General features: G+C 40.1%; 1 protein-coding gene across 1 annotated transcript; it reads left to right on the forward strand.

The window, feature by feature from the left end:
• Positions 1-1,202: 1,202 nt before the first annotated feature.
• On the forward strand, positions 1,203-58,394 carry LOC131580639 (uncharacterized). The gene is made up of 5 exons (XM_058842054.1): positions 1,203-1,343; positions 2,304-2,669; positions 3,124-3,218; positions 34,607-34,701; positions 57,769-58,394. Exons 1-5 carry the CDS (start codon positions 1,203-1,205, stop codon positions 57,975-57,977), a joined length of 906 nt encoding a protein of 301 aa, XP_058698037.1. The 3' UTR covers positions 57,978-58,394.
• Positions 58,395-72,089: the final 13,695 nt, after the last annotated feature.

Below are 72,089 nucleotides of genomic sequence, written 5' to 3' on the forward strand. Positions count from 1 at the left end.
AGGGAGAGGAGGAGGTTGTGTCATTGTGGAGGGCAGGTTGTGGGGGCTCTGAGCTAGAATGTTCCACTTCCTGTCACTCTGGAAAGGAAATGTCATTGCACTTCTCCAAGCACATTCAAGGAAAAGTAGCTTCAATCACACTTTTTCCTGGAAGGGGTCCTGCTGGGTCTAGGGGTGGCAGGGACTGGGCACTGAGTAACCCACAGGCACAGAGCAGTGACTTGTTCCATGAAGATGACCTCCCTTTACCTCTCTGGCACTGAACAAATATCACCCCTCCCAAGGCTTTTTCCATCAGGTTTAAGGATGTTTGTATTTCTGTAGTCTAGAAATATTTGTGAGGATCTTGGGAAGGCTGGAACTTGGGCACAGGAGAAATGGATTTTTGGTGGCAGGTTTACCACAGGGTCCCCCTCTCCCTCCCTCTTTGTCTCTCCCCGTGTTCCATTGCAGTCCCATGTCTTCCCTTGTGGTTTCCACAGCAGGCTCTCAAGCTGTGAGGGGAGACCCTTCAATACTGCCTCTGCTCCTTAGAGCCCTGAGCTGGCCTCAACGTTTTTCTCATCGTTGTGCATTGATATCTATGTCTAGAAATGACCTGTTCCTCCTTGCCTCTCTTATCTGGGATCTCAGCCTGAGCTTTAGTTTCCACTTGCTCTCTAAGTCATCTGTGTTAAACTGCTCCTCATAAACAGCAGCTTCCAGCATGACTTCTTTTATCTGTGGCTTCTATTTGTGTGCAAGAGGGAGAAAACAGGTTCATTTCCATCAGAGCAGCTGGCTCCTCTGATCTGCCACCTGGAGACTTGGCTGACAGGAAATGTGTGTCTGCAAGCAGGGCAGACCTGTGCTTCTCTGCTGTCACCCTGCTGGTAGGGAGCAAACTTACCCCTTTCCTCACTCCTTTGGGACCTGCTGAATACTGTTAGCAGATGTTATGGGTTGGGAAGAAGATGCGCAACTCCTAGCACTGCAGCAGACTCCAGGGATCCTCTTGTAAAACCTGCAGTGAGGAGATTCAAGTGTGCTCATTGAAGCAGACCAGGAAAAAGGTTTGTATATGCGTGGGAGGGGATGGTGGGCAGGCAGGGCTCAGTCCAGCTCTGACTCCCTGCCCTCCCTTGACTCTGCCATTTGGTGCTACAGACACCCAGCTGGAGATGTCCATGTGGGCTGTACTGCCCCTTGTCCGGGGAAGAAGGATGACATTAATTAAATGCTTTGTTGTTGTCCTTGGCGAACCTGTTGCAGAAGAGGTGTTTATGTCTTCCTTTGGGCATGTTGTGCAGGTGGGACCAGATGGAGATGGAGTTTTGACAGCCACACACTCAGAGGAGCCCCAGGTAAGGATCAGTACCCTGCACTGGTGTGGTTACAGCCTGTCTATCTTTTGAACAAATGCTGGATAATGCTGTAAGACTCCTCAGTGCAGGCTCCTGCTGCTCTTGCCTGCATGGGTGGATGCCCCTGCATGGTCTGAGCTGAGGTGGCGTTACACGTGCTCGGGTCACCCTGTCTTTAACATGGGACAGCCCAGAGATGTTTAATAAACTGTGACAGTTACTGTAATAGCACTCTCCACACTCTGAAGAGATCGTGGACTTTGGGTTTCTACCTGGTTTAATTTTGGGTTTGTTTTTTTTTCCCCATCAATAGGCTGAGATTTTCTTTGGTGTCAGTTTCAAAAGAGTAAAAGAGAAAATTTGGAAAAAATGCCATCTATGACTTCTGATGGCTGGAAAAAGCAAGGGCAGTTACCAAGGCAAGAGCCGTGGCTCTGTGGTCCAGGGGAATTTTCTGAGGAAGGCATTCCCAGCTGTCTGTGGCACTTTTGCAGGAACAGGGAGGAACCCATCTATGCCACAGCTGTGATGGGGCCAGCAGCTCCCTGATGTTCCTGGGGCTGAGTAGGGCCCTCAGCAAATGCCAGAGCTTGTCAGTGAGAAGGGGAGATTTTCCTCACTGTAACAAAGCCCACAGATTTTTGAGAGAAGCAGAGAAATTTTCCAGAAAGTTCTCCTTAGAAAAACCAGCTGAGCTGTGGTGGCAAAATGGTAAAAATGAAAAACCAAATCATAGCTCAGACTGCAGCAAAAGTGGTGACTGCAGGTGCAGGGAGAAACCCCAGGATGGAGATGGGGATGAGATGGGAACAGCATCAGGCCCAAGAGGGATCTGTTCTGGTCACGCACTGCAGACACCATCCACGTGGCCAGCTCTGCCTGCAGCAGAAGCCTTAATGATCTCAGAAAAGAAAGAGCTGAAATGAAACCAAGAGCTTTGCCTGCTCTGAGCTTCTGTAGAAAAGCCTGAAGCGGGGGACCGGCACTTCCAGCAAGGGCTGCGTGCAGCACCCATCGCCTGACGGGCCGCTCCCGGCCCTGCTGCCGCTCCCTCACAGAGCTGTGCCCACACAGCCCGCTGCCGCGGCCCGGCCGGGCGAGGAGCTGCCCCTGAGGGCAGGGGATGGGAGATGTCCTGCTCACCCTGCACCTCTGGGAAAGGGCTGCCAGCAGCCAGAGGCTCAGGAGGACCAGCTGAGGAGCAGCCCATCGAGGAGAGTCAAGTGGTGGGGCCGGCTCTGTGCAGCCACAGAGCCCTCTTGTGTTGTCTGCTGGGTTGCAGACCAGCCAGAAGAGCAGCCGGTTCCTTTCACGAGACCAAGCAAGGTAAAAAATTGGCGTCTAAGGTTTATTTTTCCCTGTTTAGAAGTTTTCAGCTTGTGGGAGTTTCAGCTTGTGGAAGGCAAGAATGGGAGGAGAGAAATGATGCCCTGTCGGTAGGAAAAGGAGATGTATTCTGTACAGCTTCTAAATAGCCATACACCAGGAGGAAGAATTTACTCTGGAGCTGTTCCATGTGCTAATTATTATTAATTGATTGATTTTTCAGACAATATTATGGCTTATTGCAGAAACCCAAGCTCCAAGAAGTTATTGTTTCAGCTGAAAGAACTATGTAAAAATGTTTTCCTAACAAAAAAGAAACCAACCAAAAAACACACAAAAAAAAACCCCACAAACATGTTCATTTTTTTTTAATGTGGAAAATATTTTTTTTTTTTTCTTTAGAGTAAAACCTGAAAAAAAGTAAACCGTCAAATCTCTGAAACTTAAATTTCAGGCAACCTTTCTTTGGACCCATCTCCCTTCAGTGCTGTCTCCCTTTGAGGGAAGCCACCTCAGGCACCGGGACTTTGTGCAGTGGAGGCTAATGAGGTACGGGAAGCCCTGCTCCAGTGGGGTCCCCAGGGACACAATGCCGTCTTCCCCTGGCAGTCATACATCTTTGGACAGGTTCCCAGAAATCACAAGATTAAACATACCATTTGCCTTGTAATGGCACAGGTATGCTTCCCTCTCTAATGGTTTCAGAAAGTATAAAGCCAGAAAGGACTACTAGAACATTTTAATTTGCTTACTGATAGTTTTGTGTAATGTCTGCTATTAACTAGAAATTAATCACCAGCAGGCACCACCAGCAAGGAAAAATGATATCATCAAAGGTAAGAATGCTTTAAAACTACTGTGGAAGGAAAAAAAAAAAGGGGTGGAAAGTGATTTTATCATGCTGCAGAAAGTTGTCTGTTGGCACTAAACTACAGTGAATCTGAACAGGGAGAAAATTATTTCCTGCATTCAGATCCAATGGTCTCCAATCCCCTGATAATACAAACAAGGACTGTGCAACTCAATCAGCCAAATACAGTGCAAGGGAGGGCTTGTTTTCAATCACATTCACAAATGGCAAACAGAGCTGTGTGTCAGAATCTGTTCTTTTCTTATTTACAATCAGTCAAATAGACTCTTTTTGTATATATCTAAAATGTTCAAGAGTTTATAAACAGGTGGTGAGAGTTCAGGAAGCTGATGTGTATTTTGGAATTTCCTGCCAACTGAAATAGTTTTACTAATAATTCAAGATGCTGTCACATTAAATTATCACAATGATGATGCTCTCTATGTTTCAGCTTCTGTTTCAATAATGCATCCTGCATTTTGGCTGCCTAGGATTAATTTTTGGATAAAAAGTTATTTTTCTTTATATTGCTGCCAGCATGAATTAAAATTAAATTCAGTGCTGGCAACAGAAATGTAAGAATGAGGATCTGTTTTAGTGCTCCCTTTAGTTTACATTGATTACCTTACATTAATTTTCACCTGAGTTGTTGTATTATCACCTTATCAAAGTATTTGGATTGTTTTTTTAAAAAAAATATTTTCTCTTCCAAATTTAATTAAGTTAGTTTATGAAAGTATTTTTACTCATTGCAGATTTGGGAAATACTGCATTATTTCAAAACAAAGCTCCTGGGTCTCTTTTTTCATGTCCTCAGAAAAATATGTTCATAGAAGACTAAGAAGTACACAGCTGTGAAAAAAAATCAAAAGAGCTGAGTATTACAGCATGACTTTTTGGTGCTGTGTCAAGACAAATGAGGTGCTGCCCAGAGTGTTCTCTGCTATAGCTTTAGTAATTTTTTTAGTGGGATCCTTGGCCTGGCCCATGATAAAGAAAGTTATGTCATTTGTTTACTGATTGTTTACTGATTCCTTTTCTCATTGTCTTGCAAAGCCACCTCTTCTCTTATCAACTCTAATTGAATTGACTGCCTGTATTAGGTTCTTAAATTCACCATATGCTCTCTGTCTAATAATATTTATTTCAGAATAATGGCAGCAACACAAAGAGCAAGGGTATGCAAAACCCATAGGAGAGGTAACAAAGCATCTTGTGCCACGTGGTGTTGTAGCTGTCCTGAAAGCTACCAGGTGGGTGCTGCAGAAACTTAGATTCTTCTTTTGGATTTGAGGAAAATTTAAGGAATTGCTATGAGATGATCCTTAAAGGCTTGCAGTCCAGAGAGAGAAAGAAGTGTCATTTAAACAATCAGGGAAAGAAGCTGAAGTGCTGTGATTCTCAGCTCTAAGGAAGTCTGTAAAAAGGCCAGAATTTCAAGATTTATATCTGAAACATGAGGTTTTCTTCCCTATTCCCACTCATATCTTGGTATTTGGTATGTTTTCATGGATTACTTAAAAAAAAAAAAAAGGGTCTTATTTGCAAACGATCTGTGTCTGTCTCATGTTACCCTTGCCAGAAGGTGTCTCACTTGCATGATCATTGCAAGGACCATTGCAAGGTTCATTTGTACTCCATGAGCTATCTTTAAGTGTGCTACATATTGCTAGCTTGGTTTAAGATGATGTATTGCAGCCAGCCAGCAAGATAATTAAGAGAATATATTAAGCTAACCTGGGTGCTGTGAGTGCAAGGCTTGAATAAGCACAGCACATCTCACAAATTCTATTTAGCAGCAGAAATATTTTTTCCAGTGTAGATTGTGTTGAAAAGAGACAAATCCAATAAGGAGAAGGCAAAAAGAGAGAAGAAGGATGAAAGAAAAAACTGACGAGTGAAGGGAGAGGAGATATTCAGGTGCTGCAGGGATTGGAAGAGCTGAAGGAGATGGGAGAAGATGGGAGTTTGTGTATGAGGGAGGAATGGAGCAGTGGGGTGATGCAGTCTGGATGGGAAAGGAGATGGCAGTGGAAGGAGGGGATCTGGAGGGGATCTCTGATTAGGGGAGAAGGTGTAATGAAGAAAGGGGACCAAGTGTCCCAGGCCAGCAGCTCTGCCAGTTGTCACATCCCTGTGTTGCAGTGGTCCCTTATGCAGCTGGATCCCATCCATGAGAGATGTTCTCAGTGGGCTGAGTCCTGCCCTGGCAGGAGGCTCTGTAGCTCCAATTACAGAGTAATTAGCTCACTTGAGAACAGGAGAATAAGGGGGAATAAGAAGGGAGAGCGGGAAGCATAGCTAAGAAGTTGCTTTAATGAATTTGGCTTTCCTCTTTGAAAGTTTGAAGACATGAAAGATGTTTTCAAGGAAGCAGGAAAGCTTACTTAAGGATTGGATTATTCAGAGCTTAAAAAGTGTTGATTGCAAATTTCTCTGTGTATGCTTTAGGTGGTTAAGTGTAAAGAGCTCTTAATAACTAAGCTAATAAACTCCTCAGTGTTCCACCTTGATATTTTTATTTATGTCTTCAGAAATATGCTAACATGCTGCATAAATAGCAAGGCATATTTCCTCTTGGAGCGCATGACAAACACACTCAAAATTTCTTCAGCATAGCAAGAAATGAGGATTTGTTTTTTCATTTATTTGATTGTCCTTTGGTATTTTCTGTGTTTCCTGTTGTCCTCAAGTAAACAAAAACTTCACCTATGTGATCTTTTTGGCATAGCTAGCAGATTTCTGTTTCCATCCAAGTGACACATGAAACCTGTCAACGCTGATGTGGGGTGAAGGGAGGCCCTTTAAAATGTGGATTAATTTATAATGCTTTAAGATTTGGGATTTATTAAGGTAACCCTAGTAAGTTAAATTGATTCCTTAATTCCAAATGAAAGCTCTTGCCATCTTCTGTTTAAAAAGCAGTTGATAGACTGACTTGAAAATAAGATAGTTTCCTGAGAAGTGAGAGTTTACAGTGACTTCCCTTTGTTTGGTGGGCAGAAAGCTCTCTTGAAAAAGCTGTTACCCAGCTACTCTTAATACCTTTCCCCTGGGGTAGGAAGGGCATATTTGGGCTCTACTTATTGATCTGTGTTATGAAACAATAACAGTAGCATTCATGAGCCTTGAAAGCCATAAGCAAAGATAATATGCACACTTCACTTAATTCAATAAGTTTGGTGGGGGGTGTAATATGTCTCCTGGAGCGTAGCTTGAGGAAATCATCTTGGTTTACACTGCTTGAGGAGGCTCTGATAATGTATTTAATAACAATAACAATAAAAATAAGGCTACCTGGGTTATGTGGTGTTGCAAAACCTCTGCTCTTGGCTGTCATTCACACAAGCCTTGGCTGGCCCCAGACCTCCTCTGTGCCTATGCCTGTGGGAAGAGAGGGAACAAGTGCACCCCTGCCTTTCTCCTTTGTGTTGAGATGGCAAAATAATTCAGGCAGAAACTGCCTCTGTCTGGCTCTGCACAGCACCTGCTAAAGTAAGGTCTCATTTTAGCTGGGGCTCTCAAAGATTACAGTAGTACAAATAATTTCATGTAATGATTTCATTTTGTTTCCAGTCCCTGGCTTTACCCAGAGACTCACAGTGGAACTATTAGGCATGTCTGGAGTTGTTATAAACCTCTTTTCCCAAAAGTGATTTATCTGACTGAAGGTAATACAGTGTAATTATATGTTAGCCTCTGATTGTTCTTCTAGGAAAGCTCGGCTCCTGTCCTTTGGAAAACCGTCTCAAGAATGAAGTCAGGAGCTGCTCTAAACTCAGCCACTGTCCCTTCAGGATGGGCTGGGGATGTACAAAGCAAAAGCCTGCTGCCTTGATGTATACATTGTGTAGGCTGTAAGGAGCATCTCTAGCACAGAGCAAGGCAGAGGAATGGGATCCAGTGGCTGTACAGGGAATAACAACTCTGAACTACTCTGTGAATGAAGCAATAGAGGAGACCAGCTTTGCCTTGATGGAGGGTACACATGGGCCTGCAGGAATAATTTGAAAGGGTTGGACTTTGAAAAATACTCTGCAGCCAAGCTAAGAAAGCCTGCATTGGGCTGACCTGATGTGTTGAAATGTCTTTCATAGCTCAGTTCTGAAAGCCTTCCTGTCCAAACATGAAACCTCTTTGTCACTCTTATACCCTGAGCCATCACACACAGCCTATTTTTTCCCATTCAACTGCTCTTCCCACAGGAAAGGATGGAGCTTAGTCTCACCTGGAACTATCACCAATGTTGCACTGCTCTGTGGCCAAAACCCATGCCAGGAACAGCCACTGAATGTCACACAACTGATTGATATGGCAAAGTGGTGAATTTTGGGATGCACGGCTTTGGGTCCTCTCTCCCAGGCTTGCTGAACCTCAGAAGCCTGAGCAGAAACATGTGGTCTTCTTTGACTCTTTGTAGGTTCCATGTCCCAAATGCTGATAGCAAAACTGAGGTAATTTCAGGTGCTGAGAATGAGTAATTGCAAATTCTCATTCTCTGCATATGTATGGCTAACAGTAAACGGCTGGTCAGGAGTATCTGGCTCTTGGACTAGTTGACTTGAAGTCCTGTAGCTTCAGTGAATTTTATAACAGGGCTTTCCAGGGGATCTTCAAAATACTGGCCTCTGGCAAGAAAGACCCTAATTTGCTGAAATAATCAAAGCTTGGCATCTAACAGCCTCAGGATCCTTTCTCCCTTTGCCCCAGCCTTACATTGAATGAATATAATGCCCTGGTAGCTATAGGGTCTTGCTTCATACAAGCAACTAACAGTGAATTGGTCTAACAGTTGTGCTGGAAATACCATGCTATCTCTTTACCTCCTCCTTCTCTTCCTCCTGCCTGTCATTTTTGTTTGCTTGCTTGCTTTTGTTTTTCTTTCTTGGCATGGGAGATTTATCATATTTGGGATATAGATTCCTGGGGCCATGAAAAGCTAGAGAAAACTTTAAGAGTGTCATTGGGGGCTCAAAATTCGAAATCTTAAGCTTGGTTAAGTAAGCAAGTCTGGGCAAATAGTGAATGCCAGTGATCTGCTCTTTTGAAATAGAGAGCTATCTTAGTGGAACAGACTCTGCTTTGAATCAGGTAAAATGTATAAAATGTACCACCTCCGACACACCTCACACTGACAGGCATGAGCTGTGTGCAGATTGGTAAAATCTGTCTGTGTTTTCCCTGGTGTTTTTCTTGAGTGCAAGCATTTGTTCTACTTTGACTTTAATTAGTCCCTCATAGTGCTGCTCTGACAGACTAAATTAAGTGTCAGTAATAATATACTTTGTAAATGCTATGTCTGTACAGAAATTCTCCATGCCAAGGCTAGGATTATTTTCCATGTCTATCCACTGCACGTAATTATCCATTAATGTAGAAATATATGAGGAACACTGGCTACATCTTAAATTGTGCCATTTCTCAGGTGTTACTCCAGTTATTAGTGGCTTGTCCACAGGACAGCAAGTCTGCTCCTCAATCAAGTGAAGAAATGTTTAGTATGGAGATAAGGTGTAGCAATTAGCACTAGCATGTATTCAGAGCTGATCTGTTTATTTAGTAGAGCTGATCATGAAGTGCAGACTCTGAGATTCTTTGTAAACTGAACTCCTGTCTGTTGTGTTTCTTAAGCTGTGATCTTCAAGATGATGCCAAATTTTGCTTTACTGTCCATGTACCCTGGTTATAGGTCAAAATCAGTTCAAACCAATTCCTTTCATCTGCTGCTGTGAGTTTTGGCTGAGACACTTGGTCTGTTTCAGACCACAGGCTTGATCTTGAACATGAGTTCAAGCTGCAAGTAACACATAGCATGTAAACTGAGATTTTAAAATCAAAATAGATCTTTGAGGTATTTATAACATTAAACACAACATTTGCTCTGATTACTCCTGTCTGGAGTCCAGCAGGTCCTGTCTTCATCAAAGCAGAGCTTCTAGTGCTGCTCCTGTCTTAACCAGAAGACACCAAGAGGCAGAGATCCTGATGTTTCCCTTTGTTGACAGTCCTTATCCCAGGTCACCCTTATTGTTACATAATTGTGTAGTGAGTCGATGGAGAACCACTAGAAAACACAACAACATCTGATCCATATTTGTAGCCTGTAAAAAGCAACCCCCTCCTTTCTACCAAGGAAAAGATGCTGGTTTCTACATCATCAGATGTATTGTAGGAAAATGAGAATTATTTCTAATCAAAGCCCTCTTTCTGGTTGGATTTTCTCGTAGCTAACAATGCAAAAGGTAATCACTGTGTGTTGAGACTTCTCTGTGGCATTTCAGAAAGAGCTACAATGTAAAATGAAGAATATGTGCTTTTCATCAAAAAGTTTAATGGGAAAACTTTGTCTATTTTTCTTCTTACTTGATATGCTTTGAATTTATAAAAAGAATTAAAAATTTCTGGGTAAATAGCAAGTCAAATGACAAGTTTTTATGTTTTGTTTTTCATCCTTGCAAGAACAGAGCTATGTCATTGTCTGTGTTCAGTTTCCTTTTCTTTACAACCAAACTTAATGCTGCAGGGAAATTAGACTGGAGTCACATTTTTCTTTTTTCCCATATTTTGTAATGTTGTGTTCTAAAATTTGCTGCTTATGAGACCATTTCAAAATATTCCAAATGAATGGGAACTCTGCAGAAATAACAGACTTCAATTTGTCTAGTGGGCTGTTGCCTGAAGAGAGAGAGAGACTCATTGTGGCTTCTCAGTGGTGGCTGCTTTCTCAATAATGAAACACGAAGAACAATTTTCTTACCTTGCATTTATACAAACCTTAACAGTGGAAAAATGGGAAACTTTAGAAAACTTCCCAAACAACACTTCTAACCATTCTTCAAACCTCCCAGGGATCAACGAGTTTTGCAGATCAATGCTGTTATTACATGAAGGAGAGGACTTCAGAAAGCTATCACATATAGGCAGGAGCCTATGGTTTGTGGCAAACCTTATTGGAAATGAGTATCCCTTATCCCTATGTGATTTCCTGTGCTTTTCAAAAGGGAGTAGTTTGAGAGGTGTTTGGGATTCAGCATTTATAATGGAATCTGTAACAAAACTCAGCATGCAAACTGCAAGAAAGTATTTAAACAGTTTGAGTGAGACTCAGTAACTGGTTTGAAAAGCATTTCCTGAAGGTACAATCACTTTTGGAACCAGAGTAGAAACACTTATGCATATTTCTGCACCCTGGGGCAATTTTCAAGAATGTACATAACGTTAAATCTGAACTCAAAGGGCTTTAATTTTTCTGTTTGATGGGGAGCACTCATTATGTAAATAAGATAGCCTTTGGTCAGCTGTATATATTCCAAATTTTTTTTCTGTTTTGGAAGGATGCTAGTTTAAAATGGAAATTTCCACATTGAAGTTACCTATTTAGTCACAGCTTTTTAGTGTGCCTCAAAGATGTGAAGTGGAACACAATCAGATGCAAGCATGATTAGTAAAGCCCCGTCCTGGCATAAAAGGAGTCTTGTCTCAGTTTGGCACAGCCACTTCTATAACTCCTCCCTGACAGGGATACTGCAGCAACCTCCACTTGTCCTTGACTTCATGGCACAGATAAAATATCCTTGGTTGTCTCCATGTCTGGCCTCTGGTGGGCATCCCATACTTCCTGACTTACCTTCACACTGGGTTTCTGGGGCAGGGACAAATTTGGGCCAGGGTTATAATGGTAGCTAATCTCTCTACTCTGCCTTACATTATTCTTGCTTTCTTCCTGACATTTGATGTTTAAGAGGGACCTCAGTCCAGTCTTCCTGGCCAACATCTCCAGTGTGAGAGACCCACATTGAGCACTGGGAGGTACGGCCATGTGAGGGGTGGGTGTAATATTTGGCCCATGGTGTTAATTTTTCCCACCTGGAGGATTCTGTGGCTTTCTTGGATGCAGATGAGCATGCAGGCATGCTTTGTCTGGTGGTTATGTGAGGTAAGCACTTATTCACCACCAGCAAAGTCAAAGAATGAGCCAGAAGAGACTGAGGAAACATCCTTTGCTTTTATAGCTCAAATGCCATGACAAAGCCAACAGAGTGAGGGGATTTTACATCTGCAGGGATTTATTTTTTCTGGTGATAATTTCTTTCTTCCAGCACTAGCACTACTAGCAGTCTCAAAAATCTTACAAAGAATTCAGGGGATTTGACCCCCATCACCATTGTAAAATGTAGGAGCTGTTAGGAACCAGGCTTTAGCTTCTGGGGAAAAGGCAGTTAGTCCATAAGGAACATTAAAAATTGAAAAGCAAGAAAAACCTTTAAACCTTCTAAACTTTTAAAAACTTATTCCCCATTGACTAGTCTGCTTCAGAACATGGAGGCAGGAATCTGGACATGCATCTCCAGGAGCTCAGTGAGGATCTGGTGCAGCCTCTCCCTGGGACAAGTGAAGGAAAAGAATCAGCCTGCCTTCTCTGGTGCCTCTTTAGAGGAAAAAATCCATTATCTGACCTAATACATTCTCTGATACATTCATATATTTCCTTCCCAGGATGAGTTTCCTTACAAATAACTCTCATTATTTGTGCTGGGCTGGTGGTAAGACATCTGCTTTCTAACATCCAAAAGAGATTTGCTGTGCAGTTCTGAGGAGAGCTTCCTCTGCAGAGTTTGGCTTGCTTAAGTAGGAGTTTGCTTTGGATCCATCTGGAGGAGCGATCCTCCTGAAATGGGGCTCATTATTCCAACAGTGCAAACCGACCTGGGTGAGCAGGGGCTGGGGGACCAAACCTTGTCTATAAGGAAGATGCATGATAGGGGATGGGAGGCTTGCTGAGGGGGGAGCAGGTGGCTCTTGGAAGTTGAGTGGGAGCTCTGCTCTCCTGGGGAGGTGAGCAACAGCGGCACAAGTGCTGAGACTGACAGGAAAAGTTAGTGGAAGTGCTTTCCTATGTTGCTGGGCACAGCTGCAGCAAAGTGCTTTGCTGTGCTTGAATACTTAGTCTTGCTGAGCTTGCAGCTGGAGAGCTGCAGAGCCAGGCAGGGGAAGTTGTACACAGTGAACTTCACTTCTCATCCAACGCTGTAAAGTGATCAGGGTGCATGATATCAGGACTCCAGACTTTCAGGAGTTTGGGATGAAATGAAAAAACCTTGGGACTTTTTCAGATGAAGAATTCAGAAGCAGCTGCTGAGCGGCCTGGCACACAGATGTGGCTCAGTCTCCCTCTTTCCCAAGCATTCTGTTTGTCATGTGCTGCACGTGGCTGTGTCTAAGGGCGGTCAAAGCTATTAATTCCCACTTGCCTCTCTTTAATTCTGTGCAGAGGAACATTGGAGCAGGGCCCTCAGAAGTGTGCCAGGCAGCTCCCAGGATAATGGCTCTTGGAATTCACTCCGTGGTTACAACCGCTTCAGCTTGGGGTGCTCCCTGCTCAGCTGTGTCTCTTTCCTTAAAGGTTTCTACTCCTTCCTGTTTTGTTTAGCCAACCTGAGTGAAGTGGTCAAAGTGTCTTCCTGTGTTGGCAAGCACATTTTGGAAGGAAAAGAAATGCTATTGCCTTATCAGCAAGTCATTTCCCACAGGCTTTTTATTCACCTGCTGCAGAGGACATAGTGAGCTATGTAGTATGGGGAAGGCTGCTGAGGATGCACTTTTTTTTTCTCTCTGATATCTGGATCATGTTTGGTGCAGTTGTAGGACCCTTTGAAACCTAGCATCTTATTTTTCTTACACTTGGAAAAAACAAACCCTGAAAGAGGAACAACAAGCAAACCAATCAAAAACATATTTTCCTAAAATATGCATAAACTTTCCCTTCCAGTAAGAAAATACCCTAAGGACATTGGATCTCAGCACTGAATCCAAGCCTTTAGAAACAGGATGCATAAGGCAAACAACGCTGCCAAGGTCACGTGCCACGTGCTTCTGTTGCCTTCATTCTTGGAGGAAGCACTGGGGCCAGCAGGAAGATCCATGCTCCTGTGACATTTCAGGGACTCACCAGGAGGAGGAGAGCCAGTGTGTTTGCTCTTGGTCTTGCCCAGGTGGACGAGGGCCTCCCAGTCTGCTGTGTCCACAGCTGAACAAATGCAGTTCCTACACAGATTGGACCTTCTCTGTTTTTGTCTAAATAAGGATGTGGGGTGTTTTCTGAGCTGGAATTCATTACTGTACTGGCTCGAACAAAAACAAAGCTGTGCTTTCCTTTTTCAAATCACATTGCAGGCTTTTTCATTCTCCCTGTTGTTCTGTTCAGGGAATACCAGTGAATTTCCTGGTTTCATACCAGAATCAGGTGTTAATGTTGAAAATGTTAGGACTGGTTTGGTATTTTCTCTTTCTTTTCAGAAATGAGTTGACAAAGTGCTAACATTGGTGACCTGACTTTGCATAAACATGCTCTGAGTTTCACTGTGCATTTATAGCCTGTCCAGCGAAGCTCCCTTCTGTCTAAATGCAAAAAGTTATGGAAGAGCACTTTTATAGGCATAAAAGGTGCTCAAGAACTGTTTTTATTATTTTCTTTTTGAAAAGACCCAGGTGCTTAATTAAAGGCCCAGAAACAGGCTTTTCAAAAGCTACAGAAGGGTCTTGACTTATCAAAAAATTACAGTGAAAGAGAAATGTCACAAGCAAGTGACTTCATTGTTCCTTTATGCTAAGGAAACATTCTGGTGTGATGGCTTCTCTGAAAGATGAGAAGGGTGGCAGTACCATAGCACTTACCCTGTGTCCATTTCTGAGTCTTTTGAGAACCTAGGAGCAGTTGCACAGAGGTACTCAGTGCCTTTTGACATGAGTACTTTTGACATGGTACTCAGTGCCCTCCATCCTTCCTCAGAGAGCCATGGATGTAACTGGGGTATCAGAGGTCACTCAGCTGCAAATCGGAAACATGAGGCAGAGTGGGATGGAGATAGGAAAATCTATCAGAGGACAGGAATAAAACCCCATAACCTGGCTGTCAAAGGGAATCAAGCTTCTGCTCTGTGCAGGGATACAGAAGTCTGGTGTAAGTCAGTAAGACAATCTCAGGACACTGTCAGCTTCAGACATCTGGCAGGTATTTTCTTAGTGCAACATGACATTTTCCTGTTTTTGACTATTTTGCTCTTCTAAGTATCATCACACCACTTGGCAAATTCTGCTTCCTTGGGTGTTTCTCACCATCTCCAAAGTTATAAATATGAGAAGGCTGCTATAGGTTTTGCCCATATGCTGTAGAGCAGGTAGTGCTCCCAGACAGCTGGGATGGGTTGCTTATATGCTATGAGGGTTCCTGTTATTTGCCAGGAGAAGTCAGTTCATGCTTTATTAAATAAAGTAAAAATCCAAAATAAATTTCAGCAAATGAAATAGAACACTACTTGATTAATAACTTGAACATCAGCTGTAATTAAATAGACTACTTTTAAAATGAAAAATCAGCTTCTTTCATCTCTGCTATCAGTCTCAATTTCTCAAGTTTTCACAACTGCAGAAGATAGAAAAACTCACCTTTGATTTTAATGCATTGAAAAGTCCAGGGAAAGACATCAAGCTGAACATTTGTAATAATTTCACAAAAATCATTCCGGATTTATATCTGAGTTCACAGTCTTACCTCAAGTCCTATTTCCTTTTAAGGTGTATCTATCATTTCAAGAGACTTTAGAAAGAGATTTAAATCTTTTAATCCCTTTTCTTCCTTTTCCAGGCAGAATTTAGTATTTATGCTAAATTACCTGCAGTTTGGATAAGATAGGTATGAATTCAAATTGTTACGGATTTTCAAAATCCAGCCAGTATTTTTTGTAAACAACAGTTAAAGATAAAATGTTAAAATCTCCTTGCTACTCATAAGTTGAGCAATTAGTAGATGGGCTGAAGGTAAAGTGCATTAAATTCAGTGATGTAAAATGAACTTGGGCTTATTTTCTTTAGGTACAATCCAGCCCAATTTTCCTTTCAGCACTATACTATCCTGCTTTATTTTCCATTACACTCCTTATGCTGGTCTCTAAATTTCTTTGCAAAAAAATGGGTTTTTGTCTGCAACCTCTTTGGTCATAACTTCTGCAGTAATTGCTATTAGCATCAGGATGAACTTATGATTTTTCTCAGAATGAAAAAAGCCATCAGTGCTGCACTTCCATCTCCTCCCCTAATAAAAACTATAGCAAACCCAACAGTAGGCACATTTTAAACAAGATACAGCTGAAAAATGCAGTGATCTCAGTGGTGTTTGCAGTTTAGGAGCTGAAAAAAAATGCATTCGTGGTTTGCATAAAAGATTAGTGCTTAATCCTGTTTTCATGGTGTCAGTGGGAGTTCTGCCACCATTCAGTAAGGGATGGGTCAGATCCTTAATGTATTTGGTGAAATGGCTTGTCCAAGGATTGTAACTTTCAATGCAAAAAAGCACACATAAACTGTGGCCAAAATAAACTGAAAATAAAAAAAAACAAACAACCCTGTCTCTGGTGGCTAAGCATTGTCTCAGATCCTGCTTTGGAACCGGGGCTGTGTAAATGATTGATCAGGTTCACTAGAGAGGCCACAGAATGACATTTTCCCTATTTGATGTAATATTGGAATATTTGATGTAATGTCCAAATTTTGCTACACAGAGTGGTCTGATCCACAAAGATTCTGATAACACAAGAAGGATATTGGCAAGGCCAAGAGATAATGTGAATTTTAGTTTGTGTCCAGGGCTCCACCTGCAAAGGAACCTTCTTGCACCTCAACTGTTTCTCTGCTGTGTTGGCAGGAATATTTTCTTCTCCTGAATTTTTTTGATAACTAATTTTCTTGATGTGGTGCCGCATGTACTGCCCTGAAAGGAGGTTGCAATGAGATGGGGATTGTTCACTTCTCCCAAATAACAAGTGGTAGGATAAAAGGAAATGGCCCCAAGATGCACCAGGGGATCTTTAGACTGGCTATTAGGAAAAATTTCTTTGAAAGGGTTGTCAATCCCTGGAACAGGCTGCCCAGGGAAGTGGTAGTGGTGTGACAATCCCTGGAGGTACCTATAAGGGGTGTAAATGTGGCACTGAGGGACATGGCTTAGTGTTGGACTTGGTAGTGCTGGATAAACAATTGGACTTTATGGTCTTTAAAGTGTTTTCCAACCGAAAAAATTATGTGATTCTATGCATTGTGACGGCTGATGCTCCTGCATTTCATCAAGGTGTTTGTGTGCTGTATTGTCATTGCTATGAGGAAGAATGTGTTTGCAGAGAGATCTTGGCAAACTATTTGAGTTCTCAAATTTCATTCTGTTTAAGCTCCATACCTCTCATTATGAACTAAACAGGAAAGGCAGCAGCATAGTTACAGATTTGTTTCTCCTCAAGTACAAACACTTTTTAAAATTACTTTTTAAATTTCTTTTCTGAGCTGCAAGCAGAGATGCTTTGTGGCCAAACTAGATTCACAGCAGAGTGATTAAGCACCATCACAGCCTGGTTGTTAAGGTTCCTGCTGGGGAGAATTGCCAAATATTTTGAGTGGTCCTAGTATCATGTGAATTCAGTTCCAGTGCAGCTGAGCAATGGTATGAATGGGTTGTAAAAGATACTGAGTGGTCTCTCCAGAGACTGCCTTTAGTGGCAGAAATTCTTCTCAGTTCAGTCTAGAAGGATTAGACCACCAGATATCACTGTCTGTCTGATGAGTGTTTTGTGAGAATCTTTGCTCTGGTTAATTGTGAAGAAAGTTCTGCCCAGATGACAAAAGGACCCAACACAAGTGAAAAATGTCTCAGGAATGGAAGAGCTCCTAGGGTTCCTTGAGAGCCCAGGTCATGGTGGCTGGTGGTGCTTTGCTATTTGAAGCAAAATATATGAAGCTCATAACTGAAGCTCATAACTGCTGACCTTGTTCTTTGGACAGTGTGTTTCATTTTCCACATTTGTCAGCTGGATGTGTTCCTTGAAAATTACATTTGCTTGGAAGGAAAATATAGTAAGGGCTGGTAAGAAACTGACAGCAGTGCAGCAGGGTTATGCAAAAGAGAATCTAAAGAATTTAAAATAATTGACTTTTTGCAAATCTGAGTTTTTTTGGTCCTTGTATCTGTCAGCAGCTAAGCATAGAGAGATTCTACAGGAATAATTCTTGTTGAACCCAAGGTCAGTGACAAATACAGAATCTGAAAGGAATGCACAAATCCTGAACACAGAAATTACCATCTGCATCCTCACAAATTGCAGGTTTAAAGCAACATTTTTAAAGCAGAATGGATTTGTCACCTGTAGTTCCTTCTTCCTTCCATTGAGGCGGGGACTTGGACGCATCAGATTTTTAGAAATACATTTCTAAACAGTGTCTTTGTTAAGATCTTCTAGAATAAATTTCTCAATGCCTAAGGTATAATTTTTCACATCATTCTGACTCCATGGGTAGATTTCTACACAATTACTTGTGCACAAAGCAAAGTACATACTTGAATATTTATTAAACATGGATATACATTTCAAAATGGACCAAAGGAGGGATAGCTGGAGAGATATTGGTGAGCTCTTTTAAGGTATTTGAGCTATTCCCTTTTTTTCTGACTTGAGGCTAAATGATTTCTAAGAGTCTGGTGCATTTGTGTCTCACTCTAGGGTACCAGTGTGTTATTTGCAGTTTGTTTTGCTTTCCAAACAATCCCAGGTAGTGTGAGAATGGTAATGAATGTAGGAACTTTAATGTCATTGAGTCTTGATAAACTTCATTCAAGAGAGCTGAAAGGGACTGTATGTCTACTTTCCTGAGAAAACCAGAAAAAAATGTCACTTTTAACCTTAAATCACCAAGAATAGCATTTTTGAAAATCTCTAACTTTGTATCTCATATTTTTCAATATTATCTCTGAATTTATATTTGCATAATTTGAGTTATTATTGTACAAGAAGTCCCATGCTCTGTTTCCATTTTTGAATCTCAGTTTTACTGAAATCAATGTGTTCCCATGAAAGAAATTTAATCTGGCACATTTTCTGACAGAAAGATACATTTTTGAAAATCTTTAACTAATTTTAGGCTTCAGCATACAAATGTGATTAATCAAAAAAATCAGTCCAAAAGTTGGCTCTCTGTAATGCCAGAAAGGCAGCTATGTGGTGTTTGTATTGTAATTGCAATCAAGCAGAGCAATGAAACTGGAAAATAGGGAAATTACATGTACAAAGTCGAAATCTAGTGAGTCTGCGCTCTGTGTTCCTTCTTACAGGGTCCAGAACAGTTTGGGTGCAGAGAATTCTGTCCATGGGGCTTAGGTAATTAAAAACTCTCAAAAGGAAAGGAAGGCCTTTCATATTGTTGCCCTTTGGCTCAGGAGTGCGTCTCTTCCAGGTGTGGTGTGGCAAATAGGGCAATCAGAACTTTTGTGGAAAGTGGCTTTTCCAAACTGCTTGAAGTGCTTCTGATTTGCCTTGGCCTAACAAGCACAGGCATGAATTTCCAGTGAACATTTGAGAACTAGAAGTTGATTCATCCAGGATTGTCTTTGACATGAAACAACTGCTTCTGGAAAGCCTAAAGTTTGCTTCAGGTTTAGTTATTTTTGGGTGCCCAGGTCCTTAGATGCATCTTCCAACAGAGAGGACTCTAGTGAAGCCTATGCTATTCTCCTCAGGTACCACTAAGAGTGAAAAAGATAGATTGGTTTTTAGCTGGCATCCTAACACAAAATTCAGGAATACACCAACTCTTTCTTCCCAGAAAAACCCTTTTGCAAATATTTTGGCCTATAAGTACCATTACATGGTGTGTCTTGTTAAATTCTGAGCTGTGTTGTATTTTTTTTTTTTTTTGCTATTTTTTGCTTCTTCTCTACACTGTAAGCTAATTATAGTAAAGGCCTTTTATTTATGTGTAGCACAGAACAGCTTTCTTTTTTTCAAATTTCAGCAATGATTAAAATTTGTATCATGTTTATAATGACATCATATTTTTTCCCGTTTGCTTGGAGTGAGAATCAGGGAAGATAATGCTGAAAGAAGTCAAATGTTGGCAGAATGGTTTCACACTTTGAAAACATGCAAAGATAGAGAAAGAATACAGAAAAATGTTTTTAAAAAATAACAATATCAGCACAGCAACTTTTCCCATTTTTCTTCAAAATTTATTACAAATCAATTAAGAAGCTTACTGTGGAGAAGAACATTTCTTGATTAATTTCTGGGTCAGTACAGAAACAGAACTGATGGTTACAGACAAACAAGTCAGTGAGGTCCCCAGAGCTCTGTATCTTATCTCTGATCACAGCCAGGGAAGGATGCTTGGGAAGCATTTTAACAGCAGTGCCCATAAAGTGTGGTGCAGTTCTAGGTATATTCTTATTTCTTTTCCAAGTTAGAAAGAGCTGGAGTTGTTCACTTTCTCTGTGTACAGAAATCATCCTCTTTTGCTGTTAATTTTCTAGGGCTGCTTCTCAGTCTGTGAGTTGGGTGGTCACACTACTTGCTCTTACTGAAAGCACCAGAGAGTCAATTAAAATCAGTGAAAAGGAAGTTGTGAATTCATTCAGTCTTTTGATCGAGCTTGCTTTTATGTAATGAAATTGAAAGGTACAGATGATTTTCAGAAAGATAATTAACTCCAATCAGGTAGATAAGCAAACCTGTTAACAACTATGGCATGTCCCCAAGTACCCCTATGAATCGAGACTCATAAGGACACAATTTAGAAGATTTTAATTATTACTTTTTGAATTTGTAGTTTAGATAGGATCTTGAAAATGAAAAATGATTAATGACTGTCTAGTCAAGTGACTGTAAAAATGTATTAAGCCCCTGAGAATGATAAATCTTCTGTAAATGAATACAGGCTGACGGTCAGTGATCACATGTTCTCCAGACCTTTTGATAAATGTTCTTCCTTTTATTTCTAATAAAATTTGATACATGAAACTGGATAATTTATTTCCACTAATTTATCTTTTTTCTCATGCGTATCAACTCCTCTCTTTCCATATTTTCATCCTAGAGAAACACAGTGGAGGTAAGATCATCATCAGTAACAACACACACAATAAAATCAACTGGAATATATGATGTAAGTTCAAATTAATAGTATGGCAGATGCTTGGTTAGATTAGAAAAAGAGTGGTAAAGAACTGTGCATTGTGTCTTCTGCACTATGGAAATTCTGTTCATCTCAACAGTGAATAATTTCATTTTGTCCTCAATTCCAAAATGTTTCACTAGCATATTATATTGCTGTCGAGTTCTTGGTCATGTTATATGTGCTCTATGTACCAAGAATGAAAGTCCTGCCTTGATAGCTTCCTATTCCATCTTTCCTGCAGCAAAAATATCAAGTAAAATCCATGCATCCGTCCTCTTGTTAATTAAAATATCCTGACTAGAACTATGTTCATAGAATTGTAAGCATTTCTTATCTGTAGGCTTTTTTTTTTTTCTTCCTCATTTTTTATAAAAACTGGGATCAATTTAGTCCCAATACATAAGGGGGATTAAAATTCAGAATTATACCTTTACTTTTTGATTCTGCAAGTGATCGGGAATTTTCACTGGTCATCTCAAACATTATTGTCCTGCCATTCTTTTCCAGTAGCAAAACTCTCCCCTTCACAAAACACGATCTATTAAATTAAAAATAAAAATCCAGTGTACTGTCTCACTACGGAAGACAGAAATCCAGGTGAGATATGAGGGAAACCCCCCCCAGAGCCAGGTGCTGCAGGCATGTTCATAAATAAAGGAATGGGAGCATCTCCTTTGGAAATGCCACCCCTGTATAAACAGAAGTAGAAAAGCAAATCTAATCTCCAAGGCTCTGTGACTGGAACCCTGTAAGATGCATGCTCCTAGGAGGAGATTGAAGATCTTGGAAGGCTGAGGACAGTGCATGCTTTTTGAACATCACTCAGGATTCACTGTCAAGGGGATTCTCTGGAGCTTTAAAATACTTATTAAGGTGGGAATAGAGCCTAAAGGACCTGCCAGGATGTGAAAAATCTGCCAAGCATGCTGTGTTCAGGTAGAGGAGTAGTGACTTGGGAGCTGCAGATATCAGGGTTGAGTAATGTAAAAAGGATCTGTTTGTGTTGGTAGGTCAAAAAACCAAAGGTTTTGACATGGAGAAGACAGATCAATCTGAGTCGTAAATTAAACCGAAGGTCAGTTCTTTTCCCAGCTTATGTGTCATTTCAGAGGGAAGAAGCTTGCAAACTACTGTGAACAGGGTGTACTGTGTACTGCACTGTACAGCTGGGAAAATTCCACAATGATATTCAAACTGCAGAAACTAATGTTTATTCCCAGTTTTCACTCAAGCTGTTTCAGCCAAATATACTGCAGGATAGTTTGAAAATCTATGGCACAATATAAACCACCTATTTTCTTTTTACAGAGTTAATGGGACAATTTTAAGTAAATTTTTCTTCTAAGTAATAAATTTGTTTGGGGATTAACTTTTTTTTTTTTTTCTTTCTTAGGTAGAACATTTATTCCCCAATGATGAAGTGCTTTGATCATTAGAATAAGCTGTGACCACAGTGCTATCACATTCTCTATCATTTATTCAAGGTTGTTGAAATAAGACTAAACTTCTTATGAATGTTAATATTCAGATGTGAGATTTTTTTACTACGTTCAAACTAGTTCTATTAAGGAAAATGAGGAATCAGTGACCTACTTTGGTTTGTCCTTCTGTGTGTAAAGTCAGATCTCACCATTGTTCTTTCAGCTCTGATGCCAAAACCCAGGAAGATGGAAATGAAAGTTGTGGGGGTCATTTGTAATCTGAGGGGTCTTTATCTGACTCCTTCATAGGTGAATGTCAGCAGATCAATCTACCAGCAAAGAGGAGGGGAGAGAAAAATATGGGGTGCTCTGAACCAACCCCATTAGGGCACCAGTTTTCTGAGGCAAAGTGCACAGCAAAACACAACCCCTGCAAAAGAGCAGGGCAGGGATGGGCCCAGGATGATCCATTCTGCTTTAACCCACAGTCTGGGGATAATAGATGTTGCATGCAGTCCCAGTCAGAAGGGGACAATTTATGTAAGTAAAAGGATGCTTTCAGAGTATAATAGATCAATAACTTATTGTCAGTCAATGAGCTATACACAAGGAATGAAAAATCTCATACATTATGTGTTTATGTTTCTAAGTATTTATGTATATAGTATCCCATCTTCACTTTACTGCATATCATGCAGTGATATTTCCTCAGGCATCTGCCTTCTACCTGAAAATTTCCAGGACAGTGAGAAATATGTGAGATGAAGAAATAGAGCTCTGCTGCAGGGCCTGAAAAAAATAAATGTTGAGCTGCTTAAATCATGTGCCTTAAATCCTAGGTAGTGGAGTGGCTACCCACAGAGCACTAGTTAGTTGTCATGTGGTGAGAGATGGGAATGGCTTGTTGAAGTGTGTGCTCACCTGCTGTGGCACAGCAAGCAGAGAGTACTGCAGGGTCCAAGTGCATCAGGGCCCTGGAGCAATGATCCTCTGCAGGAAACATGGCCCTGTCTCCTTGCCAGTGCTCCAGACCACTTCCAGCCAGGGCTGTATCTGAGCAGTGAGGAAAAGCCATGCTGATTTCTGTGCAGATGCAGAGGGGGCATGGTTTGGCTTGCACCTGAGCCAATATTGTACTATTTCTAAAGTGTTTTGGAACCCTTTGAGGCAGCATTTGGTGATAATTATACAAGTTAAATTTCCATACAATATCAACTTTACAGTGAATAGGACTTGGGAGAATGAGACAATTGTTGGCTGCTGCAATTTCTCCTTAGTATAGTTAATAATTAATCCTTAAAGAAAAGGTGACTTTTTTGGTAATCTGTGAAAGGGGCTCTGGCACCATTTCATCTATCTGCAAATATTTAGGAAAACAGAGTCTGCGAATGGGAATGATGGGAATGCTGCTTCATATTGGTAGAGCTTTACTGGGCTGGATTGATTTAATCTCTTAATGAGAGCATGATTATTTTCTTTGTAGAACCATGATTTTTTGTGAAATAATTGTTCTTTGGCAGGATTTTGGATTATATCCTTGCTCTTCTATGCAGCATCTCTTTCAGCAGAGTTGAAGGTAAGCCATTGGTGCTATACACCTTGTCCTGGTAACTCTTGCAATTACTCTTTTGGAGATGTTGAAGTGAAACTCTGTGTCCAGGAGGACATCCTGAACTGGTGCTTTGGACCAAATGGTGGACCAAATGGACCACTGGTGTTTGGGACCAAGTGTGGTGCTTCCTTCTTTCCTTCTCCTTCCAGATTTCACCAAAACCAGCCTTTCACCCCTTGAGGAGAGGTTTGGGTTAGCAGCAGTCTCCTTCCCCTCTCATAATGGCAGGTGCCACTGCTGCCTTGTGGCTTCACTTCATGGCTTGGAGTGACTTCAGATGTGACTTCTCCAGAGGGTCCTCCCTGAACTCAAGTTACTGGTGAGCAATAAACTGACCAGATCTGGGATTTTGGACTGAAATTGTAGTGGTTCATCCCAAGTTTTGATTGGGCTCTTATTTGTTCCTACAAACATTCACCTCTAGATTTCACCCCACATAACTGATATAATGTCATTGCCCCAAAGTGTGTTATTTGCCCTGTAACAGCCCCAGTTACTCAGAGGTTACTGACTTTGGCCTTTTAAAATGCATTAGCTACAGGAATTGCCATGACCCCAATTACTACAAATATGTTCATGGATCAAAGATCCTGCAGCCAGACTTCTCCTCCTGACTAATCATTAACCAGAAGAAGTATTGTGGAGCTGATTCAGATTTTTCTAGAGCTACTTTAGTGGTAAGACCATCTGGCATGTATCTTGCTCCTTTCATCCTTAGAGGACTTCTAGAATATTAGTGAATTAAGATGGACAGGGCTTCTGGAATGGTCTTTGATCAGCCCAGAAGATATGGAGCTTGAAAATACTTTGGGATGCAATATCTATCCTATTTTCCCCATTGTTATTTGTTGTTCTACTGGCACAATGTAATGAAGAGCAATTTTTTTCTTTTTTCTAATTTTTCAGGAGTTTGAGAGGCCTGACAGTACAGCTAAGTGTGGCTGAGGGAAGAACCATAGATCATTTCTTGTTTTGGCTATGGTCTTTGCAACAACTTTCTACATAACTTTCAGTTATCTAGAGAGGGGTGGGGAAGAGAAAGGTGTGTTTGAAGGTGAGATGAAGAACATCTGCCTAGTCTGTGTTTCTTTTCTGTGCCTCTGACTGTCTCCTGAGAACACAAAGTCAAAGGTAACTTAAACTCATGGGATCTTTTACATGAGCTGTCCCCTAAGAGTTCAAGGTGCAAGGAGGTTATTTCAGGGTGCAGGTAGTTGGAGTGCTGGAGTGCTCCAGACTACAAGATATTTCTGTAAATGAGGGGGTTTTGTGATGTGATCATCTAAATTTTTTCACAGGTGCAGAGAGCCCTTGCTGCATTTGTAGTCAGACTCTATTTTGCATCACCAGGAAATACATTCCTTTACCCACGCAGTAAATTAAAAAAACATACACACATCTACAGAGCCATTTATGTAAGCATTACAAAATTGTGATTGTCAGGAAGCCTTGCATTAAAACTTTCATTCCTGATTAGAAGATGGCATGCTGAGTACTTCAACCCACTTTGCACTTCAAATCAAGCTATTATTAGGGCATCTGTCCGTTCACTCACTTAATGAGAACTGTTCTTTAGAGATGCAATAATGATGCTTCAATATAAAATTTCAGCTAAAAGCCTGATTTTGTTAAGCATCTCCTTGGAAAATAAAATCATGAATCCTGCTTTTGCAAAGCTTGAATAACACTGAGAACATTGATGTAAATCTGGATCTTGCCATATTCCCTCGAGCATAACTTTGTAACTCCCACATGGAACTTGGCCCGTCCTCCATCCCTGCTGGATTAATGTAACGCTGCAGTGCACATGGAATGTGTGCTCATTTAGATCAGAGGATGTAGCCCTTGGGACACTCAAAGGAGCATGCCAGAGAGTCACAGAATACTTTGGGTTGGAAGGGACCTTGAAAGGCCATCCAGTCCAACCACCCTGCAGTCATCAGGAGCATTTTCAGCCAGATCATGTTGCTCACAGCCCTGTCCATCCTGACCTGGAATGTTTCCATGGATGGGGCATCTACCATGTATCTGGGCAACCTGTGCCAGGGTTTTACAACACTTACCATAAAGAAATCCTTCCTTCTTACGGTGTAGGGAAGGAAGACCAGAAAATACAGGGTTCTAGCGCTGATAAGTCTGTAGGATTTGCTCATCTCCTTTCTTAGTTTTGGGAAAATAACAACATGCTAAGGAGCGTTGCCGAAATGGTCCAGAAAGCTGGGTTTCAGGAGGACAGTGCAGGCAGCAGTTCATGAAGACAGGACTGCTCCTGAGACCAGGCTGGCAAAAACAGCCAGGACCCATTGGAGACAACTTACACGAAGCTATGTGGGAACCATCAGACAGGTTGGACTGAAATTTCTCTGCAATAGTCCTGGGAATGACCAGTCCTCAGCTTGATGCAGTGGTCATTGATTGCAGAGCTTCTCAGTGAGCTTTAAAACTCTGCACTGATGTACTGGAGATCACCCTGTATTAAAAAAAGAATAAATCCTGATGTTCTCAGTATATTTTATCAGCATTACTACAGTGAGGTCTGCTCTCATTACCACAACATCATGGGCCTGAAGCATCGGTGACACTACATTTCTCTGCAAAGAGTATCTGCTCTGTTTGGCAGTGGTAACATCCACTAGCCTTGGGTTATGCTTGATGGAATTTTATGTCTTATTTCTCTTACCTCAGCTTCTGTGACAGCTAGCAAAATCATAGGGATTATAGGAACAAGAAACTGTTAAAGGAATAGTATTTTTGTTTATTTTATTCCTTAATTTGAAAAAAATAGGGTCTAAAAATGCATGAACTCAATTTACAGTGTACCTAACATTTATAACATTTTATAAATACTAAGATGGAGGCAGACAGATTGAAAAATTGCTGGAGTTAAATCTACAATTAAGCAAATTCTCTTATATGCTCTCAGATCTCTCTTGAATATGAGAGGAAGGGGAAATTATAACGGGGAAGCACAGTGACTTCGTTGCAGATAGAAAAGATAATTATGTATAAAGAAATGAGAAATCATTTAATAATATTTACTTTAAGTATGTATCTACAGACAGTCATGCAGATAATGCTTATAAAAAGAAAGAGAATTCTTTTTAGTGCAAATTGTTTTTCAGTTGCGACTTGTTCAATTTTATGTCACTTGTATGTGGAGAGTGATTTATTCTTGAGGTTTTTGCAACACTATTTGTTTTACATTTGAAATGCCAATGATGATCAAGGTGTCTTTTGTGAAATGCCAGCAAAACAAAATCCAGGGAGCTATCGGGATCATAAGAAAAGACCTCTGATCCTAAACTGGATGATTCAGATTCATGTTGGAAGGGTATAATTTTCTCTAGCTCCTCAATTCTTGTGGGGACATCTGTGCTAGAGGGGGGTCCCTTCATTATTGACAAAAGCCACTGTTCATCTGCACAGCCCCTTCCTTGTGATGTGACTTTAAGCAGACGGTGCTGCAAGAAGAGTGAGTGTGGAGGGCACTGACCTCTGACTGCCTCCTCCCTCTGGGTAAATCCGTGTTTGTGTATTACAGATCTCAGCAGCCCAAAGAGGAAAAATGTGCAAAATTTCATTAACTTGTAAGGCAGCAAGACACAGTCCCTCAGGCCAGGCTGAAAATCTGCAAATCATGGTGTAAGGTAGAGGTGAATAATAAAGTAGTAGAAAAGGAGAACAGAGGGAACAGTACTGATGGTTCCCATCACTCCTTGCTGAGGCTGCTCTGAGTGTCCACTGAAATACCCAGGAACACAGCCTTGGTTTTGGGTGAGTGGGAACACTCTGGACCCAGCTTCTCAGGCCTCCCTCTATGCAGGAGTTGTGCTGGCATTGTCACAGCCACAGATTGCAGGAATAAAGCTGTACAAAGAAGAAAAACTTACTCCTTTGCAGCCCTGAATACTTCTAAGAAGAGAAACTGCTACCTAGCAGTCAACCCAGTGTCTGCACTTCTGCTGTGCTCTTTCAGAAAGGCAGGAATGTAAGAGCAGTAAATGTGCCAGTTTTATAGCACTTTGAACATATTGTCTGACATTGTGGTTTCCTTAGAGGCTATGTTGCTGATTACCTGAATTTTAATAATAATGATTTATTCTGCTAGGGGAATTCTCTGTGCTTTAAGAAAGAAAGAATCTGTGGTTTGCAAGCTTTCTCAGCCTCTTTATCAAAGTCCTAGGGATGCAAAAGGATTTGAACTTCTGTGTGCTAAAATCTGATGGAAAAGTTCACAAATGCTCTGAAAAATATCACACTAGAGCTCACACTGCTTCACACATCTCCAGTGTGTGCAGTGTTTTCCACTCTGTGAAATGATAATAAATGATAACAGAACAAGTTGCTAAGAGATAACGTAGCTTGCCAAAAGTGTGCAGACATAACCAAATTAAGACACTGTGCACCCTGAAGTTTTCAGGCTACCTTGGCAACACTAATGAACTTTTAATGTTGAAAGGACCAGAAGAGTTTAAGCTTTTTTAAACAAACTTTGAGCAACCTTTGCTCAGATTAAACACAGTCCCCTACCTCTTCTTGCTTTTGCAATAGATTTTTTTTTCTGGGATGAACTCAATAATGAATTATTTCTTCTGATTCATGGGTAGAAAATCCTTCCACAAGTCTTTTCAGTTTGACACTAAAAAGGAACCTACAGTGTGGAAATCCAGGCTGAGTCAGCCTTTACACCAGTTTCTGTGAAAGAATCATCCTAATTTCCAATTATCTAAAGCAGTGGCTGCTAAAGTATTGATGCTTCTAGTTACAGACATCAGAAATTAGTTACTGAGGCAAATTGCCTTGCTGTGCTTCCATTTTCAAATGTAATTCCACTGAAGGGACTCTTGGTTTTCTCATTAAGACCTTTCTTCAGAAGGCTGAGAGCTATCTTGGACATGCAGTTCTCTTGCACAATGATGTTTTATGGGGTAGGAATTAAAGAACTCAGAATATTGTGGTTCTGTCTGAGGCCACTACTTGACCTCACTCTGAACAGGTCTTCTGCAGGGATCTTGGCTTAACAGGGCCAGCTGATGGGCCTTGTCAAGTGCAGACTTTTTGGCTCTAGTAATGAGGGCATGATGAGCACAGCAAAGTGCTGTGATTACAGGCAGGTTTTGTAGTTGAACTCCAAAGCTCCTGCCCTAAAATCAATGTAGACAGAGCAATTGTGGTGCTTTTAGAACATTAGGAAAGCAGTGAATGATCTCTAAGTAGGGCCCCATAAATTAATTTGTTTAACCTTATTTGTGTGCTTCTAGTTTCCTGAATTAGGCACCAAATTTTCTGTAAAATGTGTAAGAAAAAAATGAGAGTTACAAACCTACACCCCATTGGGCAACTGGTAGAAACACTGAGTAGGTAAGTGTGGACTAAATTTTATTGGCCAGCAGCTCAGATGTCAGATGTGTGGCTAAGAAGGAGGTCACATCCTATTTAGCACATGTTGCTCATGGGAGTGAATTGTCTGAATGGCATCTCTTCTCATAGGTGAAATGAGAGAAAAGAGGACAGCTATTCTCATCCCATAGCCTTGTCCAGGAATACAAAATCACCCAGGCCCAGATCCAACATCTCACCCTGCCTGCTCTGAATGTAGCCAGGGTTTGAGCCTGACTCTTGATGAGAGCAGTGAGAAATGGGAAAGCTTGAGTGGGGTGTCCCAGATGGGAGTCCTGCTCTGAGATAGTCCCCTAGGTTGGGCAGGAATGTGCTGGTTCTGCTCATGTATTCAGCAGCTCACATGCCCTGAATCAGAATTTAGGGAAGCTTCAGAGCTTAATTTCTGAAGATTTTTGAACAGGAATGAGAAATCGCTGTGTTAGGCAGCATCTCAGAGATATCTTGGGGGACCTGGGTACTTACATTTTTCTGTACATCTGGTCTTAGGTCACATCTTTGTTCAACAACTGTTCTCAAATGTAATAACTTCACTACTGTAATGAGACAGGGTCCCCAGTGTTGTGTAAATGTACTTTATGAATATAAATAAACATAAAGTGCACCTGCACTCCTTCAACTGCATTTACCCAGACAAATAACGTCCTCACACTTGCAAACCATTTGGAGCTGGCAGATGCTGCTTTGCTCACAGTCACCTGTGTGTTCAGGGTTTGTGCATGTGATGGGAATGCTGTTCTTCCTGAGGTGGCTCACAAAGGAGAGGGAGGCCTAAAATCCCATCAGCGTTTAGGGAGAAATGACTGCCAGTATGTTAGGATCCCCAAAATGGCAGATCCATGGATTTATTCATCCCATTCTAAAATGGGAAAGTAGCATTTCCTCTCAGAAGACTGGGAATAACCCATACTCAGAAGTATGGGTTTAGCACAAATTGAGTGGAAATCACTAAAAAAAAATAAAAAAAAAAAAATATATATATATATATATAGCAACAACAGACAACAATACTGACAAAATGAGAGGGATTTTGGGTCAATCTCAAATCAGTTAATTATTCAGAAAACTTTCCTCTGACTCTTTCCTTGATCTATTTTTCTATTTTCCATTTAATATCAGACATCTTCTTTCAGTGTCTTAATTAGTCCATCCATAAATATAGATGGGTTATTATATATTGAAGTAATATCACAGTAATCCTTATTGTATTAACTTTCACCTTAAGAGCAGCCTTTTCTTCATTTTGAATTAATTCTTTGTTCATTAAAGTTTAGCTTAGAACTTTTGTGCAATATATGGTTAAATAATTACTAATTTCATTTTTTTGGCTCAGTTTTTTCATTAGTACTTTTGAAACTTTTCAACTTCAATTTGTGCTTTATGATTAAGACAGAATAAATTCTGATTGTAATCCAAACACATTCAATAGAAAAAAAGTTTTCTGCTCAAGCAGGAAAAATGTGTCTGTGTGGTCATACTGTCACACTATGAACAAAATGCCTGTAGTGTGTGTATAGTTAATATTCAATACATCAAATATGAGGCAGCATGAAGTTCTTGGTATGATAAAATAGCTTTGCTGTGCATCTGAGAAAATCCCTCCAAAGATTTCCTTCCAGTCCTCTGAACCTCTCTGAGGCTCTTTAATTAATGAAGAGGTTTCCCAATGGATGGTGGCAGAATACAGCACAGATTTGTTCATTTCTCTGGTATATATTCCCACAGAAAGCTGTAACACAAACTCTGGGGATGAGATGCCTGAGGGACTCCCAATGTCTCTATTTCTAGTTTCTTATGCTCTTTCATCAAGGAGTTACAACTGTCACATACAAAATAACAGGAAAAATAAGTTTTGGGTTGCTAAAGCTTATTTGGTTTTTAGGGTCTACCTCCATGCAACTAAAGACACATATTAATATATATTTTAAAAACACTCTTAATTTTAATATTAAGAAAATAAATAAAAATAATACAGTTAAACACAGAAAAAATACTACATAAGAAGCTTTTTTCATACATCTAGTAGGAGAAAGTGAATTTTTTTTTGGGTCGTCTGATAAGCAAAATTATTTGAAAGCTTTTAAGATCTAAGATACAAAAGGACTGATAAAAAGCCCCTAAACAGTATTCTGGGATCTCAAGTGAAATACTTTCAGCAAATAACAGCAAGTCCTACAATAATAACAATCAATTCAACTAATGATATACATTAGTTGAAATCAAAGGAAAAATGTTGGGAGATATCACTTTAAATTCTAAGAAGGTTTTTAAAGTGTTTTTGTCACTTGGGTTAATGTGTTCCAATATATTGGCAAAGGTAATTAAACAAATTCTATTGCATTTCTATTGCCAGGCTTTGGCTCCAGCTGAGGAAACTGTCCAGAAAGGACCCAGGGCTAGTGGGATTCAGTGGACATTTTGGTATGTAGGAAAGGGAGGGACAATATCAGATTCAGATAACAGAGAAAACGATGTAGTTGAATCCAGCTGTAATCCCATCAAAGTCACCATTCCCTCTCGATTTGAACCTGAAGGCTAATTGCTGCTAGATTTCCAGTTCCCTCTGCGAATGTGCCTTGTGGAGACCCCTGAACCATTGGCTTCTAATTCTGAACCAGATCAGGTCTGTTGTGCGTTTGTCCATCAGATGGGTATGATCCAGTAGCTAATGGAAAGATGCAGACAGAGCAAGATTAGAGAAAAATCACCTTCTTCAGACACTGTGTCTTCTTTCTTTATCTCTGAGCTCTTGATTTTGGCTATGGCATTACAATGAAGTACAGGACTGCAGCAACAAACAATCTTTGACATTCAAAATTAGGTGACATCACTTCTCTGGTCAGAAAATCCCATCATAAAGCTTTCCACCTGGACATAAGAGCACAGGCTGAGATTAGACTGCAGTAATGATGAACAGGCCCTTTGAGTCCTTTGGAGGACTTGCTTTTCACACATTGCTGCAGCATGTCAAGGTGTTCTGCTGGTTATTTGGAGAGGGGAAGGCTTGCAGCTTTGATGGGACAGATGGAGCAGTACTCAGTGCCTGCACTGGTATCTTGGAAATGTGAGAGCAGGAGTTTGTGATTGTCACCCCACTCCCCATCCCACCACAGCTGGGTGGAGCAGGAGGGGTACCCTGACTGCTGGGGGGCCCAGGGCTTTGCAGTGGCCTGCAGCCAGTGTGCACAATTCCCTCCAGTCACCGTGGGAACCCAGGGAAAGAGAACTCACAGGGCCAGAATAACAGCTTCAGTTCCTTTCACTCTATTTGGTCCTGGAGGAAAAGAAAGTCCAAGTTAGCAAGAAAAAAGTATGATGAAAAGGTCATCCATTTATACAGAGCCACTGTTCTTGAAGCTCCTGTCATTCTCTCAATCTTCAATTTTGGAGACGAGCAATAGCTAGATTTTCTTTAAAAACAGAGTTAAAGACCTTTAGCATCAAAAGAATTTGCAATTGCACATTGCTAATTTTTTTTTTTTCTCGTTATTGTTAGTTTAGGAGAACACAAGAAGAATTTTGTTTGAATGTACTTAACAAAGAAATCCAAGTCACCTCAGGCTGGAATTTGAAAGTCTGAATTCAATTCAGATGAATTTTTAAAGATCTATTCATAATGCCTTAAAGGGTTTGTGTATGAGGAATGTTTTTTGTTTTTCCACAGTCCTTCCAAGAGCGTAAGTATCACATCTTTTTTCTTTAGACTGGTGGCCTATTTTCTCCTTGATATATCTTCTCATTTAGAATTCTAAATGTAATGATTTTTTTTTTTTCGCATGCTGACAAAGGGAATAAAAGGCTCTACTGTGTTCTTCAACATTTTAAAATATCAAACAAACATGAAATCTGCAAGAAGTCACTTTTGAAGAGTTATATTAAATAAATGGTACAGCAGGATTAGGTCCTTCTCCTGAAAGTAGAACAAAATAAAATGAATATAAAAGCTCTTCAAATAACCATTGAATTTCCTCAGATGGGGATGAAACACTGTTTTCTCCAAGGCTATTTCTACTAGTCAAAATGTTGTGCCCTAAGAACCTGAACATATCCATGTTTGGAGATCAAAAATGGGGCTTTAATTTTACCTTGTTCCCAACCAATGGCCCTAGAAATGACCCTGCATGCTGACAGCTGCCCATTCAAGCAAGATGCATAGCAGTGGGAAAAAACCTCTCATGTCACTGCCTCCAGTTCCTCCTGTTCTGAGGTACCCATGTGCTGTGCATACATCTCATCACAGCCAGTCAAAATGCTTTCCCCACCAGTCTAACAAATGTATATTCTTGCTTCACAAATCCCAACCCATGAAAAATAGAAATTACTTCCTTGTAATGTCCTCCTTCATATCTGGAAAAATCCCTTTCCAATAGTTCTTTGGTTTTGTTTTTGTCATTACAACAGTTGCTTACAGAAACACCAGAGTGAAGGTTTATAACAGCTTGCATTATATCATCTTGTTTTGGTAATTTTTTCCGCAGAGATAAAACTTTCCCAAATTTCCCATTATGAAAAGAAATTTTCCCAGGCTTGGTTATATTTAAAAGCAAAATTATTTGGAAAGTTTGAGTAAAGTCTCATAAGTGGCTTTTAAATGAGGGGAGAATGAGCAGCATAGGAAACTTGGTAAGGTCACAGGACATGATCCTGCTCCCACAAACATCAACAACAATGTTCCCAAAGTCCTCCCAGAGGATCTAGAACCAGGGACAGGGACTGTTGCTCTGCATTCCTCGTATAGGCAGAGTTGCCAAAGAGTCTTGATGTAAAACTGTGGGTGTCAAGTACAAATCCCAAACTTGACAAGGCAACATGAGCCTGTAGAGATCACCACATTCTGGATGAAACACTTAACTGCACACATGACCCAAGATTCCAAAGCTGGTTCTCACTCTGCAAAGCCCTGCCCAATAAACTTGCCTGTTTATCATGGGTGGAAGAAAGCAGAACATCCACCAAGCCTTTATTTTGTGTCTTTCCATATCTTTGCTTTTTCTTGATGCATTTTGACTTAAAAAGGAGAAAAGAAACCAAGCAACCACCACCACCACCACCACTAATAATAGTAACAACAACAACAAATATGTTGCATACAATTAATATAATAAACATGATATAATAAATATGTGATATGATATGATATGATATGATATATGATATGATATGATATGATATGATATTAACAGTTACCATTAACAATATATAGTACAATACATAAAAATACATATTATTAAATATTATTGATATGGTCTCTATATTATTATATATATTATATATAATATAAAATAATAACTATTTCTTATAAAAATAAATTATAAATATATGAAATTATAAATTTATTAAAAATATATATATTTTTTTAACTGTTATTGTTAATACAACCAACTCACTGATCAAAAAAAAAATCCCTTGTCCCCAGTGAAGAGATCTGCATTCTTTTAGTCTTTGTGCTGAAAGTAAACTCTGCTAGTGATCAAGGAGATAAGCTTGTTTTCGTCTCCATATTATAACAAAAGTCTGTTGCAAAGATAGCTTCATGTTGTATGCAAAAACCCTCAGGAGTCATTCCTGTGTAAATGGCCATAGTGAAAAGTTCTCGAAGTTTACTAGTCAGTTTTGCTGACGCAGCTGTAACCTTCTCTATTTTTCTGTGCTGTTTTCAATGCAGAGCAGAGAGTTCCTTCTGCCACGTTTTTTCTCTCCTTCACAATGGGCTCAACCAGGAGAACTGGGGAGGATCATCATGGGACCAAGACTGCAAAGGTGTGTGTATATATATATATATATATATGTATATGCAAGGTATATAATTAAATACCCAACATACAGTTCAAGCGAGCAAGTATGCCTGATAAGGAATTTGATTAGGTAACTCTTTTCAGATCTGTGGAAATCCTTATCTATGAAAATGAGAAACATGTTGCATCCAGAACTGTTTATTGGTATCAAGACGACTAAATCATCCCAGAATCCAGAAGCACAGCAGGAGGGTGGAACAAAGACAGCATCAGAGTCCCATTTTAAGTGGAATTTCTCTGAGTTCCCTAAAAATGGCTAATTCAGGAGTTATTGGTAAAGCCTGACAGGGACAATGCAGGTAGAATGTGAAAGCACTGCATGAAAATCTCTCCCTTTGGGTGCACTTTGATGGAAGGATGCTGCAATCTGCCAGGCAACTATAAACCTACTACCCCTGAATATAATTGCTGCTTCAGCCTTCAGCTTCCTCATTGCTTCGATCAGGATCTTTGCAAAAGAAAACCCTTCAATCTCATCACAGTGACATCATTGCACAAGGCAGGGTGAATGCAGAATGTCTCAACCTCTAAAATATATAACATTTATATCTGTTGTATCTTCTTCTTCTCTTAGTTTAATCATTCAGTTATCATGACGAAACCATGCTTACAAAACATATATTGTTTGTATTGTAAGCAAGGACTATGTGTATCATACTCCAGTATCTTTTCCTCTACACAAACATTTTGAGTAACTGTGCGATCAAGAGATTCTGGCAGGTCTCCAAGAAGGATTCAGGATGAAAGTTAAACAGCCTGAATTGTTACAGTTCAGCAAGCAACATCTCATTTTTTTTGGTGGATCCTGTAGTTTCTTAATAATTTCTGGACATAGAACATTAATGTCTCGCACCTGGGTGTCTTTGGATTGCTATAAGAGGCATCAATGTGGGGGATTGTGTCTGTGTCCATGGACATGGGAATTTCCATCATGAATAATGTTCCTTACTTTTAAGCCTAAAGCCTCATTTGTAGTAGATGAATGCAGTCAAACTGTTGCATTGTGTTGAAAGGATTCTGGTGCACAGGCTGTATCTCAACTCTTAAATCCTTCAAAATAAAAGGCATGAACCAAAGTTAACCAATATTCCTTCAGAATAATACACTTTCGGTCCTGCTTTTCTCTTGCAGTTTCTTCCTTTAAGTGACTTAAAAAGCAGCTTCTGAGGGTATTTTTTTTAAAGGGAGTAAAATTCTGCATAAGGACTTAATGAGGTTCTTAATCCATCTGCTAGTGCCCCCTCTCACCCCAACTCCTAGAGAATTGCATTGCTTAGATTAGTGTCATCTTTCAGTGCCCTCCCTGTGAGCTGAGACAGGTCATCCCTCCTCTAAGAGAAATGGCTGATGAAATATTTATTCAGTTAAATTATCTAAGCTGGAGCCCAGAATGCAGATGACACAGATTTCAAAAAGGATGGGCAGGTGCTTCTTTGGGTTGCAGGGCTGCATTTAGCCTGTCTCTGTGGCTCAGAGAGGCCTTACCTTATGCCAGCCATGGAAAGCTGATGATCTGTGCTGGGATTTCCAATGTTCAGATGTCTTGGCATAACCCAGTGGGGGTTATGCAGTGGATTTGTCACTGTGACACTGCAAAGGGCAGCTCATGCTCCAGCAGGCTGTAAAACATGGGTACTAAACTGAGGGCCTCACATCTTTCTGGATGTGCTCAAAGCACATGCATTCTTCATGAAATTTTGCTGTCACCAGCAGTTATTGAGGACATCTTAATGATCCAGATACTGTGCTCATTTGACAAAATCTTACATACCTTCCTGGAGATAAATCTATTTCATTTCAATTTTCATCATGGGATGTGAGAATGAGTAGGAAAAATGAACTTTTTTATGCTGGCAATTCTCCAACATCATGCTAAAAATGTCTGTAAACAAAACAGCCTTTTCCTTAACTCACTGACATTTGAGAGGCTAAAAATGACAACTTTAATTTCCCAGTAAACACTAGGTCTATGGGAGTTGGCAACATTCCCCTTGAAAGGAATTTAAATGAAAGAAGAATCAAATAATTTCCATCTCCAAGGGTGTGATATTAAGGAGATAGATGCCCTCTGTAGATAAGTCCTTGGAGTTGCACTGTTTTGAGAACTATCTGACTGAGTTGGTTCTTGCTGTTGTGCAATTAAATATCTGGGGGAGGGAAATTCTTGACACTGCTTTCCTCTGCTGCCTTGCAAAGGAACAGCATCTTCCACCTTTGTCTTATTCAGGGACAAATGGAGCATATTACCCAGAAGCTGAACACCCTCCTGTCTGCAGCATCGTGCACACAGGAATTTTTCTGCTCTCTGTTTTCTACGTTTTCTGTTTTCTACTCTGTCCTCTCATGTACCTAGAGTACCAGAAAAAGATCTCTGAACACTTCTAATTACACTAATGCAATTTCTTCTCTAAGAGCTGGTTTAGATTTCTGTTTTAACTTGCAGTCAGGGAGACCAAGCACATCATGCTTTTGGGAAACAAAAGAGCTGTCTCTGCTTAAGAAAGCACTATGACAGTGTTTGCAAACCTGTGTTTTCTCAGGCTTCCAAAAATAAAGTCATATCAGAGCTCACCTTTTAAAACAACCTCCAATTCACCTTCTAAAATAAGGTCTGACCTGAGATTTCTACATGGGGAATGAGGGAACTCTCAATACAGTACTTCAAATGAGCAATCATTTGGAGGGGCAAGTGCCTCAGGGCCAATCTCTTTTCTTTTTTATCATTATAGTCCACAGGGGAAGTTTTTATTTCCCTAGCCTGGCTTTCAGTTTGCACATGGAGAGGCATAAGAATTTGTGTCAGACATGGCAGCATAACTCTACAGATTGGTCCTTCACACTTATATCAGAGATCTCATCAGAACCAAGTGCCTACATAATTGTGGATCTATGTCTATATAACTAAGAATGATTTCAGCTATTGTTAACCTCAGCCTCTACATCCTCCCTTTCTTTTGTTAATTCAAGTGAACAGTAAAAAATGTTTAATGCCTTATTTATTAATGACTCAGTGAAGGGTCATGTCAGCCTCTTGTAACAATTTACCACTGAATGGTGATGGTGTTATTGTTCTGTAAACCAAGTTTTTTTTTCACCAGCACTCAGAATTGCTGTCCTGAAATCTGCAAGAGCTGCATATGGCTGAGAGACAAACTGGATTTAGGGCACAATTTTTGCTTGTGAGTGGGATACTTCAAAAAATTTAACAAAATTCCCTAAATCACTGTATGCCTCATGCAAGGAGGTTCAGATCTACTCCAAATCCCATTTATTTTGCTGGTTGTGAGATACAGAAACGCCCATTGTCAGCATCCCAGCTCACTTACAGACATCACATGCCAGCAGCTGATGGCATGTGCTTCCCGATGGCAGCCTTGCTGCAGCCCGCACTCCCTGCTGCTCTCCCTTCCTTCAGAAAGGGACTCCTGCTGGGCTGGGCATGCTTTTCAGCTCACCAGAATCACAGAGCAGATCCTTGGCTGCACAAGGCTGGCTTCTGGGAGGTTGCCTTCTGCCAGTGGAGTGCCACAGGATGTGTTGCAAGCTTTTTATATTAATGGCATAGCATGAGGCTAAGCAGCAGGGGCTGCTGCCTGAGAACCTTTCAAGACACCAGCACTTCTACTTATTTATTCTTCCACTTTTCTTATAAGAGCATCAAGAATCTTTGCACTGTTCCTGAGAAGTTAAGCTTTGCCTGCTTTTGTGAGGAGGAGGAGTTGATACCTCCTGCTGCCTCCTCTGACCCTCCTGCTCCTCCTCTGCAGTCACATCACAGGAGTGCAAGTCCTTTCCTCCAGGGACCTTTTTCACTATTTATGCAGGTAAATGGTGAAGTCTCTTTCCCTTTTTTTAGATTTTATTTTTGAATTGTCTGTGTGTGTATGTTTATGAATTTATGTCTCCACTGATTACTGGAGATTTATACCTGTGCAAAGGAATTGGCCCTTTTAAACCATCTTCTCACTGGGATTTTTGATGAGTTAAGCATTGCCTGTAGTAATAGCAGTGGGTAGTAATAGCTGCGTACATAAGAAACATGCTTTTCTATCAGTAATGCTCTGAATGTAGAGTTTGAACAGACCTGCTCTGGAGTCACACTGAACTGCTCTGTAAGTCAAGCAAGAGACACTGGTCATACTTCAGTCAGAATATAAACTCTGTTTGCTGCTCCCTTGCATGAAGCCAAAGAGGAAATCAGTACAAAACAAGGAGAATGATGGAAATTAGAAGCTGTTCCTCCCTCCTGAGACATGGTGTTTAACACAAGCATGACATGTAGGCACCTGGAGTAGTAGAATGACTAAAAAGCTGGTGCATTTCTGGACACTCCAGATTCCATCACTTCAGCAACAAGAGACTACAGTGCCCTCCAAACTTCTGTTGTCAGACAGGAGATCTCTCTCTACTTTTTACAGTCACTGAGTTCAAACTCAGCATCCATAAACTGTTCAACCACTTGCCATTCAGGAGTAGGAATCATGCACACTGATGGGATTTGAGATGAACAGCAATTTGGAGTGGAGGCTGTAGTTGAGGAGAGAATGAAGGTACAGGAGATTTCATAAAAACAACAACAAAAAATTTTTGTTTACAATGGGCAGACTCAGTACTGAAGACCTTGCTTACACACAAGTGTCAAGCTGAATTCTACATTTGATTCTGCTGCATTCATCTAATGATCAAGTGTAAAAGAGCCACAGTAATCTGAAGGTATGGTTCCTGGGAAACACCCAATTTGTTCTTACCAGAAAACTTCTACAGCCAGTATCAGAACTCTGAAAAGCCCAGAAGAAAAAGCATCTCAGATCCAAGCAATTTAAATTCAATGAATGTGATTTGGCTTGCTGCTTGTTCCCTAGGAAGTAATGAAAGAGGTAATTAAAAGACTGGACAACTGCTTTAAGTAAAACATTATTCATTAGAGTAAGATAATTTCAGATAAAGTGTTTCCAGACCATGAAAGCCAGCTCTATGTCTTTCTGTGCACCACTACAGTGACCCAGTTCCAGATGGGGGAATGAGACCTCCTTTCTGAAGGTCCCACCACAGCCTGCTTCTGTTTGAAAAGGAGGAGAGAGTATTTTATTAGACCATGTAGAAAAATCCAGGAAGTGTTAGAATTTTCCTTAACTCCCTCCTCTCCAACAGCTTTACTCCTTGATTGCAAGCTGCAAGCTTCCCAGCCTCTCTCACCTAACCTCCTATGTCATCCTCAAAGACCTGCCCTCATCTTTCATCTGGTAAAGTAAAAAATAAAAAAATAAAAAAATGAAATTAAAAAATTAAAGAAAAATAGAAAAAGTAGACAAAAAGAATCCCTCTTCCCTGAAGGAGGTGGATTCCTTTGAGTTAAAGATCTGTGGGAAGCTGTGAGGATGCACTGAGAGTGAAAAGGGATAATGTGGGGAAAGTCTTTGACAATGGAATTTGATCAGCACCTTCCTTTTGAGAAAGCAAAAAATACTGCTGGTGTCAGGGAATAAGTCCCAACCATGTCAAGGACAGTGCTGCAATGGCAGCAGCAGAGCAGGAAGAAAATGGTTCTCTGAATTGAAGTGGGAAAACATTCACTATTCAGTCAAGGAACTGGGCAATTTTCAACTTCCTAAAAGCTATTTCCCAGGGGAAAAAACCCACCCAATCATTAAAAATACAAAAAAAAAAAAACCAAAAGAAACCAAACCCACCTTTGAATAAATTTACCAATATCAAGGTGAATAGCAGCAGAAAAACATCTGTGCAGGCATCAGTGCTCCTACATACACACACCACAGTAGTATTTTTAAAGACTATTAAATGGAATTGTGTGACTACATCTCTGTAGTGGGCTTGAGCACACCCTAACTATCAACTGCATCAGTGCAATCAGCCTCAATGCTGAGATTTTTTTCCTTCAACCTTCTGTTTTTACTAGGTGACAGTAAACCTCTTTTAACCTGCAAATACTGATCCTTAGTTAAGAGAAAATAATCTGACTCAGGAAATGTCACACCTTGAACATTGCTAATGCATCACATGGAGGAAAAGATTTGCTGCCTTTTCCCGTGGAATGAGTGAAGGGTTAGGCATTGCTTCCTTGCTCACAAAATGCCTTAAAAATGCCTTTTTTTTGCTGTGGTGTTGATTCTGCACCCCAGTCAAATGAATGGGGCTGCCAGTGTGTACAAGGGATGCAGAGACAGCTCAGGCTTTGCAGGGAGGAATTGCTTTTACTCTCTTTTATAGCATTTGTGGAATGTTCCTGTTGTAGGTTCCATGACTCAGACCTTTGTGGGTCGGCAGGGTCCTTTCCTGCTCCTTTGACTCGAGGCTGATGCAAGAGAAATTGTGTCTTGGGAAGGAATGGCCTGCCAACCACCACACTGTGCCTTTAATATCACAGTGAGAGGAATCAGGACTAATCAGGAAATAAATCAGGTTTTCATCATTGTAACTGAGAGACTGTTTCACCTCTGCAAATCAGTGCAATGGTGCAATGAAAACACAATTAATATCTTCTAGAAATTCCCTGGGTGCATCCTTCCATCAAGATTATTGGCAATAAAATTATTAATGTTTCAAAACAATTAAGCCATAATGAAAATTAGTAAACTTTCCCCATCCTTCTGCCAGTATTATTGATTAATTCCATCACTGAAACTTTAAAGAGAACATTTTTAAGTAGGACAAATATCAGTTATGCATAATTCAAGTGGAGTTGATCTTGCCCTAACAACCAAGTGACATCATGAGATCCCTCCTAGACCAGGTTTTCTGCTAAAGCATTTTGAAAATCTGTTTTCTCAGCAGTGATTTGTATTCATTTCACATGGGTAGAGATGAGTACACCAGGTTCCTGAAATAGGGAAGTCAATCTCTAACACATTCAGATCAGGTCCCTTTTAAACTTTTAGACATTGAGATATTCAAACACCTGAAAAATATCTTACTTTGACAGAATGCATGCTATTTTGCTGATTTTTAACAGGAAAAACTTCCTATTTGATATTCTGGTTCTAAAGTGCTAATTGATAAGTAAGCTTAAAATATACAGTAAAATATTCTTCCTGTAGCTCAACATTTTTTTCATTCTGACCGTTTTAATTCTTTCCTCTTTCACTTTATTTAGCATTTTGATTGCAGTCCATCTTGAGTGACTTAGAAGGAAATACTTTTGTCAAAGAGTAAATTATCATTTCCTTCATTTAAACAATTTTTCTTTTCTTAATCAAACACAAATCAAGCAAAAAGCCAGAGAAGATATCTGTTATTTTTTCCCCATATTCTTTCTGACAAGATGAATTTTTGAATTTACTTTCATTAGGACTTTACATAAACAGAAAAGAAAAATATCTTGTTGTATACAAGTTCTTCGTAATCTTTTATTCACATACAAACTAACCTTAAATACTTTTCTAAATGTCTCTATTTGTAAACAATAGGGGAAAATAGTATAGAAAGCAGTACAACAAAGCAAGTTATCTAACTTCTTTTTTTTGTTTTTCTCTGTGTGACACTTCAGTATAGGCACTTGTGCTCTTGGGTCTGGAGATGCCAGAAGATGTTTGCAAGCATAGGTGGCTGAAACCACTGTTTGTGTTTATGTTCCAAGGACAACTTGGGTAACTGCTCTGGACACATACAATTCCTTCTCAGCTGTAGGTACAAGAGTTTTGGAAAACTTTGTTACATGCAGGGTGTGGATGTCCTTTAGACACAGGGTCTCCAGAAACAAAGAGTTGTGTGCATTGCCAGGCAGGACCCCAGGACAAATGGGGACATGGGCGGACTAAAGAACTGCAAGGGGACATGAGTTTGGATCCCTCAGGGGAGTCCTGATTTGCCCCTATAAATGTGAACTGATGTTACCTCTCTGTCCTGCACAGAAATCTTTACCTTACATGACGCATATAGACAGATAAAATACATTTCACTCATTTTTTAAAGCCTAAAATCATTAAGTAGCATAACACATGAAGTGCATCAGGATCCAATTGACACATTCTTAAGTGAGCTGAATTGCAGTGGGCCTTTCACAGTAGCCTTGGTTATAACTTCAAAATAGAGAGAATGTTCTACCTCCTTCTGTGGAGCACACAGGATTTAATCATGGATTATACCTGGTACCTACAGATACTTCTTTGTGCTATTGCCAGGTTATATCTGAGGAGGAATTCAAGGCTGAATCACTGCAATTATTAACAGCACTATTGTTTCCTTCATGGCCCCTGGACACAATTACCCCATACAGACTCTGCCAAAGATAAGGAGAGACATACCTTTTCTTTTCAGGCATCCTCTGACCTTGCCCTTCTCTTACTAGGCTGTTATGTAGGGTGATGTAGGGTCTAATTAAATCAAAAGAGGAGCTCTTTTCTTTGGTAGCTAGATACCACTTCAGACAATCAAAGAAATATTTTATTTATTTTAATTTTAAATTGGATTGTTGTTAAAAAGAATTACTAGCCTTGAATGTCTTGATTTATGATCAGATTCTTTCCCAGCTTTGGAAACTCATAAAGTAAGACAAAATTTACTGGGGGCATGTGGTGTATGAAGAAGCTTTTGCACAGGGAATGACAGAGATGCCTGGAATTTTATGAAAATGAAGATACTGAGCTATCAGCATGCCTGATTAATTAACACTTGTTTATGTTCTGTTTCTTTCAACCTTATTTCAACACCCTAGATCTGATTCTAATAAAAACCCTTTGAGAGTTTTTTTTCCTTCCACACACTTAACTCATGATTGCAAAAATCATTACCACTTTTGATTATAATCTTTAATTAGCAGGAAAATATATGTGTTGAATTATTTAGTTAGTGTTCATTTTCATCGTGATGTTTTGACAGCCTTTGCATTAATAAATCTTTCATAGACCTGAGGACCCTGGATAGCCTTAGATGCAGTTGTCTAAGGATTTCTCTTAAACACTTTTCCTTCCAAGGACCTTAAAGCACAGTGTGCTACCCAGGATTTTTCACTCCCAGGCGAGTTTCCTGATCACTAGCCTGTCTCTTCTGCTCACTTTATAGCTTAATGAATTTTTAAGAGCTTTCCTTCTCAAAATGAGAGGAGGAGATAACATCTCGGCATAGCCTGTCACACAAGAGTGGTTGTGTGGCCTGAGGCCAAATCCATCACTTGTCTGCTGCATGGCTTTCTGGGCAGGTTCTGGGTCTTCTCAGTTGGATTTCCAAGGAGGAAGACTTTGATTTTAGCTTTTTCTTCACAGTGTTACCAAAGGACCCTTTACCTGCCTCACAGAAGTGCCTCAGGGCTTCCGTGCTTGATCTGGCATTCCCATTTCTGTTAAATCGACATTTTTGGTGGGTGGGAACATTGGTTCAGATTCTCAGAAGGGCCTCAACATCTCTGCCATGGCCTTTAGGGTTTTAGACAGCAGAAGTTAAAGGTGTTCTATGGTTTGATCCATTTATGTAAAGCAAAGTCTGTAACCTGCAAAGAGCTTCAGATCAGAGAATATCTGGTTTCCTGCACAGAACCACATTAGACCCAGTGGGGGTCCCTGCCAAGTTGTAACGTAAGAAAAAAGCCTTTTAGACTGGGCCTAGACTTGTTATTTAAGACACATGATGAGATATGTATGACATATAATAAGATGTCCCTGTTAGTTCAGCTCTAAGCTTGCTATCCCAGCCAGCATGAGGACAGCAGCCAGTGAACTGGAGTTCTGTGTTCTCAAGTTTTCTGACAACATTTGAGTCTATCAAGACTTTAGCCTGTAGATAGGATGCTGAGTTTAAGATTTAGCCTGATTACTGGCTTGATGTGTTTTTCTATTCAATCTGATGAAATGTCTGTGTCTATAATTGCAAGCATTGCGGGCAGTTATTTCTAAATGAATGTAATTTATTAACTTTAATGAGCAAATAAGCACCTAACCACTATGGAAAGAGATGTTACCCAAATCTTTAAATAATAATAAATAATACAGACTCAGTGGAGATCTCAGACTGAAGTAATTGCCCTATGTGCCATTATGCCCATATAATAAACAATTTAAAGCTGTTTAAAATGCTTCCTGTCACCACTGTGGAGGAGAAATAATTTTGCATGGTTCATTTGCTGCGGTACTTAGTTTTCTTTGCGGCTTCTGGAAAGAGTGATTTTTATCAGAAAAATGACTATAGCAAGACTGTGTTATTACATGTTTAGTTTCTGTTAGGAAATTCTCAATCCAAATCAAACAAGAATCAATGCAACAGAGGAGTGCTTGCAATGGAATAGCACAATTTGTTCAGAGCAGGGTGGTGCTGACCATCCATCTGGAAACTGGTGAGTTTCAAAAGATGTATGAATTATGCAAGAGTATATTACTAATAACGAACTCTGTTGTGAACTTGTTCTGAACAAACCCCAGAACTCTGACAGATAACCTGAGACCAAATCATAAAGTTCGTTAAAAAAGAAAAATTAGCAATGAGAAATAGAGATTTGTCTTCAGGAAGTTTCCTTTGGGCATCTTCTGATTAACTCTTAACCAAATATCCAAACTCCTCAAAAAAATAAACCCACAAAACAACCTAACTTTAAAAAAAAAAAAAAAAAAGCTAAAGTGAAATTCAGACATTCTGCTTCCAAGAGTATCCACTCAGGATTTTATTGCAATTCAATAACTTCACTTAAAATATTTATTCAAATTGATTCTCCTGGTTGTCCCTCCATTTCAGTGTCCTCTACTGAATGGAGAAGTATGAGTATTGATAGAAGAAATATCAGGTAGATAGAGATTCTTAGAGTATTATGCTGTTAATTTAGACAGTGTCAGTCTTTCCTGCACAGTTTGAGTAACATATAATATTCCTAGAGCCAAACCACTTTTTGAGGCATCCTTGAATACAAGATGCTGCATCTCAAGGACTTATCACCAGACTTGCATCCTGACAAATTAATCTTTTTAAATCCTTTTTCAGCTTGTCAACTTTTTATGCTGGTCTTTTCACTAAATGAGTTGTTTATACACATCACCCTTCATTTAAGTTTAATAAGATGTTTAAACTGTGGTATTATCTATTTTTTTAAGAGACTTTCTAGTCTGGCATCTCTGTAAGGTTAGAAAGGATTAAAATGGTATTCCTGACAACAAAAATGATTAATACAAGGCTCTTGAGAAGGCACTTTTGTGTTCAAAGTATTGGTATCATTATGTCTGCTGAGATGACTCAACACAGCATCAGAAATGCAGAAACTGTGAGCAGTTGCCAAATTTCTACTTTCTGTTGCACTCTGTAAGCCCACAGAGCACTGGGAAGTGAAGGAAATATCTAGTCAGAGCAAAGATTTAATGGACAAATGCAGTACTTTGTTTTGAAATAGTAGAAAATAAGTAAGCATAACAAAGAAATGTCCCAAAACCCAAATCTTCCTCCTAAGCAGCAGTTAAGCACTTTGACTGGTGAGCAGAGCAGAAGAAAATCAGTTAATATGGCATCAACCCTGAACAACAGGGGAATCAGAGTACCTTCACTAGGGGAGATAAAAGAGTGCAAAGAAGTAAGAAGAGCTTTTTGTGGGTTGTTTGTCTCTGGGCTTCATATATTCTGTGTGCAAGAGATGTGAGAGAGAATTATCAACTCTGAGTACACCTCTGAAGAGCCTTTCCACTTCTGCTCTGAATCTGACCCTTACTACCAGCACACTAATCCAGACTGGTGTGTTGTCACCACCCAGTGTCTCCCCAGCTTGCATAGAAAATGAGATTCTTACAGCACTGCCTCCCTGTTTCCTTCCCTTCCTTGCCCATAAAGTCACACAAAAGGGCCCAGAGCCACCCTTCTTGGTGGTTCTTGGTGTGAGCCCTTCGGCTCTGGTCCTCTTCTGGGCCTCCCCCAGGGAGCTCTTTGGTGCTCCAACAGGGAAGGTGATCATCTTCCCATGCAGCTGGAATTGGGAGGGGTGAGAGATGAGAGGACAGAGATCCCAACCCCACAGACAATCCCAGCTCCTGGCAGCCCCCTTGTCCCTGCTCTGTGCTCCTGGATAACATGGAAAGCCCCTCCTCTTCTGCTTGAGCCAGTGCATTTGCTCCCTGCTGCTGTTCCACTCATCATATTCCTGTTGTGGCTCTCCCACCGCTTGTGGTATGAAACCCTTGGCTGCTGGGCACAGTAGAAGAGGAATTGGTGAACCGGATGGAAAGAAGTCAAGTTTAATGTCTGTGAAAAGCAGAGCAGGAAAAATGAGATTGGAGGATGGAGATAAGAAGTGACCTCCTGGACTGTGGAGTACGCTACTGACATAGGCAAACAAAGAAAAAAATCTATTAATTCAAGAGGAAGCAACTAAAACCAAGTTAATGGAAGATAAACTGATTGATAATTAGTTACATGTACATAGCCTATACTGCTATAATTAGATTGATTGATAAATTAGAAGTAACCTCTATTTATTAAAATGTAAAGTCTCTAGTGAGTTTGCTAATATTTTTTTTTTGCCTGATAATCACAAATCTTCCTAAATTTTAGCTTAAAGCAATTACTGACCACATTTAGGCAGTTTAATCTCCCTTTGGAGAGGAGTGTGTGTTTTGAGTGGGTACAATGGCACTGTCAGCTGTACCCTGAGCACCCCAAGTGCAAAGGTGTAAGAGGTTACCTGTCCCTTCTCTCCCAGGGTGCTTGAATCAGCAGCTCAGCTCTGAGAGGGCTGGGCTGCCAACCTGTTATCTTTTGTCAGGACATTGAGTACAGCCTTATATCCCCTCAGCCTGTTTCTTTTGAGGACAAATTAACCCTGGACTCTTTAAATTTGTGCATTCTATTAGTACGACAAAATGCAAAGATGTTTGGTACCCTGTTACGGAGGAGAGTCCACCTGCCAGCTCTACAACTTGTCTTTCCTAGTTCCTCATGTGACAGGTTGCAGCTCTTGGTCTCCTTCAGAGGTGGAAATCCACAAAAGAACCAGGAGGTGGTTGTGATTGTGGCTGATAATCTCAGTAGGCATTTCCTGTCCATGAATGACTGCCCTAAAACACGTTGCAGCATTTGACCTGTCATCCTGTGAGTAGCAAGCTCTTATTTATTCAGCTGACATGTGGGGCTCTAAGCCTATCCCCTGGCATTTCCAGGATATTTAATAGTGACAATAATTATTATAATCCTTCCATTCAGTAGCAGGCTTGAAGCCTACTCTTTCCATTGACATAGTTGATCCAAGTGCAGAATAAGTCACATGTAAACAGCTGGACTGAAAAACCACCCACAGATGTTGCTTAATAGGAGCCTGAGTAAGTCCACCCACTGCTGGTACATTTAGTCCTTCTAGAGGAGGCAGGTGTATAATCTAGGGAATTTTCCATTTCAGCCCTTACAGATATGAATCATTAATGTTTAGTGCAAAAAAATAATGCCCTTTATAGCCATGGGGGAAAAAGTCTACAGACATGGCAAAAAGGGTGAAAACATCTGTGAGACAGCTCACAAGCAGAAAGTATCCAATTTTTCTTTACACCAAAGTTGGCTGCTGGTTTTCACTATGAGAAATAACACAGAAGCCTCTTCCAGTACTCTGAAATATCTTTTCAAGTCTTACCTGGAGCATTCATGTTGTCTGCAAGACAGGGTCAGAGGTATTAGGCTCTGAATCAGAGGAAATAATTGGGTACTACTACTGCTGGTGGCTGTGGGAGGTGTCCTGCTCTAGTTTTGCTTGAGTGAAACGGTGAACTTGGAGTTTGTATGTCCCTTGCTGTGCTTCTCTCTTTGTCCACTGTCCTCCTATCACACCTGGGCAGACTTTGCCTGTCACAGGGTGAAAGAACAGAGCACCAGGGGTACTAAGCAGTGCTGAACAGGAAAAGGTCCACTGGCTTGTTTTCAGAAAAGAGGAGGCTTCTAGGACAAAGCCCAAAAAAGTCATCCACACACAGAACCCCATAGCCCTGAGACAGTGCTGAAAATGGCTAAGTAAATAATAACCTGAGAAAAAAAAAGAGAAGCTAGCTTTTTTTACTCTTTTGCATTTTTACTCATTGTCTGTCTGAATCTTTTCCAAAATGAGAATATTTTGTAAAGGTAGAGAGACTAAAACCTCAATGAGTCAAGCAATTGCAATGGGCAGAGTCCTGGAACGGCCATCCCAAACCTCATTTTTGAATGTGAACTTTGATCCAAAAGCCATTAGCTTTTTGGCAGTACTGGAACATCACCTGAACTGTGTGACCTTGGAGAAGCAGGTTCTTTTGCAAACTGGTGTTTTCTGCTCTGTGTGCAGCAGCCCTGTGCTGCTGTAAACTGGCTGGGTGTGTGACTTAAGACCATCTCTTCTTTACTACAGTTCTCTCTCGTGGTATTTTGTTCTTACTTCAAAAAAGAACATTTAAGAAAAGAAACAGAAAGAAAAGGGCATTTCAGTTTTGATTAGTGTTATTTGCTAGAGAGATGACAGACTGTGGGGCTTCTGGCTGGTCCCCACAAGGTGTGTTCAATGCAATTAGTCACAGGGAAACATAAATAATCAGATCTGAACTATTACCACTGCCATGACCAGAAAACATGCAGCAGCCTCCTCTGGGGAAACGGCATTTTTCCTAGCATTTACAACACCCCTGGCAAGATGGTTCCTGCTTTTGCCCAGAGCTCTTAGTTATGGAGCTATGAGCTTCACTTGGCATTAACCAACAGCTGAGTAAGGCATACATTTTCATGGGGTTGTTGACTTCTCAAGGAAGTAAGACAGCATTTTAATTGCTTATCTATTTTTGTTGGAGTGAATATACTTGTCCTGAAAAAACTAAAAAAAACAAACCCAAAAACCCCTAAAATAAAATAATAATTAAAAAAAAAATCTCTTGTTACATTTTTAAAGCCAAAATTAAAACCCTTCTGGGAAAAACACTTGACTCTGGGGATGAGGAATTGATGAGGGTTGTTTTGTTTCCTCAGGCCAACTGTTTTGGAATATTCATTCAATGACTTGCCTCTGCTCTTTGTCAAACAAGTGGGAGAATATTGACTCCAGCCCTGAGCCATTTTGGGGTCTGGCATGGGACTGCTGGGAAATATCTAAGGAGAATCAGTGGCAGCTGACTGAATGCAGGGTAACATTATAAATACTGTTTTGGGGAAAAATCCCCACAAAGTAAGATTGCTTCACCAAAAACATCACTTTGTTGGGAAAAGAAGAAAAGTTTTTATTGACCAATTGTTTTTGAAGCAAGAATTAGATTTTGTAATTTGATAAAAAAGAAAAGATGAACCTTTAGACAAGACTAACCACAATGAGCTAGTAAAAAAAATCACACAGGGCAGACCTAGGTGGATTTGACTGCTACTGCCATGCTTGTTAACACCCCTCCATGGACTTTGCAAATAAGGCAGTTTTCATTCAGTGCCTTGAAGCCCTTATTGAAGGTGTGACATTCTAAGGAAAGAACAGCAGATGGAGGTTGAAATTAAAAACAAAAAAAAAAAGAAAAAAAAAGAAAATAAAAGAGAAAAGAAAAAAAAGAAAAAAATTTTTTTAAAAAATTCACTATACTGACAGATTTTTGTGTACCTGAAGAAATGACCAGTTTGGTATTCTGTTGCTGAAGGCCTACTCCAACAACATGAACTTAGAAAAGTTTCTTCTTCAAATATGAAAATTTCCCTTAATCATAAGATTCTACAATATCAAACTTTTCTCCTTTAACTAGCTTCAGCACAAATAAAATCAAACCTGTTTTATCAGCAGTACCTCTGAGAACAACATATTATAGTCTCTTTACATTAAATTCTTAGGCTTTTTGGGTGGGAAACATTTTGATCTGTAGTTTCCTGACACATCTTCTAACCAGTTTGTCCTCAGCAAAACACATGAATTCTATGTGTCGTGTTTCATCAGCAAATTAATGAGGACATGAAAGACCAGCATCAACATATCATAAAAAATGCAAAAGCATTGAACACTTAATTACAGCTTGAGCTGTTCCAAAAGACTCAGTAGCTGAAAGGGTTGAAGAGGTACAGTTTCTAGGACTGGCTGTCTAAATCACACATAATTTACTGAGATCTGTTGCTATCAGTGATGGTGAAATGAGAAGATGAAATGAATAAATCCCCTGTTGGCACAGATGTACAGGAGAGTGTCTGATGCAGAGCAGACACCAATGTTTTACCTGGTAGGTGCAGTTCATAGTCACATGCTTTGAGGCACAGCCTAAGTGTGTTTGGTCTTGTCTTTCAGGAAACAACTAACAGAACGAGAGAAAATAATTTCAAGTTTCAACAGAGGAATCTTAGATTGGGTATTAAGAAAAATTTCTTCAGTGAAAGAGTTGTTGGACATAGGAACAGGCAAAGTGGTGGAATCACTGTTCCTGTAAGTGTCCAAAAAAAGTGTGGATGTGGCCCTTGGAGACATGGCTTAATGGTAACGTGGTGGTGCTATGTTAGACTCAATGATCTTAGAGGTCTTTTCCAACCTTAATAATGTTATAGTTCTGTGAAACAGTAAGTTCTACCTCAGATGTGTCTCAAAGCATGTGTTAGATGGGAGGGATTGCTTCCACACATGAGAGGCAAGATGCTGTGCAGGACCTATTCCAGGGTGTTGATGGTGGGTTTTCAGTGGGTGTTGTTTAACATCTTCATATGGACTGAGAGGATCAAATCCCACCACACTTCAGCCTTAAATGCGTGACTGAGCCTGTGGTTTGGTGAGCTACTTACTGTCTTTAGCAGTTCTGAGGTAGGAAATTTCCACAGCAAATATGGAGTAAAATATATTAGTTTAACTCTCCTCAATACTGTGATTTACTCCTTACTTGTAAAGTCCTTGGAAAGGTAGAATGCTTATAGTGTCTCAAATGTTAGGCAGTAATTTATTAAATTGAGAAACCTCAATGCTGGAGCACACAGAGGCACCTGCAAGAATTTTCTAGGATCCTGCTCTACCCCAGGGAATCGTGATGGCTGCAAAATTTCTTCCAGGATCCCAAAGGAAGCAGTTTATTGAGGGAACTCAGAGGAAAGCAGGAGTCTTTGCTTTCACCATAAATAACCTCAGAACAAAGGACGTGCCACTCCTGAAGATAGGGAAGGGAAATGGGAACTTTGCTAGAATTTTTAAGAGATTTTTTAGGAAAAGGATGGAGGGTGAATAAGACCATCTTGCATTGTAACTGCACATGGAAGCAGCGTGCTCACATCACTGGGGGAAGCTGTTGTCTGGTTTGGGAAGGGAATGTGTGTCAGGAACTCGCTGCTGACTTCACATGGAGTGGAAATGTGAGGGAGGGAAGTTGAAGCAAGTCTTTCTGCTTGGATGGGGGAAGCCAAACAGAAGTGCTGGAGTGTGTGCTGACAAAATGCTGACAAAATCTGGGAGATGTTAGGGGGAGTGACAAGCTGTTCAGTGTACCCTCTTCACACGGTATGTTTCCAATTTGGCTGAAGTGGTTTTTGGATGTGTGGGGACACAGCTATGGCCACCCTCTCTCAGGCCCATCAACAGCATGAATTGTAAATTAGGTTTTCTGGGACAACACAGCTGTGCTCAGCTCTGTGTCAGGAACAGATAAAAATCTGTCTCTTGGCTCCACACATGTGACAGCCCTCAAAGAGGCTGAAGGAAGGTAAGTAGGGGCTGTCAAAGAAGCCTTTATTCTCTGGTACATTGCCTTTTTGCCCTGTGAGCATTTTTTACTGCATTCCCTCCATTACCTCAGAAGCTTTCAACTCTCGAAAACAATTTAGTAATTTTTCTAACTTCAAGAAATTTGGGCTTGATTGCCTTATTTTATGGCTTCCTTGTAGGTTCCTAAATGTTCTCCCTGCAAAAAACAGTGTAGTTCGTTTTTGAGCCTGTAAAGGAATGTTGCAGAGTATTTTTATATAAGCCAGATTAATGGTTTTAGAAGACGATGCATTTATCATAAGACAGCGTTTTGGCAGCAAAGTAAGCTTCAGTGAGCAGTTGTTTTCAATCTTGTCACGCATTTTCGAAGAGCCAACCTGAATTTCCTCTTCAATTTGGAGTTTTTAAAAATCATGACTCAATTCCATGCTAAAGAAAAAAAAGACAAAAAGAAAAACACCCAACATCTTAGAAGTATGTATTTAGATAGAAAAATAGAAAAGATTTTTAGAATTCCTTCTCTGTCTATGTCCTCTTCAATTGCAATTACTCTTGGTGGAATTAAACTAATCACATAGAGAGATTTATGCCTTAAAAATGAACACCCTGAAATTTAAGTCAAACAGAAACTGTAAAAGTTAGAAGACAAATCTAAATTTAGTATTTTTGGAGGGTCACATAATGGAGTTTCTATTTCAAATAGTTCATATTTGCTCTCAGAACATGGTAAGAAGATACAGCATTTCATTCTGTATAAGCTACAAGCAAAGAAATTGTTCCAATGACAAAAAAAATCCAACACCAAATAGCTGTAAATTATTTATCACTGCCATTCTACTTCAGATCAGAAGTCCAATAAACTACCCAGAGTGATTGCCTGCAATGTCCCTTAGGAGCTCACAGGGATGGCAAGGAGCCACCTCATGCTAGAGGAGGAGCAGAGCAGGAATTCTCTTAATGACTGTAGTTCTGTGAACTGCAGTGTGTGAACTCAGCTGGACTTTGAATGATAGACTTTCTTAAAAATGACTTTTTGGTATTGTGGCAAATTCAGAAAATTCAAGGTTGTTCTTTAGTGCATTCCTTCTTTGTATTTTTGTTTATCTCTAGATGAAGCCTAAGCCTGCTAGTCCATTATGCATCCACAGTGCTCAATGGAACATATTTGAAACTTAAGAGTGTTAAAAACCTGACAGCAGAAAGACCAAGTTTGGAGCAGAACACTGTGGTGTTCTTATGGGGACAATTAACACCTAAAACATGGGGGTATGGTTCTTTAGGAATAAAAAAAAGAAGTGTGTAAAACAGACCAGGAGGTCTGAGAGAAAATTTCTATTTCAGCAGCAAGCTCTGGGGCTGTGCTAGTGGTCACGTACAACAGAAAGGAGATGTGTTTCATTATGAGCTTCCAGGTATTTTGCTTTTATAATGCAACATCCTGAAAGATGATCAGGCTAGAAAAGTGTAAGAGCCAGAGGAGACAGAATGACAGTGTTTATATTCTGGTTTCCCCTCCCTCTCCCTTGGCCAGTGTGTTTTGCCTGGCTGGATCAAATACCTCTGAAGTGTAGGTACTGTTTGCTGTGGTGTTCCCTGGCACAGAGGTCCATGGCACAGCTGGGGTGGAATCTATAGGGTTGTACCCTACTGAAGTCAGAGCCCTTCCCACAGAAAATATTCTTCTGGGTTCTAGGAGCTTTGGGGATTAGAAACATTAATATTATCACTTTAAGTAGAAACGTGTTTAGCTGTGAGGGAGGAAACACCATAGCAGTGACCTTGGACTGTGAAAGCCCCTTCTGAGTGCCACAGAGCCCAGGGCTGAGGCAGGGAGGATGTGGCAGACTCCCTGGGGATTCCTCTGTGGAGCTGAAAGGGAAAAGCTTTCTGTTTCAGCTTCCACAACAGACTTTGACAGATGGAGAGGTAAAAAAGGCTGCCCCACTTTCACATGTGAAAAGTCTGCAGTGATCTGGAAAATGTCAGGAGGCTGTTCCTGGAGAACACAAGGGATAGAGAATACTTCTCATCCCACTCTCTTCAAGGTGCCCAGCAGCAAGAACTGGAGGGTTTCTCTTCCCTCATTGCTGTCAATAATTCCTTCCCTTCCTCCCTACCCTGAGGTTAGAGCAGCCAGAGCATCAGGATCAATCTTTCTCAAAACATCCAGAACTGGACCATAACCATGCAAACTGCAGGATGCTGACACATCACAGAATACCTTGCCCAAGAGAAATTTTGTTCTTTATTCCCTTTCAGCCAAACTAAATTTTTATCCTAAAATACATGTTTTTATCTCTTCTAAAATCCTTTTTGCAGGCATGTTTTAGGTGTGAAAGTAGGTGGCTGCATTTTGCTTAACAGATGTGTGTTTCCTTGTCTATGGGCTGTGGATTTGCTGCAGGGAGTCGGAAAACTGTGGTCACATAGCAACTGTATATTAACTAAAGCTTTTGAGAGTTGCTGAGATTAAAGTTTCAATAGTGTTCAGTGTGCTGGTCAATGTGCTGATCTGCACATGTCCTGCTTTGTTTTATACTACCTGTCAAATGAGGAACTAGGATTTTGCAATAATTATCATTGTTATTGCGGGGGTTGCTTAGAAATTAAAGGTCATCTAGAAAAAACAAACAAACAAACAAACAAAAAATCCAGCCTCAAAAAGAGAAGACAGCCATGAAAACATCTAGTACTAGGAAGCTGAAAAAGCCCCAAAGCTAAACATTAATATTCTCCATAGAAACTAGACACAGGGGTTACAATGTATTTGGTGACTTTACTGGGTTCTACTTACTGTTCTCTGAACTGAAAACAAATGCAAATCACTCGGGGAGCAAGTAACCATCCAAGGTTCCATTCCTTTCATTCCAGTTTTTGTAATTTCTCTTTCAAACCTGAATGCTTGCTTTGCAGAATTTATTATTAGCAGATGTACCTGAGACTGGGGAGAATGTTGCGGGAAGAGAACTATAGATACTTTTTTACTTGAATAAAATAATGTCTCTTTCTTGGCTCAGAATGTCTTTAGGAACTTCATGTGGTATGGCAGGGTGTGGGAGTGAAATAGAACTGGTGATCTCTGAAAAATCACCTTGAAAAACCCGTTTTATTTCTAGGCTGCACCATATTCAGCTCTGGCCTGTCCAGCATCCCTCAAAGTCCTGTTGCCAGTTTAAAGAAAAGGATATGGTTAATACAGGTGTTTGCAGTATCTACTGTGGAAGGTTGGCATTCAGTTAAAAGGGGTAAACCAACTAATTTTCATTTAATACCAGATATGCAGAAGCAGCTCAGATATGTGTTATTTTACTAGGGCTTTGCCAGACTTGGTAACCCCCCAGCCATAATAATCCCAGTAATAAAGTTTGCTGCTGAGTCAGTCCCAGTTCCCAGTGAGACAGTGAAGAAGTGTAGAGCAGATGCTGCACTGCTCCAGGGTGTGTTTGTCAATGGCCAGCAGAGAGAATCAGGGCAGATGCTTTTCTCTGCACTGAGCAGTGCTGGGGAGGAGAGGAGGCCTCTCAAACCAGAGCTGCTCTGCACTGGGTAAATGGCTTGAGAGCAGAGCTGCTGTCTGGCCCATGTAACCAAATGGCTTTTTGCAGAGCTCAGAGGGAGAAGAGGGGCAGGGCAGATCTTGTCTTATTGTAGGATCAAGGGTGCAAGTGTTTGAAATTTCTATACACAGATTCAGAAATGTTCCTGTGACACTATTTTTAGGAATTTCTTAAGCATCTTCTCTCAGAGAGCAGTAAAGCCAGGATAATATTGAGATGGTTAGAATGCCTCATCTTATTTCATTTAATATGCTAGGTGGAACAGTTGCCGTTAACTTGCTGTGAGTTATTAACTCTCTTTTCCTAACTAGAAAAGAAACATTGGAGTTTTTTTACAACTTTCTGACAGATATTAAAACATGATAAAATGAAAATGGCTTCATGCTGGAATGCACTGGGACATTTCTCCTGAGAATGGAGTTGAGCAATGCAAAATTAATATTGATTTTATCACTGTTTCCTCCTCTAAGGAAAAAAGTCCTTGCAGATTTAAGAGAATGTTCTTTTTGTGCGGCAATCTTTTGGGAGTTGTGCTGCCTGTATTATCACTGTTGTCTCCTCTAAGGAAAAAAGTCCTTGCAGATTTAATAGAGTGTTCTTTTTGTGTGGCAATCTTCTGGGAGTTGTACTGCCTGTATTTAAGGTCTCTGAAGGTCCAAGTCCCTCAAGATTGAATGGAGTCCTAGGTGATGATCAGCATGATTCAATATCTTAACAATTTAAGATCTAAGAAAAGGAACCACAGTGAACATCTGAAGGCTTGCCTCAGAGCCCATTAGACATAATGACTCTTGGACCAGTCTCCATCCAGATTTCCTTTCTCATGGTTACAGTTGTGGATGAAAACCTCTTGCAAGGCTTTGTGTTTCACTTTTCTCCACAGTACTTTCAGTTGATCAAAAATTAAGTTTACAGAATAGAGTTTAGGGGGATTTTGGCCACCATGACGCAACCTGAACAACATATGTTTGCACAAAGAATTTTCAAACTACAGCTTCCAAACACAAGAAAAGTTTTCCTGGTATCTCCAGCCCTAGATTTGTGTTCATGGATCACCAGGGTCTGCATCCTGCATGAACTGCAGCAAATATGGGGACAGGAACAAACAGAGCACAGACCAGAGTTAGGTAGATTACAGAGAGCTGTTATCTGACAGCATGACTGCTAGGGAAAGGAGGTCAAATCTGACATTCATTACCTCCTTCACACCCTATTAAATCAGTCTCTGTCTTTACTCTCAACTGTTTGTCTTTCGCCACCCACATTCCCCCTGACTCTATCATTATAACGAATAATTTAATGAGTATTTTTAAACTCCAACTATTATTGACTATTCCAAGCTTCCTACCTTATGATTTATGCAGTTTTCAGGGATTACTGTGCGTCTGTTTGAGTGGCTTTTATAGGATTTATAAAGGACACAGGGAAGAAGCAGTTGGTGTTTGTTGGTATAGTAAACCAACAATTCATTGAAAGTAGTGTAATTGATGGACTAGAAAAATTATAACAGTAAGAGCGATGAAGAGACCAGAGAGTCCTTGAGGGTTAAAAGCAGCAAAAAGACAGTAAATAAAGAGGAGCCATTTGTGGCATTCATGAGTGGAGAGATTGAAGGGCACTGAGATTGACTTGAAGGAATACACGGATGGAGCATCAATTATTTGTAGGGGTTTGAGGAAAAAAAAAAAATCAGTAAGGCTGGGAGTTGGACAGGGACAAGAGAGCATGGCTTGCATTTTAGATTCAGGGAATAGTTAAAATAAGGTACTCAGGCTGTGGCTGATGGAAAAAATGGCAGCAGTTAGAAAGAGGAGAAAGAGAGGAACAAACAATAATAAAAGCAGTTCTGAAGCAGAGAAATATTGAAGTTCAAATTGCCCTCACCTAAACCTGTTTTGCTCTTTTTTAGTTTACAAGACAAAGCATGAAAATGAAGTGTTTGCCTTGGAGCCACCCCAGGCCCAGAGAACAGTGACCCTGCAAAGCATCGGTGTGTGCAAGGCTCAGGACTCGGCGCTGCAGCCTGGAAGGATCTCGCACACAGCACCGGGCAGTGCCTCAGTGTGGCTTGGGACTCCTCCTGCTCTCCTTGTCCACTTGCTCAGAGCACAGGATTAAGAAAGGAGTCAGGTTTCTGTTTGCTTTCCCACTAGAGATGGTTTCTGAAGTTTCCAGTCTGGAATATTTGACATTTCAAGGACATCACAACATCCTGTTTCTCTTTCTATAACCCTATATGTTTTTTCTGTTTCTAGTAGCCACCCCCATTCTCTAAAGCTGTGGGAATTTCCTGTATAGGGACAGAAGATATGCTAAGAGTGAAGCTCCTAAGGAGAAAAACACAAAGAGCTGATGTTTCATTCTCTTCCTTATTTCCCTTCTCTTAGCTATTTGTCTTTCACCTCAGTAAATATTGATGAAAGGGAATGCTGGAGAGGTGGGGTTCTCACTGTTAGTCATACTTAAAGATATCAATACACTTAATTTTCAAAATCCTACCCTATGTCCATTCTCCAACTGTGGCAAGTATGCCACTTCTTTACTATTAGAGAACTAGTTATTTTGATATTAAAAAAAATTTCAAACATAATTTCCACTTCTTTTATTTTCTCAGACAATTTGTAAAAAAAAACCCCAAGATACAGTAAGAAGTATTTTTTTTAAGTCACAAAAAAAATGAAAATCCAGAACTGTGCTTTTGTTGTAGGAAAGCTATAAATGGGTATTCACTGTTTGTAGCAGGAAAATTGCATTAAATTTTACAAAAATAATAGAATTATAGAGACATGGGTAAATTAGGGACATCAGAAGGGATTAAAACAGCTTTCTCTGAGGAAAATCAAATATCACAGAGGAGTCAATGAGTACAGCTGTAACTGTGACCCAGGTAAAACAGTGTAGTTCAGTTAACTAAACTTTTTGATGAGGCATCTCCAAGGACTTCTGCAGTAACTAAGCTGTCATGGAATGAATGTGGATGTCCTCTCTTGAATTAACTGTCAAAAGATAAGAAACCAAATGAAGGTATAAATGGGCTGCCTTCTCATGGAGAGGCCATCAGGGGAGTCGTGCTACATCTGTGCTTGTCAACCTATTTCTAAATGGTCTGAAAAAGAAGCTGAATTCAACGCTAATGAGTGAGAGTTTATGGAAAAAGCAAGCTATCAGCACCATGATGGAGAGACTGGCTCAAAAGGGCTTTGAACAGGCTCAGAGAAAGAACAGTCTAACTACAGCTATCAAACCCAACCAGACAAATACATCTTCCAAAACAACATCTCAAAGTCTCCACCAGAAGCTGAAACAGTTTAAGAGAGGAAAGGTATCCCTGTGGATATCCTTTCTGCTCCTTCCCTAGGTTTCTGCTATCAAACTCATCTGTAGGATGCTGACTGGACTGACTCTAGTGAGGTGCTGGACCTTCTACAGTTCTCATCCTCTCATTCCTCCTCTACACAATTTTCCCTTCAGGGAATTAGAAAAAAAATTAAAAAATCAATGGGGTTAAAACAATTACATCAGTAAAAAAATGCAGATGCTGTGACAGGCAGCCTTACTTCAGAAGCATCAAAAGTGCAATGGTATTAATAGAATCACTTAGGCCTGAGGAAATGGAGATGATCTGTCAATTACAACTAAATGACGACTCAAGATTTGTAACTACTGGACTGCATAATATGGCCACAAAATGCTTCCACAAGCATTGTCCAGGAAATTATTACAGAAAATGCTTCCCCAAGCATGAGTCCAGAAAATTATTGCACAGCTGTAGCACAAGTACAGAGGAGATTAGAAGAGACTTTCAATAGATTTTTAGGTTCTCCATCTTTAAAAATACCTTTCATTCTCAATGCAGCTTGATTGCATATAGTAGCTGGCATGAAGGCAAGAAGCAGCTATAGCAAAGTCTTGGGAAGAAATTGCCAGCATATTTCTATATGCTGACAATGTAGCTGCAGGATGGAAAAAACTTTCAGTATCTGAATCATAGGAAGAAGGACAGGATAACGATTCTGCAACCTTAAACAGAGGAGGAAGCCTTTGAAGGAAATTATTCCCCCTGCCCTAAGTATTACAATCTTTATCATATTCAGTCCAAGAATCTCCTGGTTGTATCAGAGTTTGATTATAAATAGGCAGAAAGAGTCTGTGGAGTCCTTTGACCAGCTGTGATGTCTGGTGCTGTGCTTCTCTTGCCCTCAGGCAGAGATACAAGCAGAGGGTGATGAATGTCTTGGGACACTATTTCCAAATTACTGGGACAATATATTGGCCAAGTGTATGGTGGTTAGATATACCCTTATCTGAAGAAAATATATATTTCCCTCTTACCCAAAGCAAGAAAGTTATTTATTAAGACAGATACTCTCCTCTTTCCCCTCTCCCCCTCAGTTAACTTAAATCTGGTCCAGGCTGAAGAGTGGATTGTCCCAGGCCTGAAAATGATCCTTAGATTTGTCTCCAAGAGCAGGATGCATCAATACAGGAGACACACAGGCTCCCATCTGGTATTCACAGATAGAAGAAAAGAGGATGTCATTGTAAAGAGAGCCCTGTTTCAATATGTTTTATGACCAACTCTTCTAATCTATCAATTTGCATGAATTAAATCCATGGAAATTCCACAATACAAATTTGGTGTTACTAGCTGGAATGAGCTGGTCATGTCCTCAGTTGATCCTAATTAAAACTGAACAGAGGGTTTGCCCTGACTATGCAGATGTACTCTGGTGGAAAATTCAGCTGCATGCTTTTTGCTTGGCTTTGGGATTATGACATGTTAGATTTATTGGCTCATTTGCTTCAGTAAATGAGAATCTCTGGCTTGAGCAGCCATTGATAGCTGAGTGGTGAACAGGCTGGCTGAGGAGCAGGACAGGAATGGAGAGAGAACATTTGTTCTGAAAGACAGAACACACTCCTCACATGTTGTCCTAGTCCATCATGACTGTTTTCCACAGCCACTGGACAAGATCTGCTTTGCCACTTGAAATGAACAAACAAAATTTTTATCTCAAGTGAGAAGTGTTGTAATGAAAATAATCTGACAGGTCATAGAATATACTACAGGAGCTTTTTTGAAGTGACTAGCACTAGAAAGAAAAGGGGTTTTCATACAGAATTTTTCCTGGAGCTAATTTCCATGCTAAGAATTGAAGTGTAGGGAAGGCAAAGGATTTTAATATTCTAGCACAGGGCAAAATGGTGTTTGGTTTTGCAGTTACCTACTGTATTGAGATATCCAAACATGATTTGGAATCATGAGAATTTGAGGAACTTTTGCCAGAGAGTGTAGGCACCTGAAATTATGGATTAAAAATATCATATTTATAAGCCTAGTGAAAATGAGTAAACAAAGACAGATGAGACATGATGACTTTTTATGTGACAATATGAAGCTGATGAACGTGATGATCACATGCAATGAATAAGAAAAAATATTTTCCTATGATTCAATTTCTGACTCAGAATTTAAATCTTCTCCCAAAAGATCACTAACAAGGGGACACTTCAGTAAGGAAGGAGTCTGCCTAATGTAACAAAATTCAGAGAGTAAGTTTCACAAAAGATTTTAGAGCAATTGCACAGAAGCAAATGCGAATGAGTGCAGGTTAAATGCCAGAGGAAGGAGTCGTCCAAAATGTTTTCCCTATTTTGTTGCCTTATCATTAATATAATATTTTCTAAACCTTATGGTAACTGGTAATGATAATTGGTAGTAAAAACAGCAAATTTGTAGCAGATGGTTTCTAGTTTGCTGTATGAGGATTTGGGCTCCCAGAGAAGTCTCATGAGTTGGCCATGGCCCCTGTGACAGGGTGGCAGTGTCCAGAGCAGGTCAGATGCAGGAGAGGAGCATATGAAGAAACGCCATCCCCTTGCTGTCTAACCCCAGCTTCCACTCCTGTCCTACTTTGACAGCTGAACCACGAGCCTTCTGTTCTTAGAGGCAGCAGCTCTCACTGCACAGGCTCATGTCCTGCATGTGCTGTAATGAATTAATGTTATTTTGCTGCGTGTGTGGCGTTGCCATTGACCTGGTGTGTTCTCCTGGGGACAAGTGTTTGCTGCAGTGCTAGACAGGCCAAGACAGAATTTGACATGAGTACCTTTTGAACTTTATAAGCAACTGGTACCATAAAATGATTTATACAGTGTCCTGGCATTTTCAGCTACCAAGATGAACTGCCGTGGAGTATACAATAAAGCTCTTTATCAAATCTGGCTTTTCATGTCCCTTACAGCTGTAAAGAGAAATGTGTGAGAGCATGGCTCCACCAGTTCTCCCCAGAGGAAAGGAGGACAATTTCTTCAATACAATACTTGATGTTGGCAGTGGAATTTTTTGTGGATTATCAGCTCGTAAAAAAGGAAGTTATTAATACTGAGAAGTAATGTTGAGCTCAATCCATAATCAATAACCAACTTTAAAAAACAAAAGTGGACTAATCAGAAGAGAGAATACAAGTGACTACTATGCCAGTTATTTCACTGGTGTGAAAAAGTGCAACCCAGATCCTTGGAAAAGCACCAATTTGTGGAAGCTGGTAACATGGCATGGCTCTTACTGGGGGACAGTCAGACTCTATAACAGCCATGTGGTTTTTTTACTTTCCTCCACTCCAAATTACAAAATGGGTCAGGGTGGAAGAGATGGAAGAAATGCTCACTTTGTTTAAAATATTACAAAGAAAATTATTTTAGATGACAAAGTTGGAGAAATTAATTTTCCTGTTATTTTTCTGTTGCTCCACTTCTCCCCCTTCATGTTTTTTAGCCATTATGTTGCTCTGTACATTTGCAAAACCTCTGTACTTTTTCAAACATCAGAACTACTAACTTGCACCAGAAACCTGGATTTTCAAAGTTAGCTTAAATTTTTGAAATTGCAATTTGTTCTGAGAAACAGTAATTCTCTCTCAACCATGCATTCTTTACAATTGTCTTTTTCACTGCTTGGGGAAAGTAACAAGGAAAGCAATAAGGCAAAACTGAAATGTCCAGCTGCAACCAAAGGTGGAGCATAAATAGTAGTTTTTTTTTAAAAAAAAAAGTTAACTAATTAGTAAAAAGCAAAATCTACCTCTCATCTTTCTGTGATCATCACTAGCACCAACAGTTCTAATGGATTTTTCTTTGTGGAGTGAAACAGTTGATATAAACTTAAAATAAATCTATACTTCTACCATTAATTGTCAGGTTCCCAGCCTGATGGTACAAGCCCAGGAGAAGAAACCCCAAGCCTGTCTCATGGCTCATTTCAGGAATTCCTTTTAACACTGGTTCTTGTTAATGGGGTCCCTATTTGATACTTCTGCAAGTCTCTCTGAGCTTCTGGACTCCAGTCATGTAATGACTCAAAGTGTGGAGAGCTGAAGGACTTTCCCAAGCAAGGAACCAGAGGCTTTGTGTGGCAGAGCAGGGAAGTGGATCCTCCTGGCTCTCTGTGTCTGCTTTGTAAAGCCATCATCCTTCAGGGCTGGAGCATAATAATTTAAGTACTATACTTGCTGCCAAGCCTCTGCTGCCCTGAAAAGTTGTTTTTCCCCAGCAGTACTGAAGAGAATTCACTCCAACATGAGTACATTAAACACACAAACAACTCTGACAAGAGGCAGAGTAATATTTTGTTGGGTGAGCTCGTTTATGCTTTATTGAATTCATCTATTGGCTGACCGACAGATCCATCAGGTGCTTTTGCAGCAGTCAGATACAGAGACATGACCTCAAGTCTGACATCAAGCCAAAAGGTCCTTCCTGCTTCTTTACAAAGAGGTAAAGTAAAAATTTCAAGTAAGCAGAGTTATTCTATTACCCTGGCTTACACCACATGTGGTGCAGACAAAGCATTAGCATTTTTTCAGCAATGTGGCTATGCCAAGCTTTGGGAAATAAATGTGCTGTGGGTATGTCTGAAGTGCTCAACAGTTTGATGTGGCAATAGCAGGTAATAGAATTTTAATCAAATTGGAGCATTTTTCTCTCCCCAGGTGTAAAAACTTCATTAGTGCAACAATATGCAACCTCTTGCATTCATTTTTCTGTGCAGCTTCAATAGAAATTACGGTGTGTTGTTAGCACATACTGTAAGTAACAAACTGAGGCAGACTGCAAATTTACCAGTGAAATACTGAAGAAGAGAGGTTTTGTCTCCATGAATGTAAAAGGGGAGAAATAGGTCATTAGAAGTCTACTTTTCTCCAAAGGAGCCTGAGATAAGCCCCTCATTGTTGGCCACACGTTTACACAGCAATTACAGTAAATAAGCCATGACAGAGAGAAATGTTAATCTATTCCCCAAGGGAAAAGAAAAATGTAGGCTGGCTTCTCCTATCTCAGTATTGCACTGCAAACTACACGTTAAAAATACATTGTACAGAATAAATGGAATAGGAATAACTGATGAATATCACAAAACAGAGATGCTGAGTGCTTTACTCAGTATGCAGTATTGGATAAGGTTTGGGTATTTGCTAGTGACACACAGTAGGCATTTGGAAATAAACAAAAAGGAGGATTTCTTTCTTCTTGGGAGAAACTCAGGGCTACTATAAAAGTCCAGGCTTAGGGTCATGGAGGTATGTTAATAATGCTTTGCTCTCAACACTTTTGCCTGTGTACAGACAGGTCTCCCATGGCTCTGGCTCCCTGAGACCCCTTTCTATAGCATGACTAAATCCATACACACCTGGGTCTAGGTCCTGTTCCTACTGTGGGCCTTGGAAACAAGACCCAAACCCTTACTATGGCATTTTCATTCCTTCCCATGGCAAGTGCCCCCTGTCCATGTGCAACCATTTTCTTCTGAAGGCAAATCAATCCACCAGAACTGCTCTTTTGCACATCTTTTGGATCCTTAATGAGCCAAGATGCTCATTACTGTCCTTTCTGTGTAAACCTGAGATAAAGAATTCCAGCCCTTAGAAAAAAATTCTAGCCTTAGCTAGGGCCTTAGTTTGCAGCTATGAAATAACATTTCTTTCAGACCTATGAATTTGTTCTTCCCCATTTCTCATTGTGTTTTCCCATGCCCCAGAGGAATTTATTCTTATTGAAATATCTTCTATCCAGACTGCCTCCAAACATCAAATGCAAGCCAGATTAATTATCAAGGAGATCATCACAATTTATAATAGTCATGTGCTAATTACATGTACCCTATGAGTATTTAACTCATTTATCTTGTGAGTGTTAATTTTGCAGATTAGTAATGAACATGACAACTGCAAGTGCAACTACTACTGTGGACTGTCAAATAAAGGCATGGAGGAATTGGGCTTTTAATTAAAATTGGTATTTGCTTTGCATTACAAGTGCAACTACTGATGTTGCTTCCAGGAAAGTCTGTTTATTAAAATTATATTATTCCCAAGAGACAGATAAAAGACACTAAGTCACTCAGGCAACACCAAAAGAATCCCTTAGCACTGAAAACTCTTTCATAGCCACAATGAGTCTATGAAAAATACCACCCTGTTAGACCTGAAGAGCAACACACTCTCTTATGCTGTACAAATGAGCTTATCTCCTCCATCTGAACCATTTACAAAGAACTCAAGCCTGCCTGTGGTTTCCTTCCTCCAATTTGGTTTGGCCTAGATTCGCTCACTAAAACACTGTAGATCTCACAAGGAATTTCTGTAGTTGAGAAGCACAATGAACTTGTCTATGAGTGGTCATCAGTCAAAAGACACTTGTTCAATGCCAGCAACACGAGAATCTGCAGTTTGGAACTGAAAATTAGTTCACTTATTTTTTTAAAGATCTCTTCATTCCTCCTCACAACCTAAAAAACCCAGTACCCATGGTTTTAATACAAGAAAAAATGTGAATAGAAATATTTCAGCATTCAATGCTTCTGAGAAAATAAGTCATTTTTTTGGGCATCAATATTCTGGCAGTTTATGGTCTGCTTTGGCATGGATTTCCTTTGGTTGGATATAGGTTTATCATAGAAATTACCTTTGAGAGTGATAACTTTATGTCAGGAAAACAGTCCTGCCTTTCTCAATTCTATTCATCAAGCTTTTCATCATTTATTATTTTATTATTTATTATTATCATCTATTCATCATTACTTTTGACCTCTTTCCTCTACTACTTTTCAGATTATCACCTGTTTCATTCCACTTAGTAGCTTGGCTAAGTTTCTGGTGAATGTTTCAGTAAGATCTCATTTGTTCCTCTAAAAAGTCCCAAAGTGAATTACTCTAGAGTTGTGCCTCTGCATGTGCCCCCCTTTCCCCCCCAATAACTTCACCAATCTTAGGGCTGAAATTCAAGAAGTAATTTCCATCAAGAAACAAGTTCTCTTACTCACAACTAACAACCCTTACATTTCACAAGGAGCAAGAATGAAGATTACCTCTTGTGGAATGTCTTTTAAAAGCCTATTTCTTTTTGCCTTTTCCATATCCCAGAAGAGATAATTAAAACTCATGTAATTTCTTGTTCTCTATTTCATGACTCTGTGACTCAGGTGCCATGTCTCAAATCTTGGGTCTAGTTCTGGGGCCCTTAGTTTAGGAAGAACATCATGGTGCTGGAGCAAATCCAGACAGGGCAGAGAAGCTGGTGAAAAGTCTGGAGCACAAGTCCTGTGAGGAGCAACTGAGGGAGCTGGGGTTGTTTAGCCTGGAGAAAAGGAGGCTCAGGGGTGATGTTACTGCTCTCTGCAACTCTCTGGAAGAAGGCTGTAGCAAGGTGGGGTCAGGCTCTTCTCCTGGACAGCCAGTGACAGGAGGAAAGGTCTTAAGACTTTACAGGAAAGGTTTAGGTTGGACATTAGGAAGGAATTCTTCAGAAAGAATGATTAGACATTGGAATGGGCTGCCCAAGAAGGCAGTGGAGTCATTATCCTTGGAAATATTTAAGGGAAGACTGGATATGGCACTCAGCACCATGGTCTGATTGATGTTTGCTAATAGGTTGGACTCTATCTTGAAGGCTTTTCCAGCCTAACTGATCCTGTGGTTCTATAATATATTATCAGCTGTGCATTCATCAGAGACCCAGAACCAGACCTGTCTCCTCTGCTGGCCCTTCCAGCACTGCAAAACTCTTCTACAAGTGTCTGGCTCTGTTCTGGACCTGTCCTTGACACTGTTCCTTTCTTTATTCCTGCTTTCCCACTCTCACTCTGCCAAACAAAACTGCAACCAGCTAACATTGCTGCCAAAATGCCTTTCTTTTCCTAGCAGTACCAATCTGAATACAGAGCAGGCAGTGAACTTGTTTACACCCATATTAAATCAGAATAATGTTTCTTATCAAGTACATTTGTTTTTATTATCTTGATGACATATTTATAAAATTTGGTTTTTCTGGTTTGTGTTTGCTCATGCAGCAGCTGTGCTTTGTCCTTTAAGAATACAGTATAGTCCTGATGCCTCGCTATTTTTAAACTACATAGGTCTCACTGGTCATCTAAAAATAAATTTGTAATATTCACATGTAGTATACATAGAACCATCATTTGACCAAACATGGTAGCATAAAGGGGTCCTTATCAGGTCTTTGGCTTCTTCTATAATGGCGATAATGACTTTAAAATACACAGCAAAACCATAAACAGGCCCTGTACTTCCTGTTTGCAAGACACCATGAGCAGAAATCAATGTTTTTGTGCAAGTAGAATCTGGGTTAAGGACACATTTAGACTTTTCCCAGCAGTGATCACACAATGATGTTTTATACGTCCCTGAAAGATCTGATTTATTACAACCCCTGTAGAGAAATGAAGGTGAATATTTTGAAGGGAAAAATAATGCTGGAATGTAAAACAAAAAATTTCAATCCTCTGAAATACCAATTAATGATCATTCTTTTAAATAAGAATAATCCAAACATCTTGTTATCCAGCATCCAGATCAGAGTTATTTCTTAAACCCAGGCCCAAAACGTCTAGGCCATCCGATTCCTTTTAGGTGCAGGCTTTTAGGCTTCTTCTCCTTCAGTGATCCTAGCTCAGAGAAGAAATGTCAGAGGACCTGGACTGCTCAGACACAAAGCAATCCATACAACAGAACAGACCTGGATTTTAACTATCCAGGCTTTCTCAGCAGAAGTGTGCCGACTTGGTAAGAGAAAATGCCATGGGTCACCTAACATTTAGAGAGATGGGCTATGAAGGCTTTAGCAAAATGTTTTAGTTTTCATTAACTGGGCATTTCTTTGACAAAAACCAGAATGGAAAAGGTTTTCATAAGACAAGACCTTAAGAAACCTGTGTCTGCCATGGTTTAAAAGAACACCGCGAGCAGTAGAATTGAGTGTCTGGCTTTTTATTGATTTGTGTCCCAAAGGATCTCCTTGGTGTACTTAATAGTTTTTAGTAAGGAGTGAGCATGTGATTGAAACCTTTCTATTCTTATCTTCTGTTCTTTCCACAAATCCAGTAGAGATTCTGTAACTTTGAGAAAACTCTAATTCTTCAAACCCCATAGACAACTACATCATTCCAGAGTTACTGGGGAAGAGACAGAATGGGGTAGGGAAACACGTAAAGCACATCATTACATCAAAATTGTTTTGGGTGCAAATCCTACAATACAGGTATTTACCACTACAAGAAGCACTGCTTCTACAGCTGTACATCTAAATTAATATGCTCCATCCCCATGCTGTTTTTCTATAGATAAGCAAAAGCAGCAGGTTAAATATGTTGCACAGAAAACAATTAAAATCCAATTAGCAGGAATTTTTGTTGCTGAAGGTTTAAAGAATTAATTCTAAAGACCTCAATGCAGCTGTTTGGAAAGCTGTCAAGGCCTACTTATTTGATGAACTGGAACATGTAAGTCCTGGTTTTGAAAACCTCTCAAGAAATACTTCAGTAAGACAACCTATGGATGGTAAAGGGATATTTTTAGTGTCATGTTTGAGTGCATTACAAGTCTGCTTGCATTCTTTCAGAAGAGGATGAGTCATTACCCATAGCAATAAATTTAACTTGGTTTTCCACTTAAGCAATATTGTAAAGTAAAACAATTTCCTGAAATGTGTACTTTATCGAAGTTCATTCTTCACTGAGGCTATATTTTTTTACTTAATATTTCTGTCACATGCCTACTAGACATCTGACCCGCCACAGACCATCCTATGACATTAATACAGTCAACCTGTATAAAAAACAGGCAGATTTCAGGGAGAGCTCAGCGCCCCATACCACTATAAGGCCCTGATTGTATTTTATATGTCTTACACAATTTTTGAAGCTTTTCTTTAGCTTCCTTTTAACCATTTTCCTGTTTTTGTCATCACCTCCCACACTGCTGATATTGGTCATTAACAATTCTCTTTTTTCAAGCTTTGCCAATATTTGTCCAGCATTCACAATATTAGAGTCCCAGCATCACAGTTGAGTCCTATTTTGAATGAAATAATAAACCCATTTTTGTTGTTTCTTTCTGCAAGCTGTGGGTATGGCTGATACTTCCTTAAACACTCAGTGTTGCACTCAAATGAAAAAAAAAACACTCTAAGAATATTGCCATCTGATTGAAGTGGAAAGGGTTCTGCCTGTATGACAATATGAAAAACCATTGTAAGGCATGGCTTCCCACAACACAGAGGAAAAAACGTTCTGTGGTTTCAGCTGAGCATGTGAATTTTACAACAGCATTTCAGGGCTTTCTGCAGCAGCAGTTTTCATAAGTGAAGATGTTTTCACAAATGAAGATAGACTCACACAATTACAGGAGTGGGGTTTGAACTTCATGGTAGGATGAATGCCCTAGTATTAGAAAGTTCTCCTAAGAGGAAACTTCTGTAGTGGGAACTTCGTGATGTTTATTGAAGTTTAAGTACATATTTTTCCTAATTCATGGCAGCTCTCACGCACAATGTGCTCTGTTGAAAAAATGAAGTCCACTTATATTTTCACACCATTCCAAACAGAGTGGGTTGGATTTCATGCAATTCAAAGTAGCAATGGTGCTTATTGTTTTTGCTTATATTATCACAGGAATCCCATTATGTTTATATAGAAGGATATTTTTTTGTGTTCAGTACAGGAAGAGCATTCCAACAAAATGTTGTATACAGACTGCAGCTGGGGTGAAGGAGCAAAAAGAGCATCCAGCAAGCCATCTGTTAGGGAAGTTACTCTTTAAGATACTCTTAAAGTATTGATTTATCCAAGAAAACAACTTATTTAGTAACCCTACATCATAAGGCCAGGGCACATGAAAAATTCACAGAAACTATGGGAGAAAGGTCCCTTCAGAGGACACTGACAGCGAGCTATAAAGATGTTCAATGATTCTTGCCAATAAGCAGATTTTAAAGGTCAGAAGAAAAGCTTCCACCACCTTGCTTGTTTTCTATAGGAACGGCATCCAGGGTCTCCTGTAACTTGTGTTTAAAGAGTTTTCCAAAAAATATATCCTATAATTAATTAAGGAATGAAGGAGGTTAATAATTTTCTATTTGGCCTCTGTTGGTGACCTGAAACTCCAGGAACTCGCATTTTTATTTGCAAGTTCTCAAAAGTGGAGTTTATGCAGAATAAGCTATTTTCTGAGGCTTATAGCATTAAATCCTTTTTATTCTGAGTGCTGAGACTTTTAGAGAGAAGGGAAAAGAAAAGAAAGAAATTTGTGGTGATGAGACTTAGTACATTTCTTCTAATTACTGTGAACATATCCAAAACATGGGAAAAAAAAAAGTAGTTAGTTTTCTCAGACAGTGGAAGGAAAGCTGAGATATGGGAAGGCCTTCCCTGCTTGGTCAAAACACGATTTTCCTGAGGCAAAAGAGAAAATAAAAACCTAGGGCAAATAAATTGACCTTCATCCTGCTCCAGTGGTGTGCTTGTCACAGCCATTAACTTGACAATGTTCTTCTTGCTTCTGATTGAAGGTGTTAGTTGGGACAGCATTCTAATTCTTTGACAGTTCAAAATATAGAGCATTTCAAACATAGGAAGAAAAGCTTCTGCATTTCATTAAGCTGCTTTTGGAAGCATGATGGGAAACTGAGATGTACAAAGAGATTGCAAATGCTGATGGAGGCATTTATGCCAAGTTTCTAGGCTCCACTTGAAATTCAACTCCTGGCCTAGCAGCACTTGGCATTGTCTTTGGATGGCATGAATCTGAGGGAAAGAAAGGAATGTGAATGAGCACATTAGCCCAGATATCATAGATCTTGTACTTTTGGGACTTCAGAAATTGACAACATATGTTGGTAAAAGCCTGAGAGATCAGCTAGGACCATAAGTTACTGTTAGGGTACAGCTTGTTTATCTGGCTTTAATTTGCCACAACTGGGTTGCTTGTGTGAGGGCACATGCTACACAAGCATGTGCAAGCCTTTGCAGAGCCCCACACAATTCCAACTGGACATTTATGCCACCCTTCACCCCTGGAATGGCATGCAGCACTGGAGTAAGAGAACTACTTCCCTTTCCAGAGCAGGAAATATATTCTAGACCCATCTCATTTAGTCTGTAGAATTGCTCAGGTCTCTTGCCAGCTGGAAGGTGGCTGGCAGGCACACATGGGCTTCCAGCCTCTCTCAAGCTCAACTTTGTTTGATAGCTTGCTCTGATGAGCTGCACAGGAAGAGTCAGCCCCTAAATGAGGATGGATGGGCTGCAAGTGCTTGTTTGGTCTGAACCACCAGCACTCATTATGTGCCACAAACAGCTCAGGAAAGGGAGAAATGCCTCAGAGAGGTCACAGCACAGGATACATTGGACTGGATGTGTTGGGAGGCATGGCTCCTTGACCACCTCATACAGGCTAAAGCAAGCAGGCTGCTTGGAGCCAAGAACTAAACACTGAGATCCAAGAATCAGTGAGCTGGAGTAGCAGCTCCACTGCTGCCCCACTGTTCCAAGAGTTGCAGAGGTTGGATAGGCAGCCTGGCCCTGGGGAGCACAGAGATGTCAGCTTCCATACTACCTGCTGCTTTATTTCACCCTCAAAACAGTCACTTAAATTAGCCAGCAATTCCTATGGCAGCACAGCCCCATAGCCAGTTTAAAACTCATGCAATTCAATCATTTAGCTTTTGCATTTGGCTTGATAACCACAGCTTGGCCACCTCTCTCACATTTGTCTTAGTTTCCCTAAGCAGCAGCCAGGGGATTTTCATTGTATTTCCTGAGGGAAATTCCAGTATGATTATGTTTAACTCTCAATGATTTCCTGTCAATTTCTTGCAGTGCTAGTACATCTATCAACATAAATCATAGTCCTTTAAATGAACATGTTATACAGCAAG

This window comes from Poecile atricapillus, chromosome 6 (assembly GCF_030490865.1).
Source record: "Poecile atricapillus isolate bPoeAtr1 chromosome 6, bPoeAtr1.hap1, whole genome shotgun sequence".
NCBI lineage: Eukaryota > Metazoa > Chordata > Aves > Passeriformes > Paridae > Poecile > Poecile atricapillus.

What these genes read in the sequence shown, in the direction of transcription:
- LOC131580639 (XM_058842054.1), top strand. Translation starts at nt 1,203, where the DNA reads ATGACATTAATTAAATGCTTTGTTGTTGTCCTTGGCGAACCTGTTGCA. An exon ending in GTGCAGTGGAGGCTAATGAG is followed by an intron (nt 3,219 to 34,606) that starts GTACGGGAAGCC and finishes TTTTCAATGCAG; the next exon opens with AGCAGAGAGTTCCTTCTGCC. An exon ending in ATGGGACCAAGACTGCAAAG is followed by an intron (nt 34,702 to 57,768) that starts GTGTGTGTATAT and finishes GCTCTTTTTTAG; the next exon opens with TTTACAAGACAAAGCATGAA.